Below are 57,221 nucleotides of genomic sequence, written 5' to 3' on the forward strand. Positions count from 1 at the left end.
AGTTTTTGTAAATATACATAAGTTAACTCATAAAAATTTGAGAAATTACAACTTACATATATTTGTGAGAATTTACGCGACTTTATGAGATAACTTATATATATTTGTAACAATTTATGCAAGTGCATATGATATGCACCTTGTATACCCAAACACTTCCCCCTTTGTATATACATAAACATTAGCTACTGTATCCACAACCCACCCTCTTGCAATCTTGTAAAGTTTATGGGGCATGATTATCTCCACCCTTCCCAAACAATTCAACATTTGATCATTATGCAGATGTGACACAAGCTCAAGTTTCTTTCAGTAATCATTCTACCCAGCACAGCACAAAAAACCAAATGCCATTCCTGAAAATGACTAGCCAAATCCATTCCAACTGTCTGCATAAACTACAATATATTTACCTGTGGATGGGTAACTCTTTTACAATGTCCAGCCCCACCATCCACCGAGCAAAAGACTATGTGCCCACAACACCACAACAAAAAGAGGGGTAGGATATGAGACAGACTTTGAAAAATCTATCTCATAGCTTGACCGTGGCAATAAACGATGATATTTTTCATATTCTATATTTTGTTGAAGATACGATATCCTACCTTGTTTGACAAAACTTAAAAAGTGGAAATAGGTTGCATTGCCATAGAATGCCAAGGAAAGATATATAATAAGTGATGATAGGTAGGAGTACAAAAGAGTGTTGGACTTATGACAATTGGGAGTTTTTATGGGCACATGCACTTGGTTAGCCGTCTATGACGGGCCATTTGGTTCGGGCTTGACATGTGGGGGGACATCTGATGAGTGAGTAGGATAGATTACTGCAGCAAGTGATATGGGCATGATGCAAAGTGCTTTAGATTGGAGGTATTGCATCGCAGTCCCAACATCTTCTTCCATGAGCTTAGCTACTTCTTGCTCTATGTCATGATTTGACCATTTATCCCAGGCACTTTGGTTGCATCCACCTTCACTGTCCTCTCCCTATGTATTACAAAAGTGAAGGAACATACACTAAGGCATGTGTAAGGAAATATACCAATTTTTAAGGGCATGGTTAAAATGCTATTCTTTCTCTGTTACCTCAATTGATGACAATGGGACGTCAGCCACAAGTTGGGCCACTGCACCAGCTCCACCCAGCCTACTCATGCTCAGAACCTGCAAAGTAGGCGACAATGAGTAATGGAAAATTGCAAACATGAAAGGAAACAGATAAGAGGGAAAACATATAAGGTGATTGAAATAGGGTAGACTAGAAGGGAGAAGACAAACTGTGCATGCACAACCCCACTCCCCCTCCAATTCAACTAGAATTTTCAACTAAAACCGTCCAACGTTACATGAGAAAGATCACTAATAATGCATGATTAAATAGGACCATTTCAGTAATGCAAGCTAGTTTTGCATGGCCTATACAAATTTTGTTACCAACATTAACCCTTGGCATTTAATAGTTAGTGACTTTGCGGAAGAATAGTTGAAGGTAGTAATGACAGCCAAAATTTCATGAAATCTACAACAATATGAGTATAGAAGAGCAAGACTGGGCTGTGAAAGGAATTAAATTATATTCATGAAAGGGTTCAAGGAAAGACAATATTTCTAATGGTTTGACAATTAAATAAACTAGGAGGAAATTGCATATAAGCAAATAAAAAGATCCTCAAGAATACTCCTAAAAATATAAAGTTGAATTTAGTAAAGATAATGATGACATTGGCCATGAAATTGCCACTTTGAACACAATAGGAGACTGTTTTACCTTGACTTGGAGCCTTAAGAATTTCACGTAATCCAGAATTTCATCAAGCATGGCCGCCTTATCCGTCTGCAAAAAGGTTTAATGCATCGATGTTAGTTCAGTGTATAGTCTATTCTATTCATACCCGGTTAATTGAGCTATAGCTTCTTTAAAACAGTGATTAGTCATGCAATAAGCTACAATTTTTCATTCATAATCATATCAAAGGGCATCGAATTGGAAAACATCTAAATTCACCCAGACCTTTAATATACATACGTATTCGACAAAACGCCAGGGATGGAAGTTAGAACAAGCAGACTCACACCAGGAGAATGTCCACAAACATTTTAATTATCTATATAGTTTGACAGACATATGTGTCTGTCTCCACAACATTGTGACATTTCAAACACAAGGCGTTCATTAACTAATATTATTTTTAATTATGCGAAAAAAGAAATCATGTTTCTAGTTTGCCGTGGTAATTCATCGACTCCTTGTTTGTTTCATCAATCAAAACAGAGTTTCTTTTGATCATACAGTGATTAACAAACAATTACACAACCACACTTGGTACAAGGAAGACCAAACCCACGTCCAAAAAGGTCAAAGAATTAATCTGACCACAAACGAATTCAGGTCTTCTGTGAGATTGAAGAAGAAAAACTGAAACACCGATGATCTCTTTCATGGTCAGAGGAAGACACAAGTCTAAATACAGGTTGTGATGACCTGAATTACAGAAGAAGGAAACCAAAAAAACACTGAAAGCCTCTTGAGTATTTGTAAAAATTTATGTATTATTGATTGATGTTTATTGATGTTGTAGTATTGATATATTCTGTCTATTACAAAATGGTTCCTTATATAGATGTAGGTGTAGTGGATGGTGATAGTGGTGTAGTGGGTTAGGTTTAGTGGAGTAGGTGAGGTGGTAGTGGTGTAGTGGGTTAGGTTTAGTGGAGTAGGTGAGGTGGTAGTGGTGGTAGGTGATGGTAAATTCTAACAGCCCCCCGCAAACTCAAGGAGGATAGAAACTAACCAACTTGAGTTTGAAGAGAGGAACAAAACAAGAAAATACATAAAAAAAGGATAGGAGACACTGTATGGTCGTGTCAGACCGTTGGTGAAGACACTGTATGGTGGTGTCATAACGTTGTAGAGGACACTGTATGGTGGTGTCAGACCGATTTAGAAGACAGTTTATGAGGTCATGTCGGACCGTTGTAGAAGACAGTTTATGGGGTCATGTCAGACCGTTGTAGCAGACAATGTTGTGACAGTTTACGGAGTCTTGCTGGACCCTTGTAGAAACTAACCGGAATCAATGTCGGGACAGTTTACAGAGTCTTGTCGGACCCTTGTAGAAACTAACCGGAATCTATGTCGGGACAGTTTACAGAGTCTTGTCGGACCCATAAAGGAGCTAACCGGAATCAATGTCGGGACAGTTTACAGAGTCTTGTCGGACCCATTAAAAAGTCACACCCTCAAAAGGTGCGCCCAATTTTTCAAAAGGCGTGCCATCAAAAGGCGTGCCCAATTTATCAAAAGGTGTGCCGGATATGATGGCGAGGCACGTGAGTGTCTTGGTTGGCGTGCCCGTTTGTCGGCTGGTGGCAAGAGGCGCGCGATGCGCGTGGCTGCCTCGGCTATAAGACGGAGGCTGAGGCTGAGGCTGAGGCAGAGGCAGAGAAAAGCTGCGAAAAACCTCTGAAAAAAAAAACTTCGTTGTGCTGAGAGAGAGAGTCTGAAAAACTCTTCGTTGTGCTGAGAGAGAGAGTCTGTAACACTCTGTTGCGAGAGATATTCTATAACACTCTGTTGCCCAGAAAATGGCCTCGTCCTCGTCTTCCCGTGGACTGCTCACCCTCTTTCCCGACCTCAACGAGTCAACAAGAGAGAGAACTGGTGCGGTGGCACTGGAACCTCAACCAAGCGCCCCGGAGTTTGCCCCGTTGAACTTTCCGATGCGGTCTGTGGAGCAAAGAATGGCAGTGCAGTCGGATGTGGAGGCTAATCAGTATACTTTGAAGGCATGTGTGGAAAGCATGACGGCGGTCACAAATTTGTCGAACCGGCTGCAGAGTAGGACAAATGAGGTGCAGCATTTAAACTCCCAGCTGGCTCTGCTCCAACGCATGTATAAGGATGCACGAGCAGAGATAAGCGTGCTAAGGGCAGAAAACAAGGAGCTGAAGCGGAAGGCCACCGTGATGTTCCGGTTTGGAGGTCCGCCATATGCTGCAGTGGAGGAGTATGGGGGAGTGATCATGCCCAGTGGAGTGGGAAACACGGAGGCAACACCGGCAAGGGCCGCCCAGGAGGGAGGCAAGAAGAAGAGACCTGCGACAGAGTAGAGAAGAAAAATCCCACTGTTTCGATGTGTGTTTTTTTTTTTTTTTTTGTGTGTGGTGTAAAATGGTGATCGGGGTGAGCCCCGACATGAATAAAATGTGCAGTTCGTCTTCTGCCTTTTTCTTTCTTTCTTTCTCTTTTTTTTTTTTTTTTGTTTTTGTTTTTAATAATAATAATAATAATAATAATAATAATAATAATGGAAAAAAGATGAAAAAGAAAGTGGAGTAGAGGATGGGTCTCAGCAGTACCAAAAAGAGGGGAGACAGCATATTACAATAAAAAAAGTGATGATGGGCGATGGGCGGTGGGCGGGTGTGAGTAAAGAAATTAGAAGTTAGAATAATGAAAAGAAAGGTTGGGCGGTGTGATTAAAAAAAAAAAAAGAAAAAGGAAGAAGGATAAGAGAGAGGAAAGCAGCGGTACAGTAACCGAGTCGAAAACACCAAAAATAGCCGACTTGAGAGTGAGCGAGAGAGAGACTTTAGCATGAAAAACTGATTAAAACGATCATTATCATCAACAAATGAAGTGCAGCGATGGCTACAATGGCGTCGAGGGCCAAGATCACTAGGCTTCTCAGCAAACTGACCCACAAAACTCCGATTTTAGCTTCTGGGTTTCGCTCTAATGGCGCTAGAGGGCAGATTCGGGTCAACCCATTTGGTGTTTCCGGGTTTCCATTATCATCTTCGGCAGCTCCTCTGGAATCGAACGTGATGGGTTCGAAAGATTACGAGGATTACAGGAGATGAAAACTCCCTGGAAACGACGATTTCTTGGTGAGAATAGCAAGCAATCTTGATGGCTCCAACTGGGTTTTGTCTAGGTCAGGGAGATGGCTCTCGGAGACTGCAAAGATTGTTGAGGTCAGTCTTCTCTCCTCCTTCAACTAGAGCATTGGAGTACTCCGGGTACTTGGCTAGGACATATTGTTCAACATATTGCATTTCAGTTGGTGTGATTGGGCCTGACCATCGTAGGTCAAGACCATGGAGTGTCGATATGGCTTCTGCTATTATGTGGGCAGGAATCACTGTATGTGCGTCCTTGAAGACCATGCTGCTTGGTCTGCCATTTTGAGTTGGTGATTGGAAGCAAACAAGGACTTTCGCATATCACCTTCCACTGTGGCCTTAGATCCTCTATGCAGTTTGATCTGTTTATGTAAAGTGTTGTTGAAGAATTTGCGGAGTGAAGGTATGGGTAGAGGTCCGGCGGGCGGCAAAGGCGAAGCTGCCGCCCGCCGGTGAAGCAGAATGATTAGGTTGTTAACTTTGCTCTGATACCATGTAAAAAATATATGTATTATTGATTGATTGATGTTGTAGTATTGATATATTCTGTCTATTACAAAATGGTTCCTTATATAGATGTAGGTGTAGTGGATGGTGTGTAGTGGATGGTGATAGTGGTGTAGTGGGTTAGGTTTAGTGGAGTAGGTGAGGTGGTAGTGGTGTAGTGGGTTAGGTTTAGTGGAGTAGGTGAGGTGGTAGTGGTGGTAGGTGATGGTAAATTCTAACAGTATTCCTTTGGCAATTATAAAATAACACAGACCTTGTTGCAGCTGGGAACAAGTTCCTGCAAAGCCTTCATCCTCTCTGATATTCTTTCTCTACGCAGCTGTAAAAGAGAAACACAGGCATCAATGAAAAGCAATAAGAAACACCAACCAAACACAGAGCTAAAAACACAAGTGAATGAAGCCAGATTTATATACACGCATATGTTATATGACTAATACATGTTTATTTAATAATTTTTTTTCGCAACAACCCCTCCTGCTACATAACATATCATACCGAGTCCATCTATCGACAGTACATTCTCCACAAACAATTAATTCCAACCAAATATGCTCCTTAAACAGCTTTTGTACTGTATTTAACTCAAATTACCCGCTCAGCAATGCTATGGGGATCTGTGGCTTGTCCCCGACGAGCTCGCACCCTTGGCCGGATGCCAGGTGGCTGTGGCACAGTGATTGTTGTGCTGGGAGTTGGTTGTCCATGAAAAGCCTGCAAAAAAATGCACAAGCCAGTGGTAATTACAACCCCATAATTAAAATTCAGATTGTAAATCCCACAACTTAAATGGTAAGCCTTGGCAGCACCACAGGTTCAAAACACGGAATCAGACTCTCTATACATCTAAGTTCTAATCCAGACTCCACAGTGATGGAACCTAGTGACTGGGCTGCCTTTTTTTTAATTGTAAACAGTAGAGCAGAGCTGGCTTTGTGAGACAAGGTCACCTTTTAATTTCATATTGAAACACCAAATGGGTAAAGATTGTGTTAATGGAAATTCAAGAAATGGGGTTTCACCACAATGATCATGTAGCTATTGTGGTGAAGAGCTCTTCCTCATATTAGTCAATCCCTACGTGTTGAATCTTTGTTTCAAAGGATCCTAAGATGGGTCAGACATCCAAATAGCTCAATTTTCATGGTTTCAATTCAAGTATCAAGGACAACTCAACTGCCGCTATAAATATATGGGGAGATTCCATGTCAGTGGAATTTTCAAAATTTAATTACATATTCATGAAAAATTTATGATTTTACTTTTTAACATTTATAAATTTTACTACTAACAAGAAAATATTTTTCTAAATCTACACTGAAATGAAATTAACCCAATATTTCATATGAAACAGAGTATGAAAGGAAAGGATGAGTAGTAATATGAACCTGAGGAACGGCTTGGCGGACCGAGTGAGGCTGCAAATGCTGAAACGCCGGAAACAAACTAGCCATGTTCACAGACTCTCTCTCCTGCAAAACACCCCCCCCCCCAAAGAGAGACTCAATTACCCTCAACCCTAACCCTAAATTTGCACAAACCACAAGGGTAAAAGGGTAAATTCAACACTTACATTCTTCACTGAAAAAGCTCCACCGCCGCCACTGAGGTCATCTCGGCCGTTGTCCAGGCTCAAACCCAACGGAACAAACTGCTGCTGGAAGCCACTTCTGCCAGCGGCAGCGGCAGCGGCAGCGGCGGCGGCGGCGGCGGAGGCGGAGTTGAGCTGTGACGGAGTGGTTTCGGCTCCGGCGAGGCCAGCGTAAGAAGGGATAGAGAGGATTTGGTCGAGGAATTCGTCGGAGTAACCCTCCGACGGGTTGGTGGCCATGCCGGAGATGGGAAGTTTCCGGCTAGAGGAAGTAGCTGGGTTAACGCGGAGAAGAGAGAGAGAGAGAGAGAGAGTGGTGTCGGAAACAGAGGAGACAGAGAGGGTTAGGGTTTCAGGCTAGTGCTCTGCTCTGACAAGTCTGTGTATCGTTTCTGAATGTTTCTGACAAAAGTATAATTTTTTAGAGCAACAAAGGCCGTGTTTGCTTGGTGGAAAATTATGGACTATTCCTCGCTTGGTATACTTCTTTTTTTTTTTTTTTTTTTTAATATAATTAAAAATTAATAATAAAAAAATTAAAAATTAAAAACATTCTTTTAATTTTTAAATAATTTTAACTTGAATCAAATAATTTGATAAATTAAGATAAGTTATAATGCGTTGTAGAAGCTGTAATAAACAGTTTTAAAAACAAATAATAAACAATTCAAAAAATAAGTACAAAAAATTAAAGTGATATGCTTAGGTATTTTGACTTTCTTTACTATTTTAGGTCTCGTTTGAGGAGTAATTATTTTAGTTAAAAAGTTAAAAAATCACTATGATGTGTTTTGAAAAGATGGTTAAAAATTATTTTTTTGACTTTTTTTAACTTTTTTGTGAGAGAGGGAAGTGGGTTAAAAGTTGAGATGTGGCTTTTAACCCACTTCCCAAAATAACCTAAAAGTTATTATATCACTCTCTATATTTTTTTCACATCTTTTTATAAAAAATCAAAAAATTACTAGAATAACTTGTTCCTAAACGAGGCTTACCCGCCCCCTAAAAAAAAAACAAAACAAAACAACCAGCATGCCAACCAAAGAACATACTAACGGGTTGTTTGGGATTTGTTTATTTAGTGCACTTTTTGAATTTTTATGAGAAATTATGTATAAAAAAGTAAAAATGTGATGTAACCTAAATAAGTATACTTATCAAATAAGTATACTTATTTAGATTATCCTAAACAATTACTAACTATTTTATTTGATTTTATAATCTATTACAAAAAAGGCGGATAAAAAAATAAAAAAAATAATTGACTTTTTGATAGTAACTATGTTTTCAAACCTGCCATGAAATAGTTAAAAAATGACTACCAATATGTTAATTATTGTTTTTATTTTTTTACAAAGGTTAAAATAAATTTATTTGGTACACAATTAATTTTTTATTTTTATTTTTATAATGACTTGTTTGGTTTTTGTTAAAGAAATTACAGCTACACAATTAATTGTTTGGTTTCTGTTAAAGAAATTACAGCTACATAATGACTTGTTTGGTTTTTGTTAAAGTGATTTATCCATTAAATTTGATGTTGCCCGAATCACCCGCACTTGTGCCAATCGGACGACTGACTTCACTTCGTCTACTATAGTTGTCATCCTATCATCCAAACCACCGACTGGCCAACCAACATCAACAAATATACATAAAACCAAATTCGGTGGATAACATTGCCCATAAGGAAAAAAAAGGTTTGGTTTCAATTCAACTGATTTGATGATAACAACAAGAAAAAATTACTTTTTTAACAAAAGGCAGAAAAGCTAGTACTTCACTTGATAAGTGTTAAAAAAGATACACTTTTTTCTACTTTTCTGTTCTTAAACTTTTGTGCTATAACACATGTTTTAAGAAAAATTATTTAATTTACATAATTGAGAATTATGTTTTCTATTACAGTGTGTAATTAAATAATCTTTTTTTAATTAAAAAAAATGAGTAACTGTTATTATGAGGATTGTGATAATTTCCATTAGATATTTGTAACGGTTTTTTTTTCTATTTTATAGCTATTAGATATACCATAGAAATCTTCAATTATAAACATATAGCAATGATGGATTTAGGGGGATTAGGGGCGGTCATATCCCAAAAATTTTAAAAATATTATATATTATATTAAAAATTTTAAAATTATAAGTGTTCGTATTTTTAATTTTTTTTAAATAATTTCAAAATTATATAAAATAGCCTCCTAAAATCATAATCCTAGATCTGTCACTATATAATGGTGAGGATTAAAACTCTCTATTGTTGATAAACCATGTACTTATTTTATTAAAAAATTCATATTTCTTTAGAAATGTGAGATTCTCACACAATCTCTTGTTCTAATCTCGTTATGGCTCTGCCCCGTTTGGTAGAGTTGTGGAAAATGATTATAACTTATACCTTAACAGCTTATAGCTTATAACTGTGAATATAAGTTGATTTTTGACTTATAAATTAAGTTTCTCCTCCCCCACTCAAAGAATAAGTTGATTTTTTACTTACAAAAAGGTATAAGCTGTATTGTTAAGCTGAACCAAACACATCAAAATAGTTTAAATTAAGTTAAAAACTAAAATAAGCTGGAAATAAGCCCTACCAAACAGGGCCTTTGTTTGGAAAGCCAACTTTTGGACTTTTTTTGGGCTAAAATAGTCATAAAAAATAAAATAAGTTTTTTAACCCAGTAAGACAAAACATCACATTCAACCCATGATCATTACATTCTTTCTCTCACAAAAAAGTCAAAAAAATCAAAAAAACCAAAAAATTTTTCCAAACCAACTTTTTAGCCTCAGACTAAAATAGCTAAAAAAACTAAAATATCAACCCACTTCCCAAACGAACCCATATGCCTTATTATTAAAAAAAAATAAAAAAATAAAATAAAATTATCTCATTATGCATCGGAAGCTAATTAGGGAGGAAATCATATTACCCACATCTCAAGTCGTTGCTTAGACAAAAAATTGCCTCATCTCAATACAAAGTTTTACCCCACACTTCAAAGTACATTTTGTATTCATATTAAGGCCAAGTTTGGGAAGACTAAAAAAGTGTATTTTTTGTCTTTTTGGACTAAAAAATTGAGGTTAAAAATATGGATGTTTGGGTTAACTTTTTGATTTTTTATTGAAAAATGTGTAATAAAAAATTGTAAAAATTGATTTATAGGGAAAATTTTGAATTGGGAGTTGTGCAACCGTAATTGTTGACTTTTGGTGAATAGTGTTAACTTTTTAACTTTTTGAGTAACTTTTTGACTTTTTGACTTTTTTTAAAGTCCCCAAACTTGGCCTAAAGGGGATTGTCAATGTAGACAATAATAACAGTAAGAGCATCCCATCTCTTCTATTATATTTTCTCCTTATTAAAAATAAGGAACTTTTCTGTCAAAATACATTTTTATCAGTTCCCCTATTCAACCCTCTAAATATAAGCATTGTTACAGTGACTCCCTATTTGTAAGGAGTCACTGTAGCTTCCTTATATTTGATAAATTCTTATTTTATTTCGCGAAGGATGCTCTCTCGGACGTCTCCCGGACAGTCCTGGATGTCCCGTGAGAGTCCTAGAGTTAAAGAAAAAAAATGTCTAAAATTAGCTTAATCGGTCCACTGCCTAGTCGTCCAGTCGGTCGATCACCCGGTCAACCGCCCCTTTGCATTCCTCAGCTAGTTCCTGCTATGTTGTTGTGTTGTTGCATTTGTGTTTTATTATTTTATTATTAAAAAATATTTAAATTTAAAGTAATTAAAAATATTATTTTAATAGAATATAGAAAGAATATAGAGTTTGTTGCGAGAAATAGATGCAAAAGTAATTCCTAAAATAGAGAATAAATTTTTTAATGATATTTTAGAGTAAAATTTAGATAGTCTCATAAGGATGCTCGAAGTTCAGTAATCAAATATAAAGGAACTCCATATCTAAATTATTTCGTTACAAAATCATGCAGCTATACACACAAAAAGTTCCTCATCAATTAGCATGAATCATGCTCACCTTCCATTTACTTGACGAGGTGATAGTCCATCCTCTGAGATATCAAGAAAAAGATCATCACTCTTGCACAATGCATAAACAATGTCCACCATACTAGGCCTCTTGGAAGGATCTCTATGCAAACAAGCAATCGCGACAACCATTACATTCATAACACTCTCCATTGAACAAGACACTTCATTTAGAAGAAAACCATCCATCCAACCCTTCAAATTCTTCTCTTTTCTATTTTCATTTCCATCCAAAACTCCTTTGACACTCATCCAGAGGAGGTTCCCTTTTTCATCCTTGGCTTTCCTTCCCGAAACAAGCTCAAGCAAAACCACCCCAAATGAGAAAACATCCATTTTAGTAGAAACCAATCCATCGGCTAAGTATTCAGGGGCAATATAGCCTCGAGTCCCGACAATGTGCATTGTTATGGCATTGCAACCGGACTTTGCTAGTCCAAAATTGGCAATCTTGGCTCTTTTGTTTGCATCTAACAAAATGTTGGTGCTTTTGATGTCTTTGTGAACTACCCTTGGCCTCGTGTGCTCGTGAATGTATTGGAGACCGTTGGCTACATCAATGGCAATTCTTAACCTTGTTTTCCAATTTAATTTCTCATTGTGTTCATGCAACCATGAATGAAGAGATCCATTTTCAAAGTACTCGTAGACTAGGTAACAATTTGCATCTTCAGGGTCTATGCAGAATCCTTCTAGCTTCACCAAATTGCCATGGTTTACCTTCAAAAGGAAAGTAGCATGTTTTATTTGTAATTAATTTGTTTCATACTAAAAGTATACTGAAGTTACATGGAATGCATATTTTTATCAAGATGAGGAATGAGAATAGGAAATGGGAATGGACTACACTACATTGACTGAAATATGATATGAATATGCGTCTACAGATCATACTATTGGAAGTTTCTAAACTTCGAAATGTGAGATGATTTCTTTTCTTAGTAATTCGACATCCAACGAAACATAGTTTATTTCTTCCAATTAGTCAAATAAAATTTTCTTCCAATTAGTCAAATAATTTTTTTTTTACATGAACATTTTAGGCTGGCTTGGTGAGTTAAATTATTGAGGGGTTTTGGGCTTCTAGATGCATTCAAATCCTCATTACTATTTTTTTTATTATTATTAATCCATATACTTCTTTTTTCAATAAAAGTTAGAAGTTAATATGAAAAGATTCCCAAACAAAGAAATATAGGCATTGAGACAATCCACCAGTGTAATTAAACAAAAAAGAATGACCATGTTGGATGTTAAAGGAATGTCCCATTACATCTTAGCACTTAAATTAAGTTCATGTACATTGAATCTTCTAAAGAATGACTTCAAAAACAATCAGTATTTTAAGTTTGTTTTAATATATATTTTTGCAATAAATGCTTGAGACCACTAAAAGTGGTGCTCTAAAAGCACCACTAGTGATGTGACAGTGGACCCACTGCTTGTGTCTTTTTTATTTATTTATTTATTTATTTAAAGTGTTTGTCAACTCATTAGTGGTACTTTAGAGCACCACTTTTAATGGGATGTATCATTGCTGTACGGGGAGGAAATAATTCTCCTCGTATAATCCTGTTGACCAAGTCCACGGTCCTCCGTACGACGTCGCTTTACCACCTGAAAACACAAACGTGAGCTAGCCGGCGGGTGTGTGCCGGAAACCTCTCCGATGCCTAAGTCAGTAAGCTTGACAAATAGACAAAGTTTTATGTTCTCAGAAAGAATTGTGTTCAATTACCTCCTCCAAGGTGGTGCTTGTGAGCTTTTATAGGTTTCGAGTGGCATAATCCTAGTAGGACTTGTATTTCTCCATGCAGAGTCCTCCTAGGATCTATATTCCTAAGGATAATGCTTATCCCTTTACACCCTCCCCCACTGCTTAAACCAAGTGGGATGGTTTTTACCACGGCCGAACTACTATATGACCGAAATAATACTGGCTATGCTGAGCCATAGAGTAGGCCGAACTATCCTTAGTTCGGTTTTCTCCCGTTTAACCATGGTATGCTAAGACCAAGCTTCTGAGTAGCAAGCTCCGACCGATCTAACCATAATACTCCGCGACCGGACTAACTTTGGTTATGAACGAACTGTAAGGCCGGACTAACTCCAAGTTACCTCCAGACCGGAGTAGCTTCACACCATCTTGGGCCGAAGCAATTGCACCTCTCCTAACCGGAGTAACTATGCTTCTTCTGGGCCGGAATATTATTACGGCCTTTTACTGAGTCCTTCACACTTAGGGCCATAAAGTCCATCTTACAGCTCGGTCCAAATTTTCTCCAAAAATTACCCTCTCAATTGCCCCTTAATTCCATCTGCACAGCGTGATTGGGATTACCAGTCTACCAACCGAGCTGTAGTTTATTAAGCCTTTCCAGCCGAGCTAAAAACCCTTTAGCCTTTCCAGCCGAGCTAATTTTATATCGGGCTTCACTTTGTTCGGTCAAAACGTCTCTTCAATCACAGCGACTGTAACGCTTCCCTTTCCAATGACACGTGGCAGATTCTGATAGGCTGAGGACGGCTGTCACGCCGTCTTTCGTACTTCGTGAATTTTGAACAGTCCCGCCCAAATTTTGGGCTTTCTAACAAAAACAATCCCTGAGGCCAGGTCCCTTCACTTTTGCTATTTCTTCATCTCCTCTCTCTGTGTTCTTGGTGTTCGTGTTCGTTCTATACTGCAACAGTTTTCATCTTCAGTCCCTTCTTCTTTAATCTGGTAAGTAAATCCACTTTCCCTTCATGTTTTTGCTTTTATATTCGTTTTATGCAGCTGTATATCTTTGTTTTGTATGTTTTTTTGCAAACACTTTCCTCCATTTGTTGCTTTTGCTTCTGTATTTTTATGAAAAAACCAGTAGAACTTCATGTGTGTATGAACTATTATGTAGAAAAACCAGTCTTAGATCCAAAATCTCATAACAGCCGAACTAGGATACTGTTTGTCCAATATTGGTAGATCACTTCAGTTAATAGCCGAACTACAACTTGTAGAGACTCAAAGAGTCACCAACGCCTGATTCATTCTAGCCGAAATTAGATCACCGGGTTTCGAACATATCAAACTAGGAACCTTGGATTTCAACCGAACTAAATCTTTTGGGGCCAAGCCAGCTTTCTTAGTTTCTAAACCGAACTCAGAAAGCTGCCCCTAGAGGCTCAACCGAAGCAATTTTATTCATACTGCAACCGATTTAGGCCTTGGGGCTAAACCAGATTTCTTAGTTTTTTAGACCAAACTCAGAAAGCTGCCCCTAGACGTTAAACCGGTCTACCGAGCAACCTGCCCAAACCGAGCTACCAAACCTTTTGATGAACCGAGATAGAACCAGTTTTTTGAGGCCGAAGTAGGGCTCTTATACCTTGCTTTTAAATTGTAGCACGGTCCAACGATCAGTGCTTTAACCCCCTCTGTTTTCTACTTTGCAGACTTAGGTTACCCAGGCACTCCTGCGTGCGCTCAACCGAGCTACTGAGCACGATTTTTGCACCGATATAAATTATAAGTAAATTATACATCAGATGGGTAAGTATAGGTATCTAGTTGAGACCCCTGGTGGTATGGCCGAATTTAGGAAGGATTACCATATTCCTGAAGACGTTCATCTGAGTTTGGCTGAAAAAGATGTTATTCCGTGGGAAAAAGAAGGCTTCGTCCTTTTTACCCTTCAATCCATAATAGAAACCGGACTACGGTTTCCTGTCCAACCATTGATCTGTGAATTTCTTAGGCAGACTAGGTTATGCCCCACCCAACTGTCCACCAATACATACCGCATTATTATGGGAATAGCCGCACTAAACCACCAAACCGGACTAAACCTTGGTCTGGCCGAAATTTTCCACCAATACTCCATCGGCTCAAAAGATGCTGGGTGGGTCTATTACCTTAGGATTCGCCGCCGCTGAGAGAAGATAGTTAAGCACACACCGGATAAAGACCTTAATGACGATGATTTTTTCTAGGTCTCTGGGAACTTTGAGGATTTCCAAGCCCAAATTCCTGGTCGGCCTATAAATTGGAAAAAGGGGGAGCCCGGTAATATGACTTCGGTCTTCTTTCTTGTATTTTATTTCGGTTTTTTAGTCAATTAACCGAACTAACAGTTCTCCTTTTGCAGATTTCGCCCACCTCCGTTCCCTATATAGCTATCCCAACCTTGCGATTTTACGAGCCGCACTACGGTGTCAAGAAAGGAGTTGGGCTAAGCTTCTAAACTTTGAGCCGACCTATCGGTATAGCGGTCGCCGAAAAGCAAGAGTAACCGATTTCCTTCTTGAGGAAGCACCAGAACCGGACCCAACCTTACCCGAAATACGACTTGTCCCATTAACTGCTGAAGAAGAGATGGCAAAGAAAAGCAGAGTTAGGGCCCTTCTGACCGCAACAACCAGGGCCGAAGTACCACCAACTATTGAGGCGCAGCCTGCCGTTGTGGCCCTCCCTTCTCAACGGCCTTCTTCATCTCGCCCTTCCAAACGCGCCCGATCTACATCGACCGAACAGCAACTCGTCGATGAGGTTGAATCCATCCCCCAAAGTCCTCAACCTATCCTCCAACCGGAGCAAACCGACCGAGCTGAATCTTCCCATTGGGCTCCGAAGCTAACCTTCAACGACCGAGACATCAAGGCTTCTGATTCGGTTGTTGCTGAAAAAGATCATCTATTGGCTTTTAATCTGGCCAAGAGTGTGTGCCTCCCAAAAGATATGGAGCACCACTTAAAGCAATTGAACACCGAAATGAAGTCAATTCGGCCTACATCCAAGTCCTTGGTTTTGGTAAGTAACTCTGTCCGCTTCTTCTGCCTAAATTTTCCAACTTGTACTTCGGCTCAAAGGAAATCTTTTTTTTTTGCCAGGCCTTACAAAAGAACAATATTACTTACAAGAAAGTCCAAGAACTAAGAAAAACCACAAGGCAAGCAATGGCGGAAGCCGAGGCAAAGGCGGCCGAACTAGAGGAGGCCGAAAAGAAAATGACCGAGCTACAAGCAGAGAACGGTCGACTTGCCGATCTGGTTAGGTCGGCTGAAGCGGAGAGGCAGAAAGCGGCCATCGCTATGAAAGAAAAATATTTGCGCGAGCTGGTAAAGCTTGAAAAGAGAAAGGATACTGAAATAAGCCAACTAAAAAAGAGCGTGGAGGGAGCCGAAAAGCAGGGTTACAAGCAGGGTTACAAGAAGGCAGAAGACGCCTATGTCAAACAGTGCGACGCTGCCAAGGAGCTGTTCTTCAAGTGTGACTGGAGGGCGGCTGTTGAGAAGCTCGGTCATGATCAACAGACCGAGGTGTTCAACCCTCCAGACTACTTTATACCGAAGTCCCTTGCGGAGTATGCCGATACCCTGCAACAAGAGTTTCTGGAAGACTCAGATTCTGATGACTCCTTTGCTTCCGAAGACATTCCGGTTGTTAGTGCAGACCCATTACTTCGGTTGGAGCCCATGGTAGAGGACCCACCTATTGAACAACCAAGTGACACCGTGGTTCCAACCGAAACCAACCCGGCGACCGAGCGTGATCTTCCCCTTGAAACCGGTTTTCAAGTTGATGGTGATGCGGCCTTTGACGCCGAAATACAAGAACTCTTTTCTTGACTTTGTACTTTTTCTTTCTTATTTCGTCTTTGTAACCGGGCTTCGGTCCTTGCTTTGTACTTATTTTGATCTTTAATGAAATGGAAATTTGCTTGAACTCTAACTTCGGTTTTGATATGTATGTCTGTACTTTGTAATGCCTTTTATTACTTCAACTTCTATTTCGGTTTTGGCTTTTTATACTATGCTTACCAGCCAACCACTCCTTAGCCGATATAATCACTTCGGCTGAGGAGTACAAAGTGCTTAATCCAGTCAATCCAATTTCAGCCATACCCTTACTATGGCTGAAGGGTAACAGGTGTTGGTTTATTCCAGCCAACCACTCTTCAGCCCTCCACTGACTTCGGCTGAAGAGTAACAAGTGTTGGTTTATTCCAGCCAACCACTCTTCAGCCATGCACTTACTTCGGCTGAAGAGTAACGAGGGTTGGTTTATTCCAGCCAACCACTCTTCAGCCTTGCATTGACTTCGGCTGAAGAGTAACAAGTGTTGGTTTATTCTAGCCAACCACTCTTCAGCCATGCACTTACTTCGGCTGAAGAGTAACGAGAGTTGGTTTATTCCAGCCAACCACTCTTCAGCCTTGCACTTACTTTGGCTGAAGAGTAACAAGAGTTGGTTTATTCCAGCCAACCACTCTTCAGCCTTGCACTTACTTCGGCTGAAGAGTAACAGGTGTTAGTTTATTCCAGCCAACCACTCTTCAGCCATGCACTTACTTCGGCTGAAGAATAACGAGAGTTGGTTTATTCCAGCCAACCACTCTTCAGCCATGCACTTACTTCGGCTGAAGAGTAACGAGAGTTGGTTTATTCCAGCCAACCACTCTTCAGCCTTGCACTTACTTCGGCTGAAGAGTAACAAGTGTTGGTTTATTCCAGCCAACCACTCTTCAGCCTTGCACTTACGTTGGCTGAAGAGTAACAAATGTTGGTTTATTCCAGCCAACCATCGAAGTTAGTTTTTCCAGCTAACTTATAGTATTTGGTTATTCCGACCAAATGTCCTGCAGCCTGGATCCTTATCCTGGGTTTAGGAAGGGTGTTGGTTTATTCCAGCCAACCCCTAAGTTAGTTTTTCCGGCTAACTTAGAATAAAATGCTTGCAATGCGCCTAATCTTTACTAAAGCTAACCTTTACAAGGAACAACTTCTGCTAAAAAGAATTTCTCGTTTTATTGAAGGAAGAAAAAATTACATATGTTTGAAAAAGAAAAGCTAAAAGTAAAATAACTTGAGATTGGCCGTATTCCATGGCCTAGGGATTGCCTTGCCATCCTTGTCTTCTAGGTGGTATGCCCCTTTGCCTGCTAACCCAACCACCTTATAAGGACCTTCCCAATTTGGGCCTAACTTGCCGTCTCCTGGGATCAAGGTGTTTCCCATTACTTTGCATAGTACCCAATCCCCAATCTTGAATTGTCTTGGATGAACCTTTTTGCTGTATTTTCTGATTAACTCTCGTTGGTATGAGGCGATGTGGACTAGTGCTCTTTCTCTTCTTTCTTCTGCAAGGTCGAGTTCTAAGGCTATGGCTTCTCCATTTAAGTTTGGATCAAAATTTTCGCTTCGAATTGTGGGGAGGCCAACTTCTAGTGGGATTACTGCTTCTATTCCATAGGCTAAGGAGAATGGTGTTTCTCCAGTTGATCGCCGAGGCGTGGTGCGGTAAGCCCATAAGACGTGAGGAAGTTCATTTGCCCACTTGCCTTTTGCTTTCTCTAGCCTTTTCTTTAGTCCATCCAAGACGACTTTATTTGATGCTTCTGCTTGCCCATTTGCTTGAGGATATGCCGGTGTAGAATTGTAGAACTCTATCTTGTACTCTTCACAAAAGCTTCTGAAGATTCTGCCGTCGAACTGAGTACCATTGTCTGAGATCAGTGCTTTTGGTATGCCAAACCGAGTGATGATATTCTGCCAAACAAACTTCTTCACGTCTTTTTCTTTGATTGATGCCAATGCTTCTGCTTCCACTCACTTTGTGAAGTAGTCTGTTGCTGCGAGAAAGAATTTTCTGCCGCCGGGTGCTGTTGGAAGTGGTCCTACTATGTCCAAGCCCCACATTGCGAAAGGCCATGGGCTAGTTAATGGTAGGAGTTCTCTTGCTGGTTGATGTATTTGGTGCGCGAATTTTTGACATTTCTCACACCTCTTCACATATTTTTCTGAGTCTGCTTGCATATAGGGCCACCAATATCCTTGCGAAATAGCCCTGTAAGCGAGCGACCTTCCCCCTTGATGACTTCCACACACCCCTTCATGTATTTCGAACAAGAATGCTTCTACTTTGCTGGGATGAACACATTTTAGGTAAGGCCCTAAGAATGACTTCTTGTAAAGTGCCAAAGATGGAGATAGCCAAAATCGCTGCGACTTTGCTCTTATTCTGTTGGCTTCTTTTTTCTCTTCTGGTAGGATGCCGTCTTTTAGGAATAGGATGATGGGATCCATCCAGGAGGGGCCTAATTCTGCGCAACATACCTCTTCTGCTTCGGGGTCTTCTATGCTTGGTCTTGGTAAGAAGTCAATGAGTAATGGATGAGGGATGGATGTATCTGCCATTGAGGCAAGGCCTGCTAGTTCGTCCGCTCGGCTGTTTTCCTCCCTGCCAATTTGCTCTATCCTTACTACATCAAATTTCTTGATCTCTGTTCTGACTAACTCTTGGTACTTGGCCATTCTGTCGTCCTTTGCTTCGTATTCGCCAGAAATTTGGTTTACCACCAGCAGAGAGTCACGGTGGCCTTCATGTAGTATGCCGACTTGAGTCCTGCGAGAAGCGCCTCATACTCCGCTTCATTGTTGGATGCTGGGAAGCCAAGGTTGATTGCTTGCTCTACAACTAGGCCGTCTGGAGAGATGAGGACTATGCCAAGCCCTGCACTATGTCGGTTGGATGCTCCATCAACAAAGAGCTTCCACATCTCTCCAACGAATAACTTCCAGCAAGTGGAAGGATCAGATGATGTCGTGGGGTCTAGAATGGTGTTTTCTTCAAGGTCCATGTTGGCTATCTGCCCTTCGTCCTCTGTTTGAACTGCTGGTGAGCCTTTGTTTGTCTCTTCCTTGTTGTCCTTAGTATGGTCTGCCCTGGTGCTTGATTGACTACCTTCTACGAGGGGTTGCGCTATTCCGGCGTCAACTTCTGTCCCTAGTTCGGTTGTGTCCGTTAAGTCGACTGGGCAGATATGATGACTTCCAGGAGTAAACTCTGCGACGAAGTCTGCCAAATATTGGGCTTTTATTGCGGTCTTGGGTTGGAACTTGATGTCGAATTGTCCCAACTCTACTGCCCATTTCAAAATTCGCCCACTAAAGTTCGCCCTTTCAAACAGAGCTTTTAATGGAAAGGCTGTGAGGACGACTATGGTGTGGGCGTGAAAGTAGTGCGCCAATTTTCTGGATGCCATCATTAATGCTAATGCTAGTTTCTCCAAGGGCAAGTACCTTGTTTCGGCTCCCAACAACGTCTTGCTGACATAAAAGATGGGCAAGTGTTGTATTCCTTCTGCACGAACCAACACTGCGCTGACTGCGTGCTGAGAGACTGCCAGGTACAAAAAGAGTTCTTCACCAGGTACTGGAGTAACAAGTAGTGGTGGGGAAGACATGTACTCCTTCAAGCTTTCCAGAGCTCGGTCGCATTCTTCATCCCACTCAAATTTGGCCTTTAAAGCTTGGAAGAATGGTCGTAGTCTGTCTGATGACCTGCTTATGAACCGGTTGAGCGCAGCTGCCATACCAGTGAGATGCTGTACTTCTTTGACTGAGTTTGGTCTCTCCAACTCCTGGATTGCTTTAATCTGAGAGGGGTCTGCTTCTATACCTCGGTTGGTCACCAGAAAGCCCAAGAATTTGCCAGATCCAACTCCGAATGCGCATTTGGACGCATTGAGGCGCAACTTGTGTTTCTTCAGGATCTGGAACATCTCGCCTAGATCTTTAAGATGGTCATTCTCATCCTTGCTTTTGACCACCATGTCGTCGATGTAGGCCTCCATTGTTCTTCCTAACAATGGTTCAAACATCTTGGTGACCATCCGTTGGAATGTCGCCCCTGCGTTCTTTAGGCCAAAGGGCATGACCTTGTAGCAATATAATCCCCTTGGTGTCGTGAAGGATGTGACCTCCTGGTCTGGTTCATGCATGGCGATCTGGTGGTAGCCTCTGTATGCATCCAGAAAGCTAAGTCGGTTATGCCCTGCCGTTAGGTCCACCAGTTGATCTATCCTTGGTAGAGGAAAGCTATCTTTCGGGCACGCCTTGTTGACTGTTTTGTAGTCGACGCAGACACGCCATTTACCATTCTTTTTTGGCACTACGACTGTGTTGGAGATCCATTTTGGGTAGTGCACTTCCCTTATTGCTCCTGCCTCCAGCAGGTTGCCTACCTCTTCTGCCACTATTTCGGCGTGGTGGAGTGCCGATCTGCGTGTGCGTTGAATGACAGGTCTGGCGGATGGGTGGACATTGAGTTGGTGACTGATGAAGTTTGGATCAATGCCTGGCATGTCGTAAGGTGTCCAGGCAAACACTTCGATGTTAGAGGTCAAGAACTCCAAGACCTCTAATCTCTCAGTGCTGGACAACGACGAGCCAAGCAAGAAGAACTTATCCGGGTTCTTCTCATCTATCTTTACCTCCACCAAGTCTTCCACCGCTTTTTGATCAGCCTGTTTGCCGACGTCTGCGAATAGTTCATTACTTTCTGGTTCTTCCACCGAATGAACGTACCCTTTGGCGGCGCGGCTGCCATTCACCGTGGCGAAACATTGTTTTGACATGATTTGGTCTCCATACACCTCTTCAATTATACCGGAGTCGTTGGGAAACCGCATCACTTGATGGTATGATGATGCCACCGAACGCATGGCGTGTAGCCATGTTCTGCCCAAGATGATGTTGTAAGTGGAGGGAACCTTCAATACCTAGAACTCCACTTGTTTTGTTACACTCCCTGCTCTGACTGGAAGAATTATTTTGCCGACAGGCCACTCTGGCATGGAGTTGAATCCAATCAGGGGAGAAACTGCAGGCGCCAAGTCTCTGTCTTGCAGCTTCAGCTGTTTGAATGTTTCGTAGTACATGATCTCACATGAACTACCCTGGTCGATCAGAATCCGCTTGACGTCAAAATCTTTGACTCGGAGAGTGACAACCAGAGCATCATTGTGAGGACAGTATATTCGATCCAGGTTTTTATCCGAAAAAGACATGACGTTTGTTGCCTCTGTCTTCCCTTTCTTGGTGGTAGGTTGGGCACCTAGCACTTCTCTAAAGTGCTCAGCCTTTTTGATTGACCCTCTGAGCTCGCATACGCGCTCAGGTTCAAAAACTCCATGTATGACATTGATAATACCTTGAGGCGGTGCATCAATTGGCATTCCGTTGGGATGGTTATTATGATCTTGGAGGGCTGGTTGCGTCCTTCCTTCAATATATTTGTCCAAGTGGCCTGCTGCCACCAACTCTTCCAAGTGTTGTCTTAACGGTGTGCAATTCTCAGTTCGGTGCCCCTTTTCTTTGTGGAAGGTGCACCGTGATCTGTCGTCGTAATCTTTCTGAGCTTCCCCTAGCTTGGCTGGTCACTTGACGAAAGGCTCATCTTTTATTTCGCTCAGAATCCGATATATTGGTTTTTTGAACACCGTTGTTATGGCAGTGCGGATTCTCAACCATCTTTTGTCTGGGTCTTCTCCGTTATCTCGTCTGCCACGCCCGTTTTTATTCTGCCGATCTACTGCATTGACCTTTGCCGAGGTCTTCTTTTCTGGTACTACGGTTGCACTAGATTTTGCTTTGGTACGTGCGCTGTCCTCCTCTACCCTGATGTGCTGGTGCACTCTTTCCATCAGGGCTTCCATAGTGAGGGGTGGCGTCATGGTGATTGAGTCCCTCAGTCTGTTCCCGACTGGAAGGCCTCTTTTATATTGTGCAATGACGAGATTGGTGGGGCAGTCCCCAATCTAATTGAATGTCTCCCAGTAGCGACTGTTATAAGATCTGAGGGTCTCTTTTTCACCCATGTCGATGGAGAGTAACTGGTCTATTTCCATCGGCGTTTTAGTGTTTGTTCGAAATCTTGTTACAAATGCTTCCGCCAGTTGAGCCCAGGAGGCTATGCTGCCTTCTGGGAGTTTCTCGAACCAAGTCAAGCCCAAGTCGCCAAGGCTTGATGGGAAGAGTATACACATTAAGGCCTCGTTTTGCCTGTACACAGCCATGACTTGGCGAAAGTGGCTCAAGTGTGAATACGGGTCCGTCTTCCCTTCATATGTAGTGAATTTCGGCTGAAGGAAGCCTGATGGTAGGGGCGCGTTTTCGATTGCTGGAACAAACGGCGAAGTCTGTAGTCTTGCCAGTGTTTTGTCCGTCGGTTCGTAGGCCGGTCGCGGTATTGGCATTCCAACCTCGACGCTTCCATGCGTCCGAGGAGCCAACCGTTGCAAGGCCGAGACACGGTGCGGATCCCTTGCCCTGGCATCCTCCTTGCATCGTGCTTTTTCTTCGAGCACGGTTCGTAAGTCGGATGACCTGGGCAGCTCTGTTTGTCTAGATCTGGTTTGGTGTGAATGTGAAGGCCAATACGTGCTTCCTTCAGTGTATGATCTTTCGGATCTCGTCCTCTCAGACCTGGAGTGACGAGTCCTGGAAGATAAGGAATGAGTGTCGCCTGTCCTGAGGCTTCTGCTCTCTCCTTGGGAGGGTGTAGTATTCCTACTATGATTCTCTGAGTGGCGAGGGGGCGTCTTGTGCTTGCGCCCCTCTCCTGTCACCACATCTTTAGTCTTCATCTGGCGTTTCAAAGCCTCCATGTCCGCCGCCATCTTCCGAATTAGTTCATCTTGCTCCTTCACGCGGTCTTCCAGGGCTTGAGGATCAATCCTCCTCCTTTTCCTGTCAGGACTTTGAGAGTGACGAGGGCTGTTATTCCGCCTTCCCCTGCCACTCCTCCTGGAGTTATGATGTTGGGGCTCCAGATCTGCCATAGGAGGGACAGAGGGTAATCCTTCTCGCCTTGCGCCCCCGTCTGGAGTTAGCCCATCAACGGCGGACTGCGGTAGTTCTTCAATGTGTGCCATTGATTGAAAAAAGGAGAAGCTTAGTCAAGAGGTTTTTGTTCTTGTCTGTATGTTCCCACAGACGGCGCCAATTGTACGGGGAGGAAATAATTCTCCTCGTATAATCCTGTTGACCAAGTCCACGCTCCTCCGTACGACGTCGCTTTACCACCTAAAAACACAAACGTGAGCTAGCCGGCGGGTGTGTGCCGGAAACCTCTCCGATGCCTAAGTCAGTAAGCTTGACAAATAGACAAAGTTTTATGTTCTCAGAAAGAATTGTGTTCAATTACCTCCTCCAAGGTGGTGCTTGTGAGCTTTTATAGGTTTCGAGTGGCATAATCCTAGTAGAACTTGTATTTCTCCATGCAGAGTCTTCCTAGGATCCATATTCCTAAGGATAATGCTTATCCCTTTACACCCTCCCCCACTGCTTAAACCAAGTGGGATGGTTTTTACCACGGCCGAACTACTATATGACCGAAATAATATTGGCTATGCTGAGCCATAGAGTAGGCCGAACTATCCTTAGTTCGGTTTTCTCCCGTTTAACCATGGTATGCTAAGACCAAGCTTCTGAGTAGCAAGCTCCGACCGATCTAACCATAATACTCCGCGACCGGACTAACTTTGGTTATGAACGAACCGTAAGGCCGGACTAACTCCAAGTTACCTCTAGACCGGAGTAGCTTCACACCATCTTGGGCCGAAGCAATTACACCTCTCCTAACCGGAGTAACTATGCTTCTTCTGGGCCGGAATATTATTACGGCCTTTTACTGAGTCCTTCACACTTAGGGCCATAAAGTCCATCTTACAGCTCGGTCCAAATTTTCTCCAAAAATTACCCTCTCAATTACCGATATTTTTAAGTGATATTCACTATTTTGTCTTTAAAAGTCCAAGACTAAACTCTCATATGACTTTAGGGGTTGTTTGGGATGATCTAAATAAGTGCACTTTTTGACTTTTTATGAAATATAAGTTAGGTTTGGGTTGAGTTTGAAGTGATGTGTTGGAGAGATGATGTGACTTAAATATGATAGTGACTTTTTGACTTTTTATCTTTTTCAAGACATGCCAAACTTGGCCTTAATTATACAATTGTACGTGAGATTTTCATATAATAAATAAGGGCTTGGCTTTGGTCCAGTCTACCATCGAACTGGATCGTACTATTGGGCCCGTGGGGGCTCACAACGGGTCCCGTTTTAAAAATCTGAACCGTTTAATGTGTAGAATAAGATGAACCACATCACCCAAATATTGTTTTATTCACAAATAATCTAATATTTGCAACATGGCAATTTTGTATTTGGTTTATTGCACAGTTATCCCTATCCTTTTAATATGATTATACTTCCACCTCATGTAATTCTATTTATCGTATCAATTTCCCACATTATTTTTATTGGATTTTGAATAAAGCTTTGGACCCCAGTGGGGGCACTGGGGTCCCTTCCCATTGGTCCAAAAAAACAATTTTTTTTTTTTTTTTTGAGTTTCCAGCCACCCTCAGGCCGACATGTGGCACTGAGGGGTCACTGGGGGTCTGTAGCATTACTGTTGAATTTTTACTCAATTACAACCTTGCCTAAACCCTGAATTATGTATTGAAATTTGAAACTATAGTAGAAAGAGAAATGGGTTGCAAATCATATAGTAAAGAGTGAAAATGCCGCATAATAAACCTATCAAAAGATTAAGGGCTGGTTTAACATACCCTAGAAAAGATACAAAAAATTAAAAAGTTATTAAAAAAATTAAAAAATGTATCATTATTCAAAAAATAAATATATAAAAAAAATAAATTTTCACCAAAAAAATACAATCCAAAAAGTAATTGACGTGATGGTACATTCTGAACCAAATGGTACAAATTACCTAATCGGCTGCACAAAAAATTTACAAAAAATGGTGCTGTACGGCCCGTGGGGGCCACCACGGGTTCCGTTTTGATAATCGAAACCGTGAATATGTAAAACTCGTCAAGTACTATATGCTTGGAAAATATCACGTTGATTGGATATCGATAACTATGTGATCAAATCAGATTTTTTTCAGCCGTTTATTTTTTATCGTCCATTTTGTTTTATACAAAACTGATTTGATCACATAGCTATCGATATCCGATCAACGTGATTTTTTATAGACAGATAATACTTAATGAGTTCTACACATTGAACAGTTCGGATTATTGAAATGAGACCCGTGGTAAGCCCCTCCAATCCGATGAAGGACTAAAGGAAAGCCTCATCCTATATATATAAACCTGAAACATGTCTGCCCACACACAATTCAAAGGGGTAAAATGATAATTTGTTATTTTATACAATATTTTAATACATATTTTTTCGTAAAAAGTCAAAAAATAATCTCAAACAATCATCTTTTTTTCCTCAACTTTTAAGTCCAAAAAGTCAAAAAGTACACTTATTTAGGATATCCCAAACAACCTCTAAGTCTAAGTTTTGTGCGTTATCAGATCAGGATCTACAACTCTCATATAAAAAGTCCTGATTTCAAATCTAAAAATATGAATGTTAAATTGTTTCATTCTTTACTTTCCCTTGAGGTTACTCTTTGAGTTTTTGTCCAGTAACTATCTTATATATGTAAAGACAAAAAAAAATTACACATTTGGAGGGAGACAAGAAAAAAAATAAAAAATAGAGAGACCAAAATAGTATATACCCAAAAAAATATCTAAAAACTATTCATAATTTGAATTTTTAATGTTAATTTAAACTTTGGCGTGATGTAAATAATATTTAAAACAAATTTGATTGACATATTTCAAATAAAACATGTAGTTTTGAAGTCAATTACCTTCTGCAAGATCTTGAGTTCTTCACAAGCATTCCACTTCATCTTCTTGATAGCATACACCCCTCCATCAATGCAACCTTTGTAAACAGACCGATGAATCATCCATCTCTGATCAAACCCATCAGTTGCTTCTCTCAGTTCTTCAATCTCATATACTCTATACTTATCCAAGCAATCTGACACATTAGCCATCAAACTCACTTTCACCTCCTTCACCAACCCCTTCTCTCTCCTACTCCTCTTTTCTTCTCTCTCCATTGCCCTCCTCTTCTTCACAAAAGCCTCTCTATAAGCCCACAACCCACCAACCAAAACCAACAAGACCCCACAAACTCCCAACCCAATTTCCAATCCAATCACATGAACTTTTTGCTCATTCTTCTCAGAAGATGAAGCAAAAACACTAGGCTGTGCTAGCGTAGGAAGCCTTGGAACCGAAACGAAAACAGTTTCGAAAGGCTGGATTTCACCACCATTGATATCAACTATGGACTGTGTTGTTGAACCAAACCTAGCAGCAATGGAGGGTATTGTGTCTGAAGGTTGAAACACATAGCTGATGAGATAGTTTTCTTGGTTTTGCAATTGGGTTGTGTTTGGACACTTGCAGAAGATTGGAAACACGACGCTTACGCCGATTTTGAGGAGGGTTGGGATGAGATTAGGGTTGACAAATTGGACAGATTGGTATGTGGTGAGGTTTTGGAAGATGTGGGTGGAGAGATAGTAGAAAGTGTCATCTTTTTTGATAGTGTAAGTGAGGTTGGCAAAGGAGAGACTTGTAGTGGTAGAGCCATTGGTGATGGGATTGCAAGAACATGTGAGAGGAATAAAGAGGGGTTGGTGGGGGAGGAGAGGGGTGGTGGGGGAAGAGATGCTGCTAGGGTTTGAGATCATGAGGCGGCTAACGGAGAATAGGTCGCCGATGGAGGCTAGGTCAAGGAAGTCAGGAGACATGGCTGTGAAAAAGGCATAGGTTTGGCATGGATAGGTGGCCGAGGTGGTGGAGTGGTTGTTGTTGTTGGCTGTGCAGGTGTAGCCCGTGGTGTTTGGTGGTGGTGATGGAGGTTGTTGGGCTTCTGAGTGGTGGTGGAAGAGGAAGAGGAAGAGGAGTAGGAATGAAGAGAGGTGGTGGTGGTGGTGTTTGGTTCTCATTTTTTGGTTTGATTTTGAGAATTGTATTAACTTACCATCATATAAGAATAGAAGAAAGTCTTATGGAGTCAAGAATCAAGATGCATTTTTTCTTACTGGTTTGGGATCCTCTTCTCTGTCTCAACTATTTTTTATTTTTATTTTTAGATGGTATCTGTCTTGACTAGTTATTATTCCTCCCTTTTAGTGTTGTTATGTACCCACAATTTAAAAATAAAATTAAAAAATTGTTTCATTTTTTTTTAAAATTTTTGTTTTAATTAAAACAAAGGTGGTTTTTTTTTTTTTGTATAAAAATTTCCTTAAAAAAGTTTTCATAAACAAATTTTCAAATGGTATTTTTTTTTTATAGAAAAAAATGAAAACACAACAAAGTCATTATTTTTTAATTAGGAAATAATTTACTAATAAAACTTTTGTACAGAAAATTCACCTCCACCAAAATAATATTTTAATGACATTTTTGTAACTTTGACGAGTCACTTTGAGAGATGTGTTTGATTCTCATTTTTTTTTTTTCAGAGTTTCAATTTGCACATTACTTTTTTTCTCAGTTTACACCAATTTATCCTTTGGAATGAATGATAATTAATTGTTCAACTATCAATTATAAAATTGAGTTTTTGTTCAATAGTTGGTATTTAAATTATGATTTTTTTTTCAATAATTAATATCAGAAAAAAAAATATGAATTAAATATTTTATAGTGTCCAAATAGAAAGCTCCTAATTTTTTATTTTTTATTTTTAATTATTTTGCGGGAATTCAACTTCGAGGTTCATATAAGAACAGAGGGAGAAAGTAGAAGAAAGTCTCATGTAGAAAGATTCTAGTCAAGATGCTTATGTTCTACCTGACTTGGAATTTTCTATCCCCATTCTATGCAGTTACGTTTGTTTGCACAAAATTAATTTACATAATAAATTTAATTATATTTTATGATTTAATTCTATGCAATTAAATTTTATATTCCAACTCTCTATCATATACTTTTAGTATAGTCATGTCGTCATAATTTAAATCTAATACAAATTTAGTTTTTTTCATTATTAAAAAAAAATAATTTTAAATTTAAATTCTGACAATGTGACAATACTAAAAGAACGATTTGAAATCGATCTTTCTATCTTACCGGTCAATATGGATGATAAAAAATCATTACTTGAGTTTATAATTTTGAAAATGTCATTATCTCATATTATTTTGAATGAAAATTTTTAATTAAAATTTATTTATATATTATTATTTTTTTATTTTCTAATGGGTCACCAGTAGAATAATTTCTCGTCAACCATATTTTAGGACATCCAAGCCCACCATAGAAATTGTTTATTAGATTCGGCTGTTTTGGTAAGATAAGACCAGGTGAATGAAACAATATGGATGATTTCACTTGTTGGACAATTTAACAGCCCACGAAAGACAACTTTTCAATACCTCACTATCTATGTCATTGTCCCTAACACTTCTTTATTTTCTTCTATATTTTGATGTAAAATATTTTATATTTTTTTGAATTTTATTTTCTAATATTTGATTGACACTTAGAATAATTTCTTTTATTGTACGCGATGAGTAGAAACTAATGAAAAGCTAGAATTTTCCTTTCAAAATGTGTTGAAAGGGTCAAGCTGAAGGTAAATTTTTTAAAATCGACTTACGAAATTTTTAATAGCAAGTCAATTTAAAAATTAAAAACAATATTTTACAAAACCCTCCAAAGTCCCGGTGAAAGGCGGCCATAACTATTACGGTTACTAAGATGGCGAAATTCCATGTTGAGCAATAACTATTCACATAAGATGTAATGATCTCATAAGAAAGGTTGGTTTAATTTACATTTGTCTTTAGCTTTGGAGGAGGCAACAACATACAACAAAATACACAAGATTTTTACATCTGGGCACTTGTGTGGGTGAAAATCTGACCACACTGCCCGCCTAGTAATCAGCTAGAGAGCACCGACAGAATAGATGACTTTAGCAAACCTGTAACAGAAAAAAAAAGGCTCCGGCGGTGGCTCTTCCACCCGGGGGCACTCCGACGGTCAAGTCAGTATATCTCTCAAAGATAATCAAGTGCTAAACTCACAAGCTTAAGCATAAAACTGCGTACCTTTGACTCACGGGGGTGCCTCTCTTTTATAGTGTCCTTAATCCAAGTCCCACTAGAGGCCTGACTTCTATGGACTCCAATTCAATACTGATTTTGGACTCTTCAAGAGATAAAGATAAACTCCCTAACAGTTTTATCCTTATCTTGGCTAAGTCTTCTCTTTACTCCAGGACTCTTGTTCCTTATCCGCTTATCTCAGATTTCGATATCTTCGGAGATCACCTCGGCCTCGCCAAAGATAACCTCGGCATAACTACCACGACACGTGGCACCTCGGCTGACATGTCGGCGTCACCATGCCACGTGTTGGTACTCAGAAAATATATCCCCACAACTGCCCCTTAGGTTCTATTACCTCGGCATTCTGAAGTGATGGAACCTATATCGATATCTCTTTCTATGCATTCTTCAGCCGAGATCATTTATTTCAAGCCGACATGTTCTCTTCGGAGAACAAGAATTCCATTGAACTTTCCCACGCGCATGAGCTGTCATGCATCACTTCTTAACCGTTTCTCTTACGCGTCTTTACCTTATTGGTCCGTGTTTGTAACGCGCCTATAAACCACGTTTTTCCTGTGTACGCCGCCTGACGTATGCACTGCTCCAGGCGCATTGATTATCTTTTGTCGCCGTTTTTGATTTTTAACAAAAACTCTTCCTTCTTCTTTCATTTTTTCACTATTGCATTTGCTGTTTCTTTCTCTAAACTCGTTCTTTCGAATCCGCCATTGCTGAAGCTTCCAAGCTCTGTGTTTGTCTTCCTGGTAGAACTTTCGTCGTTCTGCCACATCTGTAACTACCGACTGATTTCGGTTGTCCTCACATCGACTTCATTTTTTCTGGTAAGCAACTGTTCCTTTTGATTTCAATTCTTGACCATTTCTGGAATCTCCTGTTATTACTGCCTTGCTCAAATATCTATTTTGTGAATCATCCATCTTAATGTGTTTACTCTTTGATTTGGCCCTTGCCTATACCTTGAACACACGCACCGTTGCACCACTTCACTGTATTTTTGCCGCTGATCTTGGTCCTTTATTTCTCGTATTCTTCATGTTCTTGATAGCCCATCCCTATTCTTGTTTCTGAAATTTCGCCTTTGTTTTCTGTTTTTTGTGTCTTTGCCAGATCTCTACCTTCAATTTTTACTTTCAATCTTTGCCTTCATAGATTTAGGTTTGGGATTTGTCTATAGAACCTATCAATTCTTAGGAAAAAACTGAAACAATCCTTACCAGCATATACCTAGGGTTTCGCCGAGGTTCCGATAACCCCTTAAAAGCATCTTCTTTCTGAAACCAAGCCCTTTGTCTTTAGGCCGACGTTATGGGTATGTGGAGGCACAGGGTAAACACCCCGACCAAACTTGAGTACTTTAGGCAAGAGTTCTCTATTCCTGCCGATGTTCACCTTAGGCTAGCTGGGGATGATGATTCCATCATGCCTACAGACAATACGATGCCCTTTCCCATTGTAGCCTTTACTAAATGTGGACTTCGGCTTCCACTTAATCCCCTTTTTCGCGAAATTCTTCACTACTATAAATTGAACCCCATGCAACTTACCATCAACTCCTATCGAGTGATTAATGGTATCATAGTCGTAGCTAGGCAGGAGAACGTTAGGATCACCCTTGCCAATATCCAATATTGCTATACCATGTGCGCCCTGAACTTAAAAGAAAAAGGTTTCGTCTATTACCTCAAGCCGAGGTCCACCGAATTCAAAATTGTAGCCGACCTCCCAGACTCCAACAAGGGGGCTGGAGATGACTATTTCATTGCCTCTGGAAATTGAGAGTTTGCCCCAAATGAGGATGTCTATCTATACCCTCTTCTTCGAACAGTTAAAGAGGGCAAGGGTAAGAGCCAAGTGTCGATTACTTAGTTGTTTCTTTTTCAAGTCTTCAAACTTTGTCTGTTTCTAATGTTTTGTTCTTCTTGTAGATGTTCGCAAGCCACCAAAGGATTTTCGCCAGTCCTACGTTCCCAGCAAAGACTTAAAGAGGCTCCTAGATTTGCCAATCCAAAAGCGCAAGGCTCCACTGGTACTGAATTTTATTCCGACGTAGAAGTCTACACTGCCCGACGTCCCGAAAAGAAAGAAGAAGAGCTTATCTCCTCCCTCTGCTACCACTCTACAAATCGCATCAACATCTCGGGCTGACCAAGGGTCAACCTCTGATCCAGCCGATTAACCATCAACTTCAGCCCCATACTTAATCCCAATTCCAGAAAGAAAACGTCAGCGACAACTTGTCAAAACTGCTGAGATGGGTCGCCCGAAGCCTGTTACTGTAGATTTCTTAGCCGACCTACCTGCCGATGTTGATGCTGTTCTGACTCAATCCATGCCCCCACCAAAGCCAAAAAGAATCAAAAAGGCCCAGCCCAAGGCCAAAGCTACTAAGGTTGAGGCTGAGGATGCTCTGCCCATCTCAAAATTGGCTGAGAGTAAAAAAACTGCTTCTGCTTCTGCAAAAAGGTCTGCCGAGGCCCAGCCATCGGAGTCCACCCAATCAAAGAAGCCGAGGTCATCGTCTGCGACAACCTCGGGTTCCAGAATACCAAAAGTCCCCTGGACACCTGAAATCACTCTAGAGGATAAGCCTGTCCTTGCCAGCGACAGCGCCGATGATATAAACGTCGGCGTGGCATTCAGTACTGCTCTACTCCTCCCAGGCGATCTTGAGCGGAATGCCAAGATGAGTGAGTATGAGAACTACGCCTTTATACTGCAACGCTCTGTCCAAGTAAGTGTCTTATTGCTGAAATTTGTTTTCTCTCTTACTTTGTAAAATTTTGTAACAATTTGTGCCTTGTGTTCTTTCAGGCCATCCAACATGCCCACTCTCTATCCATGCAAGCTTTTGAAAATCGGCAAAGATTGGCCGACATGAAGAGGGAGGTTTCTGCCCTGAAAAAGGAGAACAAAACTCTCGAATCAAAGATAAAAAAACTGGAGGACTAAGCTGAGGCTGCCATCAAAGCCCAAAGTCTAGCCGAGGAAAAAGCCGAATCTGTCGAGGCCATTAAGAAGGTTGCTGAGGCCGAGAAGAGAGAGGCCGAGGTAAAAAAGGCCCAAGCCGAAAAAGAGCTTCAGGAGGCCTTAGTTACCAAAGATGCTGAGATTAAGGAGGCTGACGAGAAGGCTTACGCTCAAGGAATGGCCGACGTCACTGAGGAGTACAAACTGCAAGTTAGGCAGGCATGCAATAGGGGCTTCTCCCTTGGTTGGATGGCCCTTGCCAAAAAGCTCAACATCCCAGGTGACTCGCCATTATGCAAGGCTGATGATATCCCTCTGCCATTCCCTCCCCCTCCTCTTCCAAGTCATTTTGAAGAAGAATCCGAATCTGAGTCTGAAGATGTGGAAGAGGGTGAGGAGGGGGGTTTAATAAGAAAATCCAAGGAGGCTGTTGGGGGTAAGTCTCATTCTCTGAATAAGCAGGTCCTGGACCTGACTCAAGATAATGATTGTGATGAAGTTATCAAGGAGGCTACCCCGGAGCAGGGTTCATCCGATATTCCTCAAATTGGCAAGAGCGTTGATGAAACCCTTGTCGAGATTGACGCCGAGATTGCTGCAGATAAGGAAGCCAAGGTATCTCTTCAGGAGACTTCTGAGGTTCAGATCCAGCTAGTTGCTGATGCTGAAAAGTCTTAATTTTATGTCTTTTCTTTTGCACCCTTGTACTTTGTTTTGTTTTCTGGACAATGTAATCTTCCTTTCATGGTCGATGTGCCTTTCTTTGTTATCTCGAAACAATTTACTTCTGGTAGGCCGTAGTGCCTTCTTTTGTACACAACTGCAACTGTTTTTCTATGGATGCTTTAATCTTTTAATTTTTCTTGATTTGCTTCTGCATGGTTCTATACTTAGAATATTTTGTATGCCTTTCATATTTTGCCACCTTTGTGCAATCTTCTCGGGGTTACATGTCTCGGGTATAATAACTACAAGCTTTACTTCGGCAAGATACTGACCTGCAAACTTTTCATAAATTTCAACAAGTGTAAGACATATACTATTCAATGTCAACTTTGCGAACGTTTCTCAATGTTTCAATCAAGTGTTTAGACAGTGATCTTAGTCTAACCTACTTGTAAATTGCTACCAATTTCTACAAGTGTTATCATATACTGCAAACTTTTCTCAAGTTATAACAAGTGTTTAAGCAATGATCTACTTGTAAATTGCTACAAATTTCAACAAGTGTTTAATCAATATACTTAGCTTTTACTTCAACCTGCAAATTGCTGCAAATTCCAAAAGATGATCACATGTCGGCTTAACATTATCTTATAAATTGCTACAAATTTCAACAAGTGTTAAGCATCTTCTTTGGTTGGGCCAACCTGTAGATTGCTATAAGTGTGCAAACTATGACCTCGGCTTTACTTCGACTTGTAAATTGCTACAAATTTCAACAAGTGAAGAGAAACAGTAATCTCGGCTTAACTTCAACTTGTAAATTGCTGCAAATTTTAACAAGTGAAGATAAGGAACCATCTCAGCTTAACTTCAACTTGTAAATTGCTACAAATTTCAACAAGTGAAAATAAGGAATAATCTCAGCTTAACTTCAACTTGTAAATTGCTACAAATTTCAACAAGTGAAGATAAGGAATCAGCTTAACTCCAACTTGTAAATTGCTACAAATTTCAACAAGTGAATTAAGGAATAATCTCGGCTTAACTTCGACTTGTAAATTGCTACAAATTTCAACAAGTGAAGATAAGGAATCAGCTTAACTCCAACTTGTAAATTGCTACAAATTTCAACAAGTGAATTAAGGAATAATCTCAGCTTAACTTCGACTTGTAAATTGCTACAAATTTCAACAAGTGAAGATAAGGAATCAGCTTAACTCCAACTTGTAAATTGCTACAAATTTCAACAAATGAATTAAGTGTCTCTATTTTCTCTCTGCCCCCAATGTGAACCTGAGTTCTACTTGGGTTTTTATTGTTCATGTCTCCAAAAACACCAATATGTAACTTTATGAATCATATGTGTTTTAAAGAAAAGGGAAAAGATTTTATTGATGATATCGACCAAAAATACTGCACATCTAATGATAGAAGAATTTTAAATTACAAGTGTTCCAAGGTCTTGGCAGTGCTTTGCCCTCGTTATCTTCAAGCCGATAAGCTCCATTGCCTAATACCGAAGTAATTCTGTAGGGTCCTTCCCAGTTTGGGCCAAGCTTGCCTTCTCTGGGATCTTTCTTGTTGCCGACGACTTTTCTCAGGACTAGGTCCTCGACTTGAAAATCTCTTAGATTGACCTTCTTGTTGTAAGCTCTAGCAAGCTGTTGCTGGTATACTGCGAGCTGAATTGCAACTTTCTCTCTTCGTTCTTCTAAAAGATCCAGATCTCGGGCTAAGAATATGTCATTGGTGCCATTTTCTACTCCCTGGGTTCTGATCCCTGGGATGCCGATCTCTAATGGGATGACTGCTTCTGTGCCATAAGCCACGGCAAAGGGGGATTCCCCTGTTGATCTTCTCGTAGTCCGATATGCCCAAAGTACGTTGGGTAACTCGTCTACCCACTTTCCTTTTGCTGCCTGCAGCCTCTTCTTTATTCCATCCAAAATTACTTTGTTGGATGCTTCTGCTTGCCCATTGCTTTGGTGAAAACTTGGTGTTGAAAAGTAATTCTTGATCTTGAATTTCGCACAGAAGTTCTTGATGAGTTTGCTGTCAAACTGTGTTCCGTTGTCGGCAACTATTGCTCTTGAAATCCCAAATCTAGTGATGATGTTTCTCCATATAAAGTTCTTGACGTCCACATCTCGGATTTTGGCAAGAGGTTCTGCCTCTATCCACTTCGTAAAGTAATCTGTTGCTACCAGCAAGTATTTTCTCTGCCCAGTTGCCTGGGGAAGTTGCCCAACAAGATCCATACCCCATTGGGCAAACGGCTAAGGGCTGGATACTGAGTTCAGGTCAGCTGATGGCTGATGTATCAAAGGTGCAAACCTTTGGCATTGTTCACACTTCTTCACGTAGGCTTCAGTATCCTTTTGCATGTAGGGCCACCAATACCCCTGGGTAATGGCCTTGTGGGCTAAAGATCTGCCCCCAGCATGGCTTTCACAAGTTCCTTCATGAATTTCATATAGGAAATCTTCAACCTGCAAAGGGTGTACGCACCTTAAAAGGGGTCCAGTAAAGGACCTTCTGTAGAGGTGTCTATCTTCTGTCAGACTGAATTTTGCCGATTTCAATCTGATTTTGTGTGCCTCCTTACGATCTTCCGGCAGCTTTTTTTATTTCAGGAATGCAACAATTGCATCCATCCAGCTTGGCCCCATGTTCACACACATTGCTTCCTGCTCTGTGCTCTCTGGTTCTATGCTCGAGCCCGACATATAGTCGATCATAATTGTTCTTGTTTTTCCAGTCTGCATTGAACTTGCCAGGTTAGCCAACGCGTCGGCGTGGGCATTGTCACCTCGGCTAACTTCGAGTAGTCAGCAGTTCTGAAATAGGGCTACCAATCTGATGACCTCTTTTGCGTATGCCGACATCCTTTCGTCTCTAGCTACAAATTCTCCTGTTGACTGGTTAACAATAAGTTGTGAATCACAAAAAACAATTACCTCATCTGCTTCTGCTGCTGCTGCCAGTTTTAGCCCTGCAATTAATGCTTCGTATTCCGCTTCGTTATTTGAGGCCTTGAACCCTAAACGGATGGACTGTTCTATAATTTCTCCATCTGGAGATATCAGCAGTACTCCTGCCCCCGCTCCTTGTCGGTTCGAACTTCCATCGACAAACAGTCTGAATGAGTCGCCGATGTAGATGCTGCAGGGTCTTAGTTTTTCCTTCCTTTGCTCTTTTGCTTTTGGCTGGGATTCTCCTTGCTTGCTGGGACAATGCTCATCCTGGCTCAACGGAGCCCGATGTTCGATGGTTTCGGGCGTGAATTCTGCCACGAAGTCGGCCAAAACTTGGCCTTTAATTGCTGTTCTCGGCCTGAACTCCAAGTCATACTGACCCAGGGCTACTGCCCATCTTGCTATCCTTGCTGTTAAGTCTCCTTGTTGCAACAAGGACTTCAGTAGATGCTCTGTTAGGACCACAATTTTGTGCGCCTGAAAGTAATGGTTCAACTTCTTTGAAGCCGTTACTAAGGCTAGCATTAATTTCTCTAGTGGTAGATACCTTGTTTCTGCGCTGGCCAAGGTTTTGCTTACATAGTAAACAACCTTTTGCTCCCCTTTTTCTTCTCGGATTAGTAGTGCACTGACTACGTGTTCTGATACTGCCAAGTACAAAAACAGTTCTTCCCCTAGTTTTGGATTGTAAAGAACCGGAGTTGTGGTCAAATACTTCTTCAGGTCGGTCAAAGCGGCTTCGCATTCTTCTGTCTACAGAAAGTCTGTAGCTTTTTTCACCAGGTTGAAGAAGGGTCTGCACTTATCTGAGCTTCTGCTGATGAATCTGTTTAGGGCTGCGGCCCTTCCAGTAAACATCTGAACCTGTTTTGCCGGCGTCGGGCTCTCCAGCTCTAAGATGGCCCATGTCTGGGCTGGCCTCAATGCCCTTTCTTGTTACTAGATACCCTAAGAACTTACTTGATCCAACTCTAAACGCGCACTTTGATGCGTTGAGTTGGAGCCGATATGTTTTGAGTATATCAAAGACCTCTTTTAGGTCGGCAAAATGACCCTTAGATTCCTTAGTCTTCACGACCATGTCATCGATGTAGACTTCTATCGTTTTGCTAATCAGGTGCTTGAACATCTTTGTTACTAACCTTTGGTAAGTTGCTCCTGCGTTTTTCAACCCAAAAGGCATTACTTTGTAACAGTGCAGGCCTTTAGGGGTGATGAACGCGGTCTTCTCCTTGTCTGGAGGGTACATGGCAATCTGGTGGTACCCCCTGTATGCATCCAGAAAACTCATCATTTCATGCCCTGAAGTAGCATCTACTAGCTGGTCAATCTTAAGCAGAGGAAAGCTGTCTTTGGGGCAGGCTTTGTTGAGGCTCGTAAAGTCTACACAGACCCTCCATTTGCCGTTCTTCTTCTTCACCACTACTGTGTTGGACAGCCATGTCGGGTAGTGAACTTCTCGGATGGCCCTGGCCTCCAGAAGCCTGTCTACTTCTTCTTCTACTGCTTCGACGTGCATCAACATCGGTCTTCTGGCTCGTTGTATTACAGGTTTGGCCGATCTGTCGACGTTCAGTTTGTGACATGTGGCCTCGGGGTCAATACCAGGCATTTCATAAGGTGTCCAGGCGAACACCTCTATGTTTGTTCTCAAAAAATCTTCCAGTTCTCTTTCCTCTTCTTCGGCTAAGCTTGAGCCGAGAAGAAAGAAGCGCTCTTCGTCGCCCTCCTGGACGAGGATTTTCTTTAGTGTCTCTTCACTCTTTTCGGCTGGCTCATTGCCGACATCATCTAGGACCTCCATGTCCTCGTCTTCAATCTCTGCCTCTTTTAGCTCTCGAATGCTGCAAGTAGACTTCATTGCTGCCATGGAGCAATTTTTTGCCTGCAGTTGATCTCCTCTGACTTCTTCAATCCCATGCTCTGTTAGGAACCGTAGTAGTTGATGCAATGTTGAGGGAACTGCCCCCATAGCATGCAACCATGGTCTTCCCAGAATGATGTTATATGGTGAAGGTGTGTCAATCACCATGAATTCTGTCCTGATCTTCTTAGTGCCAGCTTGTACTTCCAAGTTTGTTGCGCCCAGTGGCCATGTCAGCATTCCATTGAAGCCGACCATCGGGCCATTCGATTGCTCCATGTCCTCTGGGTGAAGGCCTTGCTCCTTGTAACATCTAACGTACATAATGTCACAAGAGCTGCCTTGATCTATTAGGATGCGTTTCACTTGGCACTCCCCAACCTGGAGGGATACTACCAAGGCATCATTATGTGGATGCTGGACCATCTCTAGATCAGCTTCAGTGAAGGTTATCATCGGTCCTCGGCACTCTTCAGGCCGAGGTCTTTTATGTCCGACTTGGTTCACGTGCTGCAGATGTTTTACTCTTTGGGTTTCTTCCCGAATGTCGCTTTCGTTCACTTTTTAGTGAATTACATTAACCACCCTAGGTCCCCCTCCCTGTGGTTGTTATGCTGGGGGTGGCGGTGCTGGTGGTGCTTGAGGCAATCTTGCCTGTTCTTCCCTTGTCCTGGCTTCATCGACCAGGTCCCTCAGGTGGCCTTGTCTTACCAGGTCTTCTAAGTGTGCTTTTAAGGCTCTGCAACCCTGAGTTGGATGTCCTTCTTCATTGTGGTAAGCACAACGCCTACCAACGTTTCTTTCTATAAATTCCTCTGGTGCTCTTGCCGGTGCCCTAAAATAGGGTTGGTTCCGTATTTGTTCCAGGACTTTATGGATAGGGATTCGGAACACCGTCGTCACTGTCTGTTTACCCTTCAATTCTGTTTCTTGTTTGGTCGGCCCGTTGTTACTTCGGCCTCGTTTCGGCGAGCCGTTTCCCTTCTCCTGCTTTATCTCTTTGTTTCCCGACGTATCTTCCTCGGCTCTAGCGTACTTCTCGATTCTCGCCATGAGTTCTTCCATGCTTTTTGGCAATGTTTTTGCCAAAGACTTCCGTAGTGGGCAGTCATCTTTCAGGCCGTTCTTGAAAGACACGACCGCCACTTCTTGGTTGCATTCGGGTATTCGATTGAATACCTCGTAGTATCTCTTCGCGTAGGCCCTAAGGCCTTCTTCCTTTGTGATTCTTAAAGCTATCAGGGCGTCGACCCTCAAGGGCTGTAGTTTGTTCGTCACAAACCTGGCCACAAACATCTCGGCCAGGCCTTCCCACGTCTTTACACTTCCCTTCGGTAGTCTATGGAACCAATCGGATGCAATTTCCCCAAAGGACGAGGGGAATACTTTGTAGAGCAACGGCTCGTTCTCACTATATAATGCCATTGAATTCAGGTATAGTCCAACATGAAAGTTGGGATCTGACTTACCATCATAAATTTGGAACTTCGACATACTGAATCTCTTCGGCGCTTCAAATTTGTCTAGTTCCACCGAGAATGATGTCCTCGACTTCACTGGGGAAGTTACATCGGCTTCAACATTTTGTTGCTTCCTTTTGAGGTAATCCCTCAAGTCTTCTTTACTCCTACTTGGAGCTCGGCTATCTTTGGACTTCAATCTTTTTGGCACACTACTTTTGGCCTCGTGGTGGGTCCGTTTCGATCTTTCCCCATGGGTTGTGTCGAAGTAGAATGCTTGCCCTTGAACATGCCGATGTTCTTTGGGTTCTGGGTCCTTCGTCTAATACGTCCTTCGGGACTCTTCTCGTCTTGGCTCTTCTCGTCCGATTTCCCTGGAAAGTCGGTGAGAGTGCCTTCTACTCCTGGTGTGCAGAGGGACTTCGGGGATTGCTCTTCTTCCTCCCTTCTGGGTGTTAGTTGCTGGCATCGGCATATCCTGCAGCGGGTATGGTGGCTGCATGACATTATTTTGCATCATGAAGTTGACGACCGACTGAAGGTCTGCCAACTTGTTTGCCAGGTCTTTTACTTCCTCATCCCTCCGAATGCACCTATCCCTCCATACCTGAAGGTTGTCTTCGTGATAGTACTTGCCTTGGTCTGTTCTCTTCGATGTATCGCCCTCCTGGCCGATGTCTTTTTCACCGTGGCCTTGGCCATGAGTTTCTGCATTATGGTTGTCTCCTTCAACGTCAAGGTCAATTGGTCTGCCACTCCCCACAGGAGTGTCGCCCCCAATGTTTTCCTTCTGTCCGTTACTGGCCATCTATTTTTCTAAGATTCCCACAGACGGCGCCAAATTGTGTGGGTGAAAATCTGACCACATTGCCCGCCTAGTAATCAGCTGGAGAGCACCGACAGAATAGATGACTTTAGCAAACCTGTAACAGAAAAAAAGGCTCCGGCGGTGGCTCTTCCACCCGGGGGCACTCCGACGGTCAAGTCAGTATATCTCTCAAAGATAATCAAGTGCTAAACTCACAAGCTTAAGCATAAAACTGCGTACCTTTGACTCACGGGGGTGCCTCTCTTTTATAGTGTCCTTAATCCAAGTCCCACTAGAGGCCTGACTTCTATGGACTCCAATTCAATACTGATTTTGGACTCTTCAAGAGATAAAGATAAACTCCCTAACAGTTTTATCCTTATCTTGGCTAAGTCTTCTCTTTACTCCAAGACTCTTGTCCCTTATCCGCTTATCTCGGATTCCGATATCTTCGGAGATCACCTCGGCCTCGCCAAAGATAACATCGGCATAACTACCACAACACGTGGCACCTCGACTGACACGTCGGCGTCACCTTGCCACGTGTTGGTACTCAGAAAGATAGGTTGGTTTAATTCACCTTTGTCTTTAGCTTTGGAGGAGGCAACAACATACAACAAAATACACAAGATTTTTACATCTGGGCACTATTTTAAAAAAATAAAAAAAAAATTGCATCTTTGATGTGGTGTTATAGTTAATTTTCCTATTTTAATTCTAAAAGAGAGAATGAAGAAGAGAGAACTAAAGTTTATGAATACCTTTCATTATAACTTTGGATATCTCATCACATTATGATGCAAATTTTTTCTTTTTTTTATAATGAACATTATCTCTTTGTAAATTGTAATGTCACATAAACGGCCTTTGCAACAACGGGGTAAGGTTGGGTATAAATTGCCCTTCACAGACCCTAATTTCGTAGGAGCCTCCAAGTCGCTCTTTTGTTATTATCTTTTCATGATGTCATCCTTTTTCACGGTGAAATCCCACAGGTCCCCATACTTTTCATTAAATTCCCATAAGTCCATGGTGTTGTAATCAGCGATTAACTTGTCCCGAGCTCCCCTCTCCATATTGTATATCTGGGGTTCGAAGTTGTGAGGCTCACTTGGCTTATCTATCTCTATAATGCAAAAGATTACTGTGAACAAAGCCGCTCCAATGTACAAGTACTCCCCCTGAAAGACGAGATGTGAGAAAAATTTCACTGTTAAGGTGATCCGAAGCCACTATGTCAAATTGCCAAACTTTCATAACTGTAAAATGTATTGTTAAAATTACCGGAGCATGGAAATACATCCCGGCAGCAATTGCTGGGAGAAATAGCCATGAAATAAGCCCTGGTCCAAACAGAGAAGAACCAAATCAGAAAAAGCTTTATCGCCAATTATCTAGGTTAATGAGTAACCAATGGTTGCCTTGGAAATAATCATTGATACCTTGGAAACCCGTAGGAGGTCCCATTGCTTCATATTCTTCTGCAACTAGACCCCAAAATGTTCCTGAAATGTAAATCTTAGTTAGAAATGGTGGTCCTGTTATGAGTAAGATTGAATTTCCACTGATTGACAGAACTGACAGTTTGATTTGGAGGTGAGAATATAGCCAATAGTATGACTCGATTTGAAGGTCTGATAAACTTTATGAGTTATACTCTCACTTAAAATAACAGCCAAAACCAACTCAAGTTTTCAGGTCGGTCTTTCATTTTCTAACCATATAACTAAGGTTTGTTTGAGCTGCTAATTATTTCCCCATTATGGGAACAAGTGGGGTTATATTTGTGTGATGAAATGAAAGGGTAAATATTGCCCGAATGACGTGGAAACAAAATGACATCAACCTAACCTCATTCACAGACATAGTGAGAACTGCTTCAAGACTTTAAAATATATAAAGGGTTTTGCAAAATATGTAAAATGCAGAACTTTAATCAGGTTAACACTAAACTCTGAGTACCCATCCCAAATATGATGTGCCAAAAACAGCAAAACATCGACAGAAACCCATTCTGGTGCAAAACTTTTCATAATAAAGTCCATTGTTTTTAATTTTTGCAATAAATAAGACAAACACAAACACACAATTGTTCTATATTTTTGCAAGAAATAAGACAAACAATTAATCTAATCAATAAAGAGGACTGATTTATCTTGTTTTGTGTTTCAAAATCAGAACCAATTTGTATCTTTAAACTGAATTGTTATATGAGAGTAGAAAGAAAATTCCTCAAAAATTGTGAGTGATTTCAACAAAATATTGAAATGGTTTCCAAAGAGAAGTACTGCACTTTCTTAGAATCTGATTCAACTATGACAAAACTGGACTAGAATTAGGGAGAGGTATTGGCAGACTCAATCTTAGTCCGACCATTTACATGGCTTATGCTAATAATTTCCATTTTCTAGGAGATTCTAGAGTTAATACATTACAACACGATAGAGACAGTGTAACATTTCTCAATCTGATAAATATAGATAACCGAAATACAAAGTAAAATAATTAGGCATGGAACCCAACAGAGAAACAAAATTACTGCTTGATGTATAAAATGTATTCAACAACTTCCCACTCAAGTCCTTAGTACCTAATCAACACGCTCACATTAAAACTAAATAAGGCCTATATAACCAAACATTGATAGCAAAAATCTTCTCAAATTTACATTAAAAAACTATCATTTTGAAACATTGATGATACTAAGAGTAAAAACATCACAAACCACATTTTATAAAACATACTAAACCTGACTCCAGGCCATAACCTTTCTTTCTTTCCCTTTCTTAAAAAAAAAAAAAAAAAAAAAAAAAAAAAAAGGTGTTCCCAACAAGTGACCCCAAACAAAAGAAAAAGATTAAAAATAAAAATAGAAAATAGAAGACTTCCCCTTGAATTCAAAATACTTCCCCTTGACATCAAAACACTTTTAAACCTTTTCAGTTTTCAAACACATTTTACCTCAGTCCCAATACTCCTGTTTGGGGACTTGGGTTTATAGCAAAAAAAAAAACAAATAATGCTAGAGATTTACAATTTGGATCCCTAAATTTACCCATAATGATGTGGCAAGAGAGGCAAGACCTACAAAATTAAGTATTTGACAAATTAAAAGCTACTTGTATCCTGCCACATTATTGTGGATCAAATTGTGGGAGATTTTTTGAGTCTTAATTATTTTCCACAAAAAAATTCTATAAGTTATCAAAATATACTCAATTCCTGTCTTTAATCAATTCCCAAACTAGGCTTGCCAAAAAAAACTAAAAATCAATCACCTTGTTTGGTTCCAATTTTCTGAAAATTAAATTTTTTATTTTCATATATATATATACATATTTTAGTAAATTTTTTTTAATATTTTAAACATTTTTTTTTTTTACTTTTTTAGATACACTTAATATAAATACATTTAAAAAAATAAAATATTTGTGAAAACAATCTTTAAAAAATTTACTAAATATCAAAAATACAAAAAAAAAAAAAAAAATTTAATACATTTTCGCATTATTATTTATTTATTATTTTTTAAAATATTATTTTTTATAAATATTTTACTTGGTTAGCTACATCTAAAAAAAAATATTAAAATATTACAAAAGATTCACTAAAAAAAATTAAATTTAAAAAAAATTAAATTCAGAAAATTAGAACAAACAACAAATTTGTACCTTCCTCTTGACCTTCCTGGTAAGTATGGTGATCATCCCACTTTCCATAAACAAATTCTTCCTGCAACCATTAACACAAAATTACCAACAACTCAATCTCTGTCTCTCTGTCTCTATATATATACACACACACATACACACAGCGGACTACAACATTAAAATGCATAAATATACATATGCGCACACACACACATCTATAAAACGATGAATTGAAGAAAACGTACGGCGCTGACGCCATTAGTGGCCCAACGGTCTTTCGGATCTTCATTGAGGTCAGGCTCAATCTCCGACAATCCAGCAGCATTCAACCTCGTAGTAGACCCACTCCTACTGGGAATTTTTGTGCTAAATCTGAAAGAAATCGAACCTGGGTTTCTCTGAATCGGAACCCTAACCCTAGTTTCACATGGTTCGGTCTTAGAAGAGCCAATTTTAGGGATTGAATTGGCAGAGACAGAGAGAACAGAGAGTGCAGTTGAACCCGCCATTTTCATTGCTCTGTTCTTGCTGAGTGTCTTGACGCTTCTAATGGTCGAAGTTACGGTAGGATGATGTTTAAGTGCCTATGATTTCTGTAAAATTTATAGCAAGGTCCAATGTAATTACACCACGTATGCACAATCAGTTTTTCTTTCTTTTTTCGCATTTTTTTTGATTTGTTGTGATTTAAGCGTACAAAATATTTGGAATATTTTACGAAAGTCGAATGAATGATGGGGATCCATTGCGCCCCTTATCCATTTTGGAAAGCAAACGACTCGTTTTCTGAATTTAGGTTTTTGGGAGTTGAATTTTTATTTTTTGTGGTTTTTAGTTTTAGTGAATATTTCTAAAAATTTAAGTAATTTTTTTTAAATGTATCTTATTTAGATGTATTTAAATAGTAAAGTATTAGTAAAAAATAATTTTAAAAATTAACAAATACACAAAAATATGAAAATATAATAAATTTTTGTATTTTTTATTTATATTTTTAGTATTTAGTGAATTTCTTAAAGATTTTTTTCATAAATATTATATTATTTAAGTATATTTATATTTGGTGTGTTTAAAAGTTAAAAAAAATTGCTTAAAATATTAAACAAATTCATTAAAAACAAAAAAAAAAATACGAAAAATAAAAAAATAAAATTTTTTGAAAAATATTTTCTAGAAATCAAAACCAAACAAGTTGATTATTGTTATTGAATTGAATTTTTTTATTTTCACTGATTTTTTTAATATTTTTAAATTTGTAGATAAATTTAATAAAAATGTAGTTAAAAATTAAGGTGAATTACGCTAACAATCTTTATAGTTTGGTGTTCGTGTCATTTTGATCATGACTTTTCAATTGTGACATATTTGACCTTGAATTTTGAATTTTGTTCTAAATAAAGAAAATTGAATATACTATTACTCAATTTCAAGGGGCAAAAGTCATTAATTTGATAAAATATAAACTAATTTGACAAAAATAAATATCAAAAAAATATTTTTGAATTTTTGAAAATAATTTCTACCCACCAAAGATAAAATTATGTAAATTTGAAAAATCCTTTAGATATTTATTTATTTTACCAAATTAATTTTTGTTATGTGTTTGGATAATGATCATGTAATGGGTGATTGTTAGGCTTTTAATGTGTAATCGATATATTTAATATATGAAATGTTTTTAGTTTTGGATTTTTTGATTTAATGAATTGGTTTAATAATGATATCAAAGTTATCTTCATATTTAAATTTTGAAAAAATATAAATTAATTTAATGAAAATAAAAATAAAAATAATCATTCATTACATGATCATTATCCAAACACATAATGAAAATTAATTTGATAAAAAAATAATAAATATATAAAAAATTTATCAATTTTGTATAATTTTATCTTCAATGCGTATAAATAATTTCTAAAAAATAAAAAAAATTTTGACATTTATTTTCGTCAAATTAGTTTATATTTTTTCAAATTGATGACTTTACCCTTAAAATTGAGTAATGCTATCTTCAGCTGTCCTTATTTGGAATAAGATTTAAGATTCAAAATCAAATGTGTCACAATTGAAAAGTCATGGATCAAAATGATACAAAGCCCTAACTATAGGAACCATTAGTGTAATTTGCCGTAAAAATTATAATATTTATTAAAAAAAACTTTAACAATTCACTAAATATAAAAAAATATAAAAATTCAATATATTTTTGTATTCTTGTATGTTTATTGATTTTTTAAAATATTTTTTATAAATATTTTACTTTCTAGGTACGTACATCTAAAAAGTAAAAAAATTGTTTTAAATATTAAAAATAAAAAACTTAATTTTTAAAAAATTAAATTCAAAAAATTGGAACCAAATAAGATAATTATTATTATTTTTTATTTTTTTATTTTAACTAGTTAGAAACAAACCTAATCTAATGAGTTTTTGGTGATAATCTAAATAAATGTATTTATTTGGGTTACATATTACTTCTCTATTTTTATATAACTCTTTGGCATATTTTGAAAATTGAGTTAAAAGTCAATTTTTTGACTTTTTTGGATCACAACCACCTCTTTATTTTTTTTATATATATTTAAAAAATAAAAAAAATTAACTTTTAACTTACTTTTTAAAATAGATAAAAATTCAAAACGTACACTAAATAAGCAATTCTAATTTTAACTATTTAATTAAAAAGAATACTTCAATGGATGAGAAATTACAATTCTTTAATTGAAAATAACATTTTTTTAAGCACTAAATATTGTTTAACAGTCTTATCAATTGTTGTTAAATAACATTCAGGAACCATTTCACGGGAAAAGAAAAATAAAAACAAAAACAAAAACAAAAAATGTCTAGAATTTTCTTTTGATGGTAATGATTAAGAATGAACACTAAATAGGTAATTCGTAAATAAATTGGGCCGAGTTAGGAAAAGTCTTCTTTGTAAGTTGGGCCGAGCATTGGACCGAGATAAGAGTTGGTGTAGCTTGGCATTAACCCAAAGAAACATCTCATCACTACTGTGGGGATATATTTTCTGAGTACTAACACGTGGTAAGGTGACGCCGACGTGTCAGCCGAGGTGCCACGTGTCATGGTCGTGACGCCGAGGTGATCTCGGCAAGACCGAGTTTATCTCCGAAGATATCGGAATCCGAGATAAGCGGATAAGGAACAAGAGTCCTAGAATGAAGAGGGAACTCAACTTGGATATGGACAAGAGTCCTAGATTGGGAGAAAACTTCAGTTTGGGTAAAGATAAGACTCTTAGAGAGTTTATCCTAATCCCACTAGGAGTCCCAGATTAGCAGTAATCCTAAGTCTATTAGGGCCAGGCTCCTATTGGGACTAGGATTGTATTGGCTATAAAAGAGAGGCACCCCCATGGGTCTAAGGTATGTTTTTGAGACTCAAGCTTGTGAGTTTAGTACTTGATTTATCTTTGAGAGATATACTGACTTGATCGTCGGAGTGCCCCCAGGTGGTCGAAACCACCGCGGGATTCTTATATTTCTGTTGCAGGTCAGTCAGGTGCCATCTATTCTTCCAGTGCTCTCCAGCTGGTTACTAAGCGGGCAGTGTGGTTAGAAAATCACCCACACAATTTGGCGCCGTCTGTGGGAAAGAAAGAAGAATAGATGGCCAGTGACGGACAGAAAGATCAGACTAGAGACAACGCTCTTGCTGGGAATAGGAGATCTATCAACCTTGGCGTTAAAAGGGACAATAGTAACACAGAAACTCGTGACCAGAGTCACAAAGTGAAAGACACCGGCCAGGAAGGTGACGCACCAAAGACAACAGATCGAAGCAACGAAGAAGACCTCCAGGTATGGAAAGATAGATACCTGCGGAGGAACGAAGACCCTTCCAGAAGGGATGCAAAGACAGGGGGCATGAGTGCTCCCAAGGAGATAACATTCAAGTATAGAAGAACTCATCCTGAGTGAGCAGATCCAAGATTCCAGAAGATAAGATCTCGACACCTGAGTCCGAGAAGAGAAGAGCACAATGAGCAGATCTCAGATCCTAGAAGATAAAAAGGAAACACACAAGATCAGACTAAAGTTGGCCAGAATTGAGAAGTATACTAGGACCGAGGAGGACATGCCGGGAACAAAGGCGTCGGAACGAGAAAAGAGAAACGGCTCGCCGATGCGAGGCCGAAAATCAAACTCAGGTTGGAGCCAAGTAAGATCAATAGAGAAACCAAGGCCGACAACCTCGGCTTGAATTCAACCTCGGCGACAAGGTTGAAGCTACATGTATGATGAGAACCCAAGCGGATTTTAAGTTCACACTGGGGGCGTAGAGAAGAAGAATGCGTTTACCACTTGTTGAAATTTATAGCAATTTACAAGTTGAAATTAAGCCGAGATAATGCTTAACCGTAGTTAAGCCGAAGATGATGCTTAACCGAAATTAAGCCGAGATGATGCTTAACCAAAGTTAAGCCGAGATGATGCTTAACCGAAGTTAAGCCGAGATGATGTTTAACCGAAGTTAAACCGAGATGATGCTTAACCGAAGTTAAGCCGAGATGATGCTTAACTGAAATTAATCTGAGATGATTCCTTATCTTCACTTGTTGAAATTTGTAGCAATTTACAAGTTGGAGTTAAGCTGATTCCTTAATTCACTTGTTGAAATTTGTAACAAGCTGATTCCTTAATTCACTTGTTGAAATTTGTAACAATTTACAAGTTGGAGTTAAGCTGATTCCTTATCTTCACTTGTTGAAATTTGTAGCAATTTACAAGTTGGAGTTAAGCTGATTCCTTAATTCACTTGTTAAAATTTGTAGCAATTTACAAGTTGGAGTTAAGCTGATTCCTTATCTTCACTTGTTGAAATTTGTAACAATTTACAAGTTGGAGTTAAGCTGATTCCTTATCTTCACTTGTTAAAATTTGTAGCAATTTACAAGTTGAAGTTAAGCTGAGATGGTTCCTTATCTTCACTTGTTGAAATTTGCAGCAATTTACAAGTCGAAGTGAAGCCGAGGTTATTGCTAAACACTTGTAGCAATCTACAGGTTGGTTAAAACCAGAGAAGATGCTTAACACTTGTTGAAATTTGTAGCAATTTACAAGATAATGTTAAGCCGACATGTGATCATCTGTTGAAATTTGCAGCAATTTACAGGTTAAGGTAAAAGCTAAGTATATTATTTAAACACTTGTTGAAATTTGTAGCAATTTACAAGCAGATCATTGTTATAACTTGAGAAAAATTTACAGTATATGTTAATCCTTGTTGAAATTTGTAGCAATTTACAAGTAGGCTAGACCGAGATCACTGTTTTAACACTTGTTGAAACTTGAGAAAAAGTTTGCAAAGTTAACATTGAGTAGCATATGTTTTACACTTGTTAGAATTTATGAAAAGTTTACAGGTCAGTATCTTGCCGAAGCAAAAGTTTTGTAGCTATTGTACCCGAGGTATGTAACCCCGAGAAGATTGCACAAAGGAGGCAAAGTATGGAAGGCATGCAAAAAATTCTAAGTATAGAATCATGCAAGAGCAGTTAGAAGATCAAGACAGAATTCATGGTGATTGACACGGCCTCACCATACAATATCGTCTTGGGAAGGCCATGGCTGCATACAATGGGGGCAGTTCCCTCAACGTTGCATCAACTACTGCGATTCCCAACAGAACATGGGATTGAAGAAGTCAGAGGAGATCAACTGCAGGCGGAGAATTGCTCCATGGCAGCAATGAAATCCACCTACAGCATTCGAGAACCAGAGAAGGCAGAGATTGAAAACAAAGAGGTACTAGATGATGTCGGTAAGGAGCCAGCCGAGAGGAGTGAAGAGGCATTGAAAATCCTCGTCCAGGAGGGGGATGAAGAACGCTTCTTTCTTCTCGGCTTAGGCTTAGCCGAAGAAGAAGAAATAGAACTTGAAGCTTGTTTGAGAGCAAACATTGAGGTATTTACTTGGACAGCTTATGAAATGCCTGGCATTGACCCCGAGGTCACATGCCACAAATTGAACGTCGACAGGTCGGCCAAACCTGTAAACCAACGAGCAAGAGGGCCAACGTTGATACACGTCGAAGTAGTAGAGGAAGAAGTAGACAGACTTCTGGAGCTCAGGGAAATCCGAGAAGTCAATTACCCGACATGGCTATCAAATACAGTGGAAAAAGAAATGATAATCAAGGAGCAAGGGATGTTAACATCGGCCAACAACAGACATTTTTCAGAAGCAAAAAAGGTGACATATGCAAAGAAAACAAAAGTACAAAGATGAAGACCCTAAGAACTAGGGACTAAGGCAAGAACGTCGGACTAATCTACTTCAACGGTTGACAGTGGTTCAGCATTGACAGTCAGCTGGGAAGAGCTTCTTTACCATTATCTCGGCAACAAGGGACGTGGTTCTAAGACTATGCAGAAAACAGAAATGAAAGGAAGAATCTGGAAAAAGACACAGAAAACAGAAACAAGAATGTAATTCGTAATCAAGAATGGTGATGAAGCTATCAGGAAATCAAGACAAAAAGATTGCACAAGTGTGTCAAGTCAAGAACAGTGGTAGAAATCAACAAATGTGTGAACAGTGTGTATTCAAGAAGATGATATGGAAACAACGGGTAAAACAACAATGGTGATTAATAATGAAGCAGAGCTTCTTGAAAAGCAACAAGAAATAAAACCAGGAGGAACAGTGGCTTACCAGAAAGAGAGAAGCTGGAATGAGAATTGCCGAAATCTGACGACAATGACAGAATGGCGTAAGCTTCACTGGAGGAAAGGAACGAAAACAGTTGCAGGGCTTGAAAGCTTGGAACAATGACAGATTTAAACAAAAGAGCTAGAAAGAGAAAAGGAAAAAATCAGAGTCAAGAAGACGACAAAGTTCGAGAATAAAGCCAAGTGCACAGGCACTAAGCAAGTATGTGAAGAACAAGAAAGTAATAACCCAGACATGATGCTAGCAACAGAAAGCGGATATGACAAGGACAGTGCCAGGCATTTAGACAATCAAAAACTTGAAAACAGACGAAAATAGAAGACAACAGAGGGCAAGTAAACGGATTCAGAAGAGTTATGAAAGATTGAGCTTAATAAAAGAGTTTTGAACGCCGATATGAAAATCGCCGGAGTAAAATAGATAACTGGAAATCGGGAACCCACCGAAGAATGTGAGTGGAGTAGTTGCAAGGCTCTTGGAGTTTACGAATTAATGAAACAAAAACCTCGGCTAGGAGGTGTGATCTCGAGCAGCTTGGAAAGCATGGAGCTTGATACTTGACAGAAATGGACAGTAAAGTCCAGGGAACTTTGAGGTCGGCGAGTTCGATCTCGGACAGAGGGGCACAGATGAACGAACAGTATAGGTTCCATCACCTTAGAATGCCGAGGTAATAGAACCTAGGGGGCAGTTGTGGGGATATATTTTCTCAGTACCAACACGTGGCAAGGTGACGCCGACGTGTTAGCCGAGGTGCCACGTGTCATGGTCGTGACGCCGAGGTGATCTCGGCAAGACCGAGGTTATTTCCGAAGATATCGGAATCCGAGATAAGCGGATAAGGGACAAGAGTCCTAGAATGAAGAGGGAACTCAACTTGGATATGGACAAGAGTCCTAGATTGGGAGAAGACTTCAGTTTGGGTAAAGATAAGACTCTTAGAGAGTTTATCCTAATCCCACTAGGAGTCCCAGATTAGCAGTAATCCTAAGTCTATTAGGGCCAGGCTCCTATTGAGACTAGGATTGTATTGGCTATAAAAGAGAGGCACCCCTATGGGTCTAAGGTATGTTTTTGAGACTCAAGCTTGTGAGTTTAGTACTTGATTTATCTTTGAGAGATATATTGACTTAATCGTCGGAGTGCCCCCGGGTGGTCGAAACCACCGCGGGATTCTTATATTTCTGTTGCAGGTCAGTCAGGTACCATCTATTCTGCCAGTGCTCTCCAGCTGGTTACTAAGCGGGCAGTGTGGTCAGAAAATCACCCACACAACTACTAAAGAAAGGGCCTTTTGAGTCGGTTTTTTGAGTCGGCAAATTTTACCGTCGCAAAAGGTAGCCTTTTTGAGACGGCACAGAGTTACTGACTCAAATACCAAACCTTTAGCGTCGGCACCATTGGCCGACACAAAAAATTAATATTTGATAGCATTACTTGAGTCGGTTCAATTTACCAACGCAAAAGATAGACCTTTTGAGTCGGCACAGACCTTTTGCGTCGGCAAATTTGTGCCGACGCAAAAAATTATACCTTTTTGTGTCGGCAACTGATGCCGTAGGAAAAAAAAATTTATAGCCAAGATATATATATATTTACTTGATTATATTTAATAAATATATTTATTTATACATATACTTTTATATTAATATTGAGTGTATATACTATAAATAATATATATCTCATTTAATATTTGAAAGAGGTATGGTGGTCAAGTGGACTTAGTGCGGTGACTTCGGGTCAAATCGTCAAAATGGAGTGTGTTTGAAACTTGGGAGCCTCAATGAGAAAATTGTGGGTTAAATTTTTTTAAAACATTTAACCATTTTTTGAGTCGGCAATCTACCGTCTCAAAAAATTGAAACTTTTTGCGTCGGTAGATTGCCGACTCAAAAACTTTTTGCGATCCCACCATTTTCGTCCCTTGAGTTGCCGTCGAAACGCCGTCGCAAAAAGTTTTTGGGTCTGCAAATACGCTATTTGCGACGGCATGCTGTCGACTCAAAAGCCCTGTTTTCTAGTAGTGCATATTTCGGATTTAGGCCGCGCTATGGGCCGAAGTAATTATTTATTTAGTACGGTCTTGGGTCATCTGAATATTAGGTCGGTCAAAGATAGGCTACCAGTGGCTTAACCTTGATATCCCAAACCAAGGTACTAGTGGAGGGTTAACCAAGTTGAAGGATAGCCTTACAGGATGTTATCTCGAAATTGAACTATCAAGCGTTGCTTAGAGTCTCGCCGAGCTGTGTGAGCTCGGTTAATCGCATTATCAGCCGAGATAAGGGGTTCAGCCAATTCACTTGGCTTGCAGTGATAACACTTTTAGGAGGACTCTGCCAAGGAGAGTAGAGTCCTACTAGAATTGTGTAAACTATCTCACTTGGTAGTGAGCAGGGTGTGTGATTCCTAGAAGAATTCCTCTAAGAAGAGTTGTAATCCTACTAGGATTGGGCCAGGCAAAAACTATAAAAGCTCTCAATAGAACCTATGTACAGGTAACACAATTTTGATTCCAGAATACGCAGAGCTTTTGTCTATTTGTCTATTTTGCTGAGTTAGGTATCGGAGAGGTATCCGACACATACCCGCCGGCTAGCTCACATTTATGCTTTCAGGGAGTAAAGTGACGACGTTTAGAGGAGCGCAGACTTGATCAACAGGATTATACGAGAAGATAATTTCATGCTCGTACAAACACCACAACAAAAAAATATGCATCATAGGTCTCATTTCTTGACAATTATCTGAATATTTTTTTCTGAAATCTTAAACTTTTTGATAAACATTATTTAAAGTAGTAGAAATTATTATCTCCCTTCTATTTTTTTAAATTTCAAGTATTAATATCCTCCTCATAAGCTCTACATTATTTTATCCTCCTCGTAAGCTCTACATTTAAATTTCAAGTAAAATCTCAATCATTTTTCCTTTTATTTTCATTCTTTCCTTCAAACCCTTCTAATGGATTGCTCTTCCTTTTTCATACTTCATTACAATTCAATAGATATGCCCTTTGACCACAACTCTACCACCAACAATTAACATTACAAACTCACTCCGTTTTACCACCGGGGGTGGTGGCCTTGTAGCGAAGGCATCCATTTACACAAAGGTGAGTCAGGTTTGATTCCCGAGAGCATGACATGTGGGCTTTGTCTTGTAATATTCTATTCGGATATCTCGCGCTATGCTCCGCTCGAAACTTAGCCTCTTTTGTGGCACATGATTGAGCTCCATTAAGTGTCTCGGTGGTGAGTCATTTCCTATGGATTGAGATAAATCTAGTTCACAAATTGAAGCCCAGAGGTTGCAATGATAACACCAAGGGGTACGCTTTTTTTGCAATTAAAAAAAAAGAAGAAAAACTTCCACCTTTTATTTTCCAATAAAGCTATACACCACCAATCATCACGATGACCAAACCTCACTTTTGACGAAAAATTGTTCAATGCTCATGAAACGTCATGTGTTCATACTCTTTTATTAATTATAGGTTATATTTTTTCCATCAATTATAATACTTTGAAGCACCACATAACTATACTCTAAGAGCACCCAATAACCATTCCAACCTTGACCCCTCCAACTAGAGATATAATCGGTTCGGGACGGTCCATGTTTAGATAAAATTTTACACTGAACCAATAATGTCGGTTCTATTATATTCAAAACCGATGCATATCGATTTTTTCACTAACTACACCAATTCAAATGGCTCGGCTTGGTACGGTTTTATCAGTTTAGAACTTTTCAAATTTGAGTTACTTCTTAAATTTATAATATAGTAAATAATTTGTATAAAAATATTGAAGTAGAATTAGAAAAAAAAATATAATTTGAAAGTCAAAGTCTTCACGCCAAAACAAAATTAAAGTTTAAAACTATAATCCCATAAGGTTAAATCACATGTCTATTAAGTAGAGTAAAAAAAAAAAACGTTGAAAACAACATAAGCATCTGCTATAACTATATAAACAAAATAGTAACAAAACTTGACTCAAGCACATATGAGTGACAAACTAGCAATTTATCACATTGCCAATGTCTACTGTCAAACTTGGAATATTTAAAAAAAAATAAGGGGTACTTACGTGTAGGTCTAAGTGAACTCATTGTCTAATAGGTCCTATGAAAAAAATTTGTCATAAAAAAATGTCACTAATTTTAAGTTTTATCGATAATTTATAAAAATCATGACAAACAAAGTCACTAATTGTCAATTTTTAGTGACGCATGTAAATAATTATTGCAAAAAAAATTATTTTTAGTAACAATTTTATCAAAATTTATTTTTAATAGGATCTAATGAGAATTAAGTATAACTATTAGGATCTATTGATAGTTTACCTGATGAGGGCATTTCTGTTATAATCCTTTTATATTCTTTGTAGACAACTACAGGCCACTCTTTCCAAACAGATCTAAACTAAAACCAATGCATAGCATATATGCTCTCTCACCTTTTTATTACCACTAACTCATTATTCAAACAAACTATAGCCTAAAAGGAAAAGAAAAAGGGGAAGAATAAAGAACTGAAAAACCACACATGCATGTAGCTTTGCATCAGACTCCAAAAAAAATATCAACTAATTCATACACTAACCAACACAATGTTTTTTAATATCTTACTAAGTTGCTTTCTTAAGGTATAAGTAAAAAATATAAGATATTTTCATTTAATTCAATATATTTTTGAATAATTTTATATATTTTCAAAACATTTTGTATACACTTTTCAATTTTAAGTAATATATAAGGAATACTTGTTAACATTTGCTTTATTATGTATTCTGATATATTCAAAATTATTGTAACCTACTTTTGAGGTCCTAATTTAGATGTTGGATAATCCCAATGAAAAATGTTGGCATACTAACAAAATTACTAATAAATTTATCAAATCACTTACATAGTTGTAAGACTCACACCATGTGAGTATTTGATAATTTTTTTAATAAAAAGTTTGGTATCTCTAATATTGTTGAATCCCAATTGAAGTAAAAATGATTAGTGATTTTAACTCTCCTCCCTTCACAAAATTATCAATTTTATTTTAATTTTTTTAAGAATGTAGATTTAAAATACAGAATTAATCATTTACAGAATAAGACACAGGTCTCTCACAATCGTTATTATGAGAGACTTGTGTTTTATTTTATAAATAATTCTTGTTCTTTAACAAAACTGGGGGACTACATTGGGTTCCTTCTGGTTTTTAATGCAAAAATCATTCACTTTGCTTATTTTTAGTTTTTAGTTTTTCAAAAACACTTTTCAGAAAATTTTACTTTCTTGTTTTTCATATTTTTTTATTTTTACTGAATTTTTTTAATACTTTAAGCAATTTTTTTAATTTTAGACAAACCTAAAATAAATACACATAAAGAGTATATTTTTTGTGAAAAAAAAATCTTTTAAAAATTCACTAAATACCAATATATATATATATATATATGAGAATTTAGTATATTTTTTGTATTTTTATGTATTTATTAATTTTTTAAAATATTTTTTTACAATTTTTTTACTTTTTAGATACATCTAAGTAAATTGCATCTAAAAAAGTAAAAAAAAAATATACTTAAAATTTTAAACGTATTCACTAAAAATAAAAAACACAAAAAATAAAAAACTCAATTTTGAAAAAACTAATATAAAAAACTCAAACCAAACATACAGATTATTATTGGTTGATTTGAGAAGTTGGTTAAAAGTTTACTTTTTAGTTTTTTTGATTTTTTTATCTTTTTATGTGTAAAAAATATGAGAAATAATATGACCAAAAATGAATAAAAAGCTAAAAATTGATTTTTACTAACTTCCCAAATTGCCCCTATATCTTTAGGCCAAGTTTGGGAAGTTGCTAAAGAGCCAAAAAGCTAAAAAGTTACTCAAAAAGTTAAAAAGTTATCACTATTCACCAAAAGTCAAAAATTACGACTGCACAACTCTCAATCCTAATTTTTCCTTCCACGCTAATTTATATAATTTTTTAATACACATTTTTCCATAAAAAGTCAAAAAGTTAACCCAAACAATCATATTTTTTTCCTTAACTTTTTAGTCTAAAAAAAAAAAAAGTGCACTTATTTAGGATGCCCCAAACAACCCCTAAAAGTTAATTTTCTGTGGTCAATGAAAAATATTTTTCTGCGGCCCATTTTTTTTTTGTTATTAAAAATCTTGAACTAATTTTTTGTGGTAGAGGAGAGGGAACGACAGTAGTGGTAAAGGTGGTGGATAAGAGGAGATGGTGGTGGTAGTGGTGATGGCGAAGGAGATTAGTGGTGAAGTTGTGATAGTGGTAGAGT

At 39.1% G+C, this 57,221-nt stretch overlaps 3 protein-coding genes across 3 annotated transcripts; all 3 read right to left on the minus strand.

Moving 5' to 3' along the window:
* Positions 1-353: 353 nt before the first annotated feature.
* On the minus strand, positions 354-7,479 carry LOC114323352 (transcription factor UNE12). The gene is made up of 7 exons (XM_028270922.2): positions 6,992-7,479; positions 6,807-6,890; positions 6,013-6,132; positions 5,672-5,737; positions 1,775-1,840; positions 1,093-1,170; positions 354-993 (listed from the first exon to the last, which is right to left on the minus strand). The coding sequence occupies exons 1-7, from the start codon at positions 7,247-7,249 to the stop codon at positions 763-765; spliced, it is 903 nt and encodes a 300-aa protein (XP_028126723.2). The 5' UTR covers positions 7,250-7,479; the 3' UTR covers positions 354-762.
* A 3,350-nt stretch (positions 7,480-10,829) lies between these two features.
* Positions 10,830-27,820, minus strand: LOC114323371 (serine/threonine receptor-like kinase NFP). The gene is made up of 2 exons (XM_028270953.2): positions 26,523-27,820; positions 10,830-11,742 (listed from the first exon to the last, which is right to left on the minus strand). The coding sequence occupies exons 1-2, from the start codon at positions 27,675-27,677 to the stop codon at positions 11,008-11,010; spliced, it is 1,890 nt and encodes a 629-aa protein (XP_028126754.2). The 5' UTR covers positions 27,678-27,820; the 3' UTR covers positions 10,830-11,007.
* A 13,481-nt stretch (positions 27,821-41,301) lies between these two features.
* PNSB5 (NAD(P)H dehydrogenase 18) lies at positions 41,302-44,912 on the minus strand. Its single transcript, XM_028270921.2, has 5 exons — positions 44,452-44,912; positions 44,228-44,288; positions 41,999-42,061; positions 41,841-41,899; positions 41,302-41,737 (listed from the first exon to the last, which is right to left on the minus strand). Exons 1-5 carry the CDS (start codon positions 44,719-44,721, stop codon positions 41,507-41,509), a joined length of 684 nt encoding a protein of 227 aa, XP_028126722.2. The 5' UTR covers positions 44,722-44,912; the 3' UTR covers positions 41,302-41,506.
* Positions 44,913-57,221: the final 12,309 nt, after the last annotated feature.

Source organism: Camellia sinensis, chromosome 6 (assembly GCF_055761805.1).
Source record: "Camellia sinensis isolate YWXY chromosome 6, ASM5576180v1, whole genome shotgun sequence".
NCBI classification, from domain to species: domain Eukaryota; kingdom Viridiplantae; phylum Streptophyta; class Magnoliopsida; order Ericales; family Theaceae; genus Camellia; species Camellia sinensis.

Bases quoted from the DNA above. Each gene is read 5' to 3' on its own strand.
- LOC114323352 (XM_028270922.2), bottom strand. From the start codon at position 7,249: ATGGCCACCAACCCGTCGGAGGGTTACTCCGACGAATTCCTCGACCAA. The intron at 6,891-6,991 runs GTAAGTGTTGAA...GGTGTTTTGCAG, and splicing joins GAGCTTTTTCAGTGAAGAAT to GAGAGAGAGTCTGTGAACAT. The intron at 1,841-5,671 runs GTCTGTGTTATT...ACCTTTTTGCAG, and splicing joins TTGTTCCCAGCTGCAACAAG to ACGGATAAGGCGGCCATGCT.
- LOC114323371 (XM_028270953.2), bottom strand. From the start codon at position 27,677: ATGAGAACCAAACACCACCACCACCACCTCTCTTCATTCCTACTCCTC. The intron at 11,743-26,522 runs GTAATTGACTTC...TTCCTTTTGAAG, and splicing joins AACTCAAGATCTTGCAGAAG to GTAAACCATGGCAATTTGGT.
- PNSB5 (XM_028270921.2), bottom strand. From the start codon at position 44,721: ATGAAAATGGCGGGTTCAACTGCACTCTCTGTTCTCTCTGTCTCTGCC. The intron at 44,289-44,451 runs GTACGTTTTCTT...TAATGGTTGCAG, and splicing joins CCACTAATGGCGTCAGCGCC to GAAGAATTTGTTTATGGAAA. The intron at 42,062-44,227 runs GTACAAATTTGT...TTTACATTTCAG, and splicing joins CCAGGAAGGTCAAGAGGAAG to GAACATTTTGGGGTCTAGTT.